General features: G+C 38.7%; 1 protein-coding gene across 1 annotated transcript; it reads left to right on the forward strand.

The window, feature by feature from the left end:
- The first annotated feature begins 18308 nt into the window (after window positions 1–18308).
- LOC120527190 (granzyme A-like) lies at window positions 18309–42465 on the forward strand. Its single transcript, XM_039750344.1, has 5 exons — window positions 18309–18436; window positions 18528–18660; window positions 21942–22083; window positions 34878–35141; window positions 41847–42465. Exons 1-5 carry the CDS (start codon window positions 18376–18378, stop codon window positions 41994–41996), a joined length of 750 nt encoding a protein of 249 aa, XP_039606278.1. The 5' UTR covers window positions 18309–18375; the 3' UTR covers window positions 41997–42465.
- Window positions 42466–56619: the final 14154 nt, after the last annotated feature.

Below are 56619 nucleotides of genomic sequence, written 5' to 3' on the forward strand. Positions count from 1 at the left end.
GTCTGACAGATCAGAAACAGTGTTCAGGGGGCAGATGTGGATGTGTCAGAGACAATTATCTGCAGAAGACTTCATGAACAGAACTACAGAGGCCACACTGCAAACCACTAGTTAGCCTAGAAAAATATGATGGCCAGAATACAGTCCCTTGATGGACAGAATAGACAAAGATGAACCTGTTCCAGAGTGATGGCAAGAGCAAAGTGTGAAGACAAAAAGGAACTGCCCGAGATACAAAGCATAGCACCTCATCTGTTAAACATGGTGCTGGGGGTGATATGGCTTAGGCCTGTATGGCTGCCAAAGGTACTGGCACACTTCTCTTCAGTGATGATGAAACTGCTGACGGCAGTGGCTCAATGAATTCTGAGGTGTGTGGAAACATCTTATCTGCTCAAATTCAAGTAAATGCCTCAAAACTCATTGGATGGCGCTTCATCCTACGACAAGATAAAGACCTGAACATAATGTTAAGGCAATACAGGAGTTTTTCAAAGATAAATAAAGGAAAATTCTTGAATGGCCAAATAAATCATCTAATTTAAATCCAATTGAACAGGCCTTCCATGTGCTAAAGAGAAAAGACCCTGAAAGAAGCAGTAGCTGAACATGGCTGCAGTAGAGGCTTGGCAGACCATCACCAGAGAAGATCCTCAGCACCTGGTGATGTCTATCAATCACAGACTTCAAGCAGTCATTGCATTCAAGGAATATGCGATAGAGTTGTAAATATGATGGCTTTAATAGACCTGCCATTGCTGTGTCCCAAACATTACGGTGACCTGAAATGGTGGTCCATGTAGAAATAGTGTTCTTATTTCTAAATCTATGCAAATACCCTTAAATTAAATCTGCAGTATACACTTTAATCACGTCTGACTTGTTTGATTTGTAATTTAATGTTAAACTGTGGAGCAGAGCAATAAAGCAAGGAAAAACATGTCTTTGTTCCAAACATTATGGACGGCCCTGTATGTCTACTCAACACACATTACCTGTTCTGTGATCATCTTTACTAAACAAACATATATAGACATATTGAAGATGGGTACAAAAGATAAAAGATGCATTTCCTAACATCAGTCTAAGAACAATCAACAATGTAATGGCATGCCAGCCGTAGATTTTACTGTATTCCTTTGGAAGTATTTAGCTGGTGTAATGTTCGTTTTTAATAGGCAATATCTTCTCATCTTCCATAAAACAAATCTAAGTTGCCACTTTACAATCCAACATAAGAACACAGAACATAAGAAATTTGACAAACGAGAGGAGGCCATTCGGTCCGTCAAGCCTGTTTCTTTAGCTAATAGCTAAGCTGTCCCAATATCTCATCCAGATTTTTCTTAACGGTTGTTAAGGTCTCTGCTTCAATACCCTGTCTCTGTAGTTTCCTCCGCAGTCCCACAACTCTAAGGACGTGCTCCCTGTCTTCAGTTTTAAATGCACTTCCCTTAATTTCCACTGATGTCTTCGACTATGTGATTCACCCTTAAGATGAAAGAATGTTGCAGGAGCAACTTTATCAGTTGCTTTGAGGATTTTAAATATCTGGATTAGGACAACACACATTCTCCTCTGCTTGAGACTAACCTGTTTAATTCTCTGAGTCTGTCACGTCTTGAAGTCCTGGCCCAGGTTACTCTCCTCTGCACAGCTAGTGCTGCTATGTCTTTCCTGTACTGTGGTGACCAGAACTGCACACAATACCCAAGATCTGGTCTTAGAAGTGAGTTTGAATATAATGTCCCTTGACTTAAATTCAATAGTTACTATGATATAATTTAACATTGCTTAGTTAATAAAAATGTTGCATCAACATAAATCCTTTTCAAAGGTGTCTTCCTGTATGCCAGTGCCTCCCATCTTGTGTTTATAATTGATGTTCTTTTTGCCCACATGTAGCACTTTGCACCTTTGTGAATTAAACTACATTTTCCAGGTGTTTGCTCAGCTCTGAAGCTTGTCCAGTTTTTTTTTTTTTTGTATTCATTTGGCTGCCATCTCAGTGTCTGTCATCCCTCCATTTTAGTGTCATCTGCAAATTTGACAAGTTTACTAACTATACCAGAATCATCATTAATAAAAATCAAAGAAAGTAATAGTCCAAGAACAGAACCCTGAGGAACACAACAGATGACCTTGCTCCATATGGAGCATTTCCTCTTATCTGTACTCTTTCTCTCCTGCTGGTTAACCAGCTAGAAATCAAAGTTTGTAGGTTACCTTAGATGCCTACAGCTTCTAGTTTCAGAAGTAATCTTTGGTGTGCGACTATATCAAATTCTTTTTTTTTAAGTCTAGGTAAATTATATTGTATGCTTTGTTTTTGTCAACTGTTGTGGTTGCTTCTTCAAAAAAAGATTGGTTCGGCAGTACCTTTCTGTCATAAAACCCGTACTGGCTGCTATTCAGAATATTATTTTCACGAGGGTTGCAAGTGTGCAATGTCTATTCCAGCATACAGCCAATGAGTTAAAGTAATATTAACTCTCATATCATTTACTTCAAGTATCCACACCACTTAGACATCTAAACATCTAATACACGTTTTGTGACTCAGGTTGCATACTGTAGCATTTTGTCCCTTCTGGAAAAATCTTAGAGCTACAGAAAAGTGCTGTGGTGTTGACTCTAACAGCAACTTCACATAGCACTTAGGAAACAACACTTACAATGCTCCCTGCAGCATCCTTTTGTGTGTCTTGGGGATTGGTCCTTACTTGGACCGATAGTTCACAGAGATAAGCAAAGAAATGTGTGTCATACTCAGATCCTGTGTGAAGACTGTGTGACTTGAGTCAGCACGTGAGAATTTGAATTGAGTTTACAGTGAAGCAGGTAAAAAAAAGCATCAACTGAACCATGGAGCTGACCCGCAGTCAAGGACACAGACTGAAGTGGTACATTAGTAGGAACAATGACACATACTGTTATTGAGGCAAACTGTCTTTATGAATTCTGAAATGACAAAGTTTAAAGATGTTGTTGTCATCTCAGGGGTTTTTGATCCTCTTATCTTTCAGATGGCCATTCCATTCTGTGCAGCGTAGTCTGCAAGAAATAAATAACAGCCAAAACTGATCATCCTTGGTATTGATGCCCTTCAACCAAGTGATTAGTCCTGATGACTTTTGCAGGTATGGAGCACAAAATGTATATTAACATGATGTAAATTAAAGGAAAGCAATCTTTATATATATTACATTACCGTGGATGTTCGTTTGTCTTCCTAGGATTTTAAATCACCTGTAGCTTGCAAACTGTTTGAACTATTGACCTGAAATTTGGTACACATATACTGCGTGACATCTACTATCTGCTTTCTGGGGGATGATTGACCTCCAAGGTTATTCCTCTTTTTATTTTTATTTAATTTGATTGTAGAATCAAATCTCGGCAGTGGCCAGCAGGTTGGCGGTGCACATGTGTACAGGGGCCATTCTCATTCCCTACCACCTGCGCCATCACTTCCCCTACCTCTTCATATCTTAAATCATTCTTGAGGAAGATTGAAGACTTAACTGCCAGCTTAAGTGAAAAATGAAAGAAAACGTACTAATTGCAACACAAAAACTAACTTATTCAGTATTAACGTGAAAAGATGCCAATGAAAGAAGAGAAGAAGCAGGCCGCTAGGGTGGAGAAAAGAAAAGCTGCTCAGGAAGCAGTAAGCGCATCAACCTCTGAGCAAACAAATGCTAAACGTACAGAGAAAGAGCATGAAAACTATGAATGCTCAAGTCAAGTGTATTCACTGCACATTACTGGTTTAAAAATAATAACTGTGGTGATATAACATGAGACATTGTAAATCCTTTATCCTAAGTGAAAGTAAAGCTATAAGTCATCAATAAGCAAAACTAATTTTAAGTTTCTTTTTAAGTATTGTTAAGCAAGGCACAAAAAAGAAAAATTAAGACTCAAGTCAAGTCATCTGACATCTCAGTCAAGTCATTTGGAGCAGCTGCCCAAGGTGCAGTAGTTCAAGTACGCTGGGGTCTTGTTGATGAGCGAAGAAAGAGACCATCATGGGATTAACCAACAAATCGGCGCACTGAAAGCAGTTTTGCGGACATTGTGATGTGGTGATGATAGTGATGAAGTATGAAATTCCTCTGATGAAGTTTTCCATTTACAAGTCAGTCTATATCCAAATCATCAACTTTGGTCAGAACCTCTGAACAGTGACCCAAAGTTTCATGAATTTTATTTTTGAATTTCCGAATCGGTTTTTGAAATTTTTTTCATTTATTTTTGTATTTATTATACTAGTGTTTTGGCAATACCATTTTGAATTTTGTTATTCAGATAGTCTCTGCTATTTCGGGACCATCTTGCACAGCCACAGGCATATTGTTTATGGTCATTATACATGTTGCCGGTCTTTCACACACACTCAATTGAAAGGCAGTCTAAGGGCTTAATTGAGGGTAAGACGCAGAGTTGGGTTGTTGCTGAGCTGCACTAATGACTCCCTTTTTCACAGATCACCAGAAGGAAAGTCCATCTAATGCTCCACCCACTTCCACTGCCAGACCACACCCTCACACTTACCTCCATTCCACCAAGGACCCACCTCTTCCTGCCCACCACCTATTAAGATCCAGTTACTTCACCTTCCAACCCAGTCTTAGTTTGACTCAGTCTCATATGATTACTTGGCAATTACTTGCTTATCTTCTTGTTGTGTTTCAATATATGGGGTGGACCCCCCAAACCTTTTTCTTTTCTGTTTTGTCTCTTTTACACCGGTCACTTAATGCTTAGTGCCTTCATTGACTACTTACAAAAGATGCAAGTATTTTGTCCTTTCCTAAACCAAATTTAGTGGAAATGATAAATAGCAAAAAGAAATCCAAAATAGTGGTGGGAGTGAAACATCCCTTGCTTTTGACTTTGTTCTTTTTTTTCCTTGTATTTTGAAACAAATTCTTATAATAGAAAATACTTCAAGCCAAAACAAAAGTCAAACAAAGAGAATAAAAACAAAACTACATTAATATGTGCCAAAAACAACCCAAAAATTGTATTGATTCAGTTTTGACCCTTCTCGCTTCTACACTGACTAGGAATTGTCCTGTCATTACTGGTGCTTTCTAGGTACTTCCTTCACCTTTCTAGGTGTTCGCAACAAAAAGAAGATCACAAGCACAAAGAGCCAAAATTATGTTCCACTGTGGAGTTGCTGTGCTTTTCTCTCTGTAGTAGGCTAACAGAATGAACAACTCAGCAATATGGGAGGACCTCAGAGTAGAACCACTGCGTTTTTGAATTAAGAGAAGCAGTTTGAGGTAGTTTGAGCATGAAGATAGGATGACTAGGTGCCTCCACCAGGAGTTGCAACAGGCCTATTCCACTGAGAGAAGACCTAGAAGCAGACTCAGAACACACATGAGGGATTATATTTTTCAGCTGGCTTTGAAGCATCTGGGAATTCCCCAGGAGTATCTGGAAGAAGTTGTGGTGCAGGTCTGGTCAGCCCATCTTGGGTTATTCTTCACCTCAGAATAAAAATGAGTCAAGGGGGGCAGTGGTGAAAAACTGAGTGCTCAGAACAAATATAATTGAATGAAGAAAGATGTAGATTCCTGGGTGCAAATCTCAGAGGTGTGAACAGATTTATTTACTGCTCTACTATTAGGAGATTTCACCCCCTGTTTCTCTCATTCTAGTCTTTTCCTGATGTCCACAGCAAGTCTGAGGTTTGACTACGTTCAGGAAACATGACACACAGAGATTCTCCTTGGATCAAAGTAAATGGTAACCTGTGTTTTCTATAAGCTTAAACAAGGATTGGTGACTATAGCCAATGCCCACAAGACTGAGAGATCCTCAAATATTTTACTTATCGAAAAATAGACCCAATAAACATGTCAAAAGAAAATGAACAAGACTAAAAACATAATATGACACCATAATCTTCTTACAAGTCAGATTCCAGACACATTCAGTGTGTTTGTTTGAACTATCGTGACTACTGTTACTATTTACTGACTTGATGTAAACAACAGTCTTGTCCATTACAGATAATGTTTGTCTTCCAAGGATGACTATTTAATTCTTTATTAATCCACACTTCAGTCTGCTTTCATCATTCCTTCATGCCAGATATGCACCACTGTTTGTCTAATTTAAAGGTATGTGGTGGGCATCTTTGGTAAACCCTCATATTGTCTGGTGAACTGCACGAATATGACTTTCACGATCATTACAGCATGTGTGAATTGATTATTTCTAAACCCTTTAATTATGTCTTTACTAATGACAAAGTGAAAAGTAAAAGCAAAAGATCTGAAATGGAAAGCTGAGCCTGATGGTCTGTGCATTCACCAAATGGTAATGTTGTCAGTGAGCAGCAGAACAAAAATGCATGCATGCTTGCAGACTTCTTATCATTGTTGGTAAAATATATTTTGCGATTTTGCTCATTTATCTATGCTTTAAAAAGTATTCTAAAGAAATGCTGAAACCAGAGTTCACAACCACAGACATCAGCTATTTTAAATTTACTGAAAATGCATCAAGCTAAAAGGTCCCAAAGGGTAATTTTACACCAACAGCACAGGGCTGTTTCTACAGTGCTATAATTCATTTTATATCATGTTTAACTAAAACTAATGATTTACCTCTTAGATGATCTACAAAAAGGTTTCTTGGTGTGTGTTGCCCTACGCTAATAATTAACACTTACTCACATTTAGGGTCCTGTGGTGGACTGGCGCCCTGCCCAGGGTTTGTTTCCTGCCTTGTGCCCTGTGTTGGCTGGGATTGGCTCCAGCAGACCCCCGTGACCCTGTAGTTAGGATATAGCGGGTTGGATAATGGATGGATGGATGGACATTTAGGGTCCTTTATTTCTTCTTCTTATACACCACAGAATTGACTATTAAATTAATAATTATTAAATAATTATTAAATTCTAAAAAGAGCCAAAACACAACCAGACATCCTTGTCCGGAATGCGACCGCTCACTCACTCTCTCTTTATCCCCGACCTTCCTTATGTGCCAAAAAGTGCTGGCTGTGTACCCAGAAACATATTTGAATAATTATACTTTGCGAACCCATATTGAGACATTTAACCTTACATTGCTATTACTCGGCTAATTTAAATTGACTTTACTCAAAATGAAAAGGTTTAAAGGCTGTACGTATCCATTTCTAGTACAGCAGACTCACATTAAGAAGTATGATCAATGTACAAACAATATGTATGGATTTAATCATTTTAATTAAGAACACCACTTACAGAAATCATTCAGGGTATATTGATTGCCATTAACAAATTCTCTTAGGATGACTTTACTCAAAATTAATATGTTTGTAAGGTTTAAAAAGTTATTTTTTAATAAAAATGTGTCACTGTGCATCTACTTTAAGCTGATTGAAATGAAAATGAGTGTGCTTGTCGAGAATACATAGCTATTTCTAGTATAACTGTTATCATTTATTTGATAATCATAAGAATGTGATTAATTTATGTTTATAAAAACCAAATAAATGTATTTATCAATCATGTTAGTGTGTAGTGTTATCAAATCAGGTAATTCTCTTTTGCTACTTTTTCCAGTAGGTGAAAAAGAGGATTTCAGATAGAGCTGTTTTTGAGAAGTTTCCAGAAAATGTTTGAGCAGTTTTGGGTTATTTTTGGTGAAAAAAAGCCTTATTAGCATAAGCCGAGTTCATTTCCATTCACTGAAAAAAAGGTGATGATTCACACTTAATATTTTCAGTCTGAACCAATATACCGTAGATACTCATGTATAAGTTGAAAAATGTATGCCTTAAAATTCATTCAAAAACACAAAGTCGACTTATCCACTGGGCAACACTAATTTCATTAAATAATTCTTTAGACTGTGAAATACCGCACTTGAATCTGAGCATTAGCTTTTGCAGGTTTTGGATAACAAACATACCATTAGCTGCCAGTAGATGGCGGTAACCAGAAACATACAGTATTTCGGACCATAAGGTGCACCGGATTTTAAAGCGCAATATCAATGAATGGGTCTCGATCCCGCTGTCATAAGTATCTTCGTTTGTTACATACAAAATAAATGATTGGTACTGGAGGTGTGCGGTCGAATCGGCGAGTAATACTCTTCACAAAACAGTTCAGGCTTTATAGCAACCGAGTCCTCATATTCTCGGAGTTTGGTCCATGCCGTCTGTACGAAAGGGTTACAATGGCGCTCACGTTCGCGTCCGACAATCCCACCCTCGACACTTTTCTCCCAGTTTACTAGTGGAAAACGGTGGGACATAGTTTCCTCTTGCGTGGGCGATGTCCTAAAGGGGTTGGTGCTAATTGCGGTGGCTTTGGAAAACTCTGCTTCCAGGTCAGCGTCTACCCCTAGTTTTGTTGCCATTCACAGTTTCCTAGTTACACACTCCACCGAGAGAATGCAACAATTTTCTTTCAGTTTTACAAGCTTCGTGTCACTCACTAGTGCTGGCAGGAATAATCCCGGACGAGCCCCCAGTGTTACCTTTTCTGCCTGACTCCGGACCGTGGTCGGGGTGACGCAAGGGAGCTTCTCCTTCTTCGTGTCCAGTGGTGTGAAGCTCCTGGGCCAGAGCAACGTGCTCTGGGGTAAAACCCTGTCCCTGAGTTCCCTTCTCCTAATTTACAGCAGGGAGTGACACACAAGGCTTGACTGCTCAATGGTTGACTTTATTATCTCCTTCTTTTTAAGGTGCCTGTTTTAGCTTAACAGAGACCAAAAACACAAGAGCCCCATCACGCCATCAACACCAAAACTCCACCCCCCAAAACCCGACAACTCCACCCATACATTCAGTATAATTGGGATGTCAGGCTGCTATTTTAAGCTCTGATCCCAACAAGAGTCAGACTTTGAAGGATTTGAAGAAGACACTTAGGGCCACTTTATTATATGCGTGGGATTTGAATACGAATTTAATTGAAATATTCTAACTGTAAGTAAATGAATAAAAATGTTTTTGGAGTTTTAATTTTGGCTTACTAAAATTCTTCAAAGATTAAAATGTTGAAAGTCTGGGCCCAGGTACATTGGGTATAATTATGAAATTCAAAGAATTTGATAGGCTGTCAAGCTTTACCCTCGACTTATCTGCGAGGTCGACTAAAGGGCGAGTAACTACGGAAATTCATTTTAGCTTATTGATCCCACAATTTTTAAGCTGAGGCAAATCATATAGAGTGACTGGGTGCAATTCACTTGTTTTATACTAAATCTAATTTTTAAGTTGTTCTTCTTTTTTGGCAGTTGGAAAGCCATCACGCTGGAAAGTTCAACTGGAAGAATATACAAACGGCCCCTCAAACACAGCACACAAACAAACTAAAATATTAAGTTAACTGAAATAGGATTTCTATGTTTATTCCCTGCACCATAACTTACTTTGGTACAAACATTTTTTTTTTTACTTTGATTGAGATCTGAAACCAAATATTTCAAGTTACAACACTAAATGACTAATCTTAAGTTGCTTGAAAGAGAAAATTTACATTGAATCAACAACATCAAGGTTATACTTTTTTAGTGTTGAATGGCCATCCTTTTTGCAAATATAGACAGAGTTTTAACAGCCTTCACATATCTGTTTAATGCTAGAGAAAGGAGAAGACCGGACATAACAGTTATTTACAGTAAGTGTCAGAAATTTATGCGGTTATAAAGGTGGCTTGGAGTGCATTTTATCTTCAACAGACTGGCAAATCGATTGCACACACGACAACACATGAACAGGGTTTTCTCGTTGTGGCAACCACTTAGCAATGATGTGGTTGTGGTTAGTGATTGGACAACTTGCCAGTTTAATTAAAACCTAAAAATAAAACTTAAAAAAAATTACTATTTAATTGATTGGAAATTATAAAGTTAAGAATGACTTTGAAACCATCATATGTAAATTTTCTTAACATTCATTAATTTGATTTAACAAAACTGTTTTACATCCGTCAGTTTAAATAACATTCAGCCCAAGAAAGCTAGCCAGTCCTATCCACCTAATTCTTCTAGTCTAGTTTTGAAAATCCCGAAAGTCTTCCTGTCTATCACACTACTTGGAAGCTTATTCCAAGAGTCTATGGCTCTCAGTGTAAAGAAAAACTTCCTAATGTTTGCACGAAATTTACCCTTAACAAATTTCTAACTGTGTCCACGTGTTCTTGATGAACTCATTTTAAAATAACAGTTTCAATCCATTGTACTAATTCCTTTAATAATTTTAAACCCTTCAATTATATCTCCTCTTAATCTTCTTTTGCTTAAACTGTAAAGGCTCAGCTTTTTAATCTTTCCTTATAATTTGTCCCCTGTAGCCCTGGAATCAGCCTAGTCGCTCTTCTCTGGACTTTTTTGGCTATGTCCTTTTTGTAGCCTGGAGACTAAAATTGCACACAGCACTCCAGATGAGGCCTCCCCATTATGTTATAAAGCTTTAGTATAACCTCCTTCAACTTATTCTCTCCACATCATGCTATATAACCTAACATTCTGTTATCCTTCTTAATGGCTTGTGAAAATTGTCTGGAAGTTGATAGCGCAGAGTCCACTAAAACTCCAAAATCTTTCTCATAAAATATACTTTTGATTTTCAGACCTCCCATTGTGTATTCAACCATTTTTACTTCTTACTAGGCTGCCCCGCTTTTTAAGGCGACCGACTTTTAAGTTGACCACTTCTTAAGGCAATTCAATATGTAGATCAATTTGATATTTTATACAAAATCATTAATTTGGTTATATTGCATTTGAGCGGTATTACTTTAATACTCGTAGTTTCTGTTATTTTTGTGATGAAATGTAAACTTTTTTTCTATATTGAGGTCGCTCTTTTGAACCCCCCTGATATTTACTATGTGGTGAGGCATTTGTACTCCATCAACGTTAATTATTTCCAGAGACATAATTTTGTCTATTTTTCCAGCGCATCGCGCACAAAAGCAAGGGAACGATGGGAGCACCAGAACTCTGCTCACATCATGTCGCTTCATACCGCAAGCTGCAAGTAGTAAGTCTGTGATAAGCGGAATACCGCTACGCTTTCCACTCACGGGACGGAAGGACAATCCCGACCGCTTTTATATAGTAAGAAAGAAGAAGAAGATATTGCAGAGTCTGGAGTAGAAAAACATCTTTTACCTGGAAAAATGAAACTACAAATCCCATTGTGCATTGCAAAATGGACAGGGCGTGTGTGAAACTCCGTGCCTGCGTAGCACTCACGGGACGGAAGGACAATCCCGACCGCTTTTTTATAGAAGGATGTGTAATACTTTACATTTACTGATATAAAATTTCATTTGCCACAAATCTGCCCAAGCCTGTTTGCTGTCCAAGTCCCTCTGTAATGATTTAACATTTTCCAGATTATCTGCCAATACACCTATCTTGGTATCACGTGCAAACTCAACTAACTTGTTACTTATATTACTATCCAAATCATTTATGCATACTGTATATTAAAAATAGCCCTAGCGCTGATTCCCTGTGGAACTGCACTCTTAACATCAGGCATTCTGATAAGGTTCCTCGCACCATCACCTTCTGCTTCCTGTGTCTTTTGCACCCATCTACAATCATCACCCTGAACTCAACTTTCTTTTGTTTAATGCCCAACCTCTCATGTGGCACCATAATGCTTTCTGAAAGTCAAGATAAATAATATCAGATGTTCTACTTTGATCATATCCTTTTGTTGATTCCTCATAGAATTCCAGAATGTTAGTCAAACATGACTTCCCTTTTCTCAACCCATGCTGACTGTTCAGTAAAACTCCGGTACTTGCTAAGTGTTGCAAAATCTTATCCTTAATAATTCCTTTTATTTATTTACCTGTGATGCATGTTAAGCTTACTGGCCTATGTGGTGTTATGGGTCCACAGCTCGCTGAGCAAAGGCCATTTTTTTAAATAAATAATCACTGCTCTTGCGGCGGCTTAGCGAGGGGACGTTGGGCCAGTTTTTAAATAATCGCTGTGCTCACGGCTTCGTGAGGGGGCGTAGTAGTCGTAGCAAGCCGCGGGGCGATCTGCGGTGTGGGCGTTTCTCACCTAGTGCACAGGTGAGGGACTGCCCACATCCGTGATTGTTCCCGTGGCTAATGTGCTGTAGCTGCTATGGCCCCTCACTGTTTAAAAGAAGCGCGAGACGGTTGGGGAACAAGAAAAAAGATTGATGAAAAAATGAAATGAAAAGGAGGGAGGTTACAGGGAGCGAGAGAGGAAGCAAGTCGGTGCGAGAGAGAGACACACGGAGTGAGTGGTGAGCGAGTGAACGAGCGCTTGTGGGCAGCTTCAAGGATGCTGGGTGTTAGGCCGACGCCCAGGAGTCGTAGTTGATGTCGCTCCCGCTGAACGAACAGGTAGCGGGAGTGACCAGGGAAAGGCGACTGGTGGTGGAGTCCCCAATGTGAGCGACCTGGCTGTTGGTGAGAACCAAGTCACGAGGCTGGGATGAGTGCCAGACCAAAGCCAGGGATCAGGAGGTCTCCGGTCTCGTGTGTGAGTTGAAGAGGGCAGCTGCAGAGAGTGTCTCGCCTGCTGCTAAGCCCAAGCGGGATAAGCAGGTGAGACGCTAGCAAAGAAGAAGCACCGGGCTTGTTGTTTTTTTAAAGACTGCTTCCTGAGGAACAATTTAACCTCGTTTTTTAAAGGATTGTTTTTTATATTGTTTTGTTAACCTCCACGTTTTATTGGATTATTTATTTAATGATTGAAAGACTTTGAATTACTGCACGATTTATTTGAACACTGGTTTTGATTGTCTTTTTAATAAAAGCACTTTTGCACATCTTTACCATCCCCTTGCTCAGATGTTGCCTCCACTGTCTAGCTCACCTCAATTATCTATCGACAGTGTTGGGTTCAAGAGCTCCTGAACAGTGTTGGGAGCATGGAGCAGAACCCACATCGTCACAGCCTAAAGTTGCTTGGATCTCCCAGTCGCACTTTATATAATATTTGACATTTTCCAGTCCTTTGGAATTTCCCCAGTGCACAGTGACATCTTAAAACTATGCATCAAGGGTTTATATATGTACACACTAACCCCTTTAAGAGCTTGAGGGTAAATATTATCAGGTCCTGGTGATCTGTTTAATCCAAGCAGCTCTTCTCCCTCTATAATTTCTAAAACCCTCAGTACCTCCTTAGTAGTCCTGTTTACCTCTGGGAGGTCATCTACATCCTTACTTGTGAAGACCTCAGAACAATATGAGTTTAGAGCATCCGCTTTTTCACTGTATGTGTTTTTTAATTTCCCTTTACTATTGCTGATGCACTTCATCTGCTCGTTGACTATTTTGTTTAGTACTAAAACTCTTTGGGTCGTCTTTCACCCTTACGAACCCTCTTTTAGCCTACCTAATATCTTTCTTAATGGTTGCCCTCATGTCCTTATAATATTTCCCACAATTCACATTGGAGTTATCTGTCTTATACTCTGTTTTTTCTTTTGTAGCTTCTTTTTTAGCCCTTTATTAACCCATTGCAGAGTTTTTTTTAATTTCCTACTAATACCAAATTTAAGTATGTACCTTCCCTGCATTATATGTAAAGTGTTTTTAAACCTGTTCCACTGCTCCTCAACTGTCCCCACACTCAAAAGCTTATCCCAGACTATCCTCTATTGACTTTGCCACATCTGCTGAAAATTTGCCCTGTCAAAGAACAACTCAACAGTTTTTGTCTTAGCATCTGCACTCTTCCAAAACACTGAGAATGGTCACCTGACCAAAGTGGTTCAATCACCTCTACACCCTCAATACTATCCTGATATTCCTTACGTAAAAGCTCTCCACTTGAACCGTTTGCACTCCTTCGTATTAATGAATCCTTATGTTGTTGCTCTTTTTCCTACTTTGCTGACCGCTAAGAACTGTTCAATCTTCAAAAACTCACTTAATGGTAGTGAATTTCATACTGTCTTGTCTGCTCCACTTAGCCACTTAATGCTAGCCACAAAACGTATGCACCACTGAGCCCTCCTCTTTACCGCTTTGAAGTCACCTGCTACCTTTCTTTTTTCCCCATTAAGTAATTGTTGTTTTTGTTACTTATAAATATTCCTTGCTACGCTATTTACTTATACAGGTGCTGGTGTCAGCTAGTGCTACTTACTGCCTTGCCTTGCCAACACTAGTTTGAATACAAATAACAAGAATAAGTGCATGTAACAACTAACTTTTCCAAATGCAACCCTAAACATCTAACTGCTCTTATGTGGGTGAGAAAAAGCAAAATAATTCCCGCAGGTCTTCTTAGCAGCAACCAAAATGCAAGTTTTTAGGAGCAAATGTATTTTTTAAATTAACTCTCATACTAGAGAAAATGACAGCCGCTTCTTTCTCGCTTGCAAAGATGACGTCAGCAAGTTGGTATGTCTCCTTAGCACCTCCAAAAATCACCAAATTATGTTCATCTAATTCCTTTCATTCTGGTTGGAGTAACTAAATTAAACTGAGTTTAAACAACTTAATACATATACATGGAAAATGTCCATACAAAATAATTACATTAATTATCACTATTTTTAGTGGTTTGACTGAAATAAAGCCCTAGAGCATAATGCAATGTTCTTATTCAACTGCACAGACTTGTCGTAATATGAAAGACAGTTGTCAATGGTAACAAGAAAAATAGGGGCTTCATGTATAAACAGTGCATACACACAGAAATGTTGTATACACCCATTTCACGCTCAAGATATATAAAAACTAAACTTGGCGTAAAGTCACGTACATTTTCATGGCAGCCTCACACCATACGCCCGCACTTTTCGGCTTGGCTCAAAGCAGTGCTACTGTTTCTGTGAGGTTTTTCTTTCTTTTTTAGATTCACATCCATGACACGGGCTGTATCAAATACACCAAAATGAATTGCATATCATTTACAAATTTAAGGCACTTGATTGTAATCATCTTGTAAAAATCTAATGGTGCACGAAATGGCCAAACTATTCCAACTACCATAGCTGCTTAAGTGTTGCTAAAAGACATCGCAAATAGAAGAATTAGAAGAGAGCGTATATTTACAGATGATGATGACTGGCTTCTAATTCAATTTTGATTCTTCTTGAGCTATCCTCTTGGAGCTGTGTGCTGGCTTTACAAATTACGCTCTACCTGCTCCTTTGCAAGGTACCCCACCTGGGAAAAGCAGCATAAAGGATGGATCACCTGAGACGGTAAAAAAACAAAACTCATCCCTTTGGAATTCAAGAGTGCAAAGACACAGGGAGAACATGCAAACTCTACATATAGAAGAACCAGGACACAAAAAAAAAACCCCTGGTCTCCTTACCGCACCATCCTGCAACCCCTTGTTGAAAGTATCACTTTTTTATTGAACTAGTGTGAAGCTTTTTTACTTTTAGAGAAGGGTGTGTGTTTATAAGGGTTTTATATCCAAACTTATTCTTGTATTATGTGCCTCTATTGTCCCATTTTAATGAATACTGCCTTGCAATAAACCTGTTTGTTGGCACATCTTGACTACACTGAGGTATTAATGTGATACAGGGTGTGCCCTGATTATGAAAGGAATGGGGGATGAGAGTATTTTCAGGACCATTTCTCAACACTGTTGGGGCCCGTGGCCAATTCCAGGGGGAACATGGGAGTTTTCATGACCCTATTTGCCAGCACTTCCGCCAAACTTAGAAGTGCTGCCGGAAGAAGCTTGTTGGGAACCTGGAGCCCTTCCGGGGTAACAGGCTGCCTGCCTGCCTGTCTGTATTGGGGTTAGGGTGGCTGTACGTGCCTGAACTTCACATTATCTATCTATCTATCTATTATATAGTGCCTTTCATATCTATCTATCTATTATAAAGTGCCTTTACTACCTATCTATTATAAAGTGCCTTTACTATCTATCTACTATATAGTGCCTTTAATATCTATCTATCTATCTATCTATTATATAGTGCCTTTCATATCTATCTGTCTATCTATCTATATGTTTATCTATCTATTATAAAGTGCCTTTACTATCTATTTATCTATCTATCTCAAATCTATTTATTTATTAACAAAAAATTAATACAGGTTAATACACAAATGAAAAACTGAGTAATTTAGGATTGTGCTTACTATAGACATATGTGATACAAAATCAAAGCTGTGTTGCCAAATGTCTAGGTTACACACATACCATCTGAGGAATGACATGAAAAGTACACAGGAAAAAAGTTTAGTGTCACGTGGTCACTCACCTGTTTCTCTTCCTCCTAAACGTTCACACATCCAGGAGACATAAAGGAAGGACCGCAGCTCATCCCTTCAGAGGGAGCTACTATAAATGTGGAGTTGACCAGAACTCAGTAACCTGATCTGATGGAGAAGGAATGAGAATGGAGGAGAAGAGGGAGTCTTGAGAGGCTGCTCTAATTAAGTATTCTGTTGTTGCAAAATTAAAAGGGGGTTAGGTGAAACAGAAAAAGCCTCAATAACTGTTAACTGACTCACGCTGTTTAGTGTCACGCACATGCGAGTAGGAATACATTGTATGGACCAGGTAAATCCACGCCAGGCCAGGGGGTGGCGGGGTGCACTAAACCTTCTCCTGTTGTCTCTACAGACCAGCCGTGGGAAAACCTACCTGACTAAACATTGAAGACATCACTTCCAGTTCCAGCACCCAGAAAGATGTCACTTCTGGTTTCGGCATTCAGAAAGACATCACTTCCGGTCCCGGTCCCTAAGATGACGTCAGATAAAGATCACCTCTGGTTCCCCTACGTCACTTCCGGGTTAATCACTTAAAACCACCATCTTTTCAAACTTTAGTCAGTTCATGTCTGGAATCCAAACCAATCACTTGTCTGAAAATCTAGCCTATCAGCCAGGGATATTATATGGGTGGCTGCTCCAAACCTTTTTAAGTGTGTCGAGTCTGATATATTTACACTAGCAGCTGATATTCTGACAGGCTGGCAAGAATGGTACAGGACAGAAGAAAGAGAGGTGTCCACAATAACCAGGAGTGAGCATGTTGGCCCTTCAGGTGTATAAATCGTAGCCAGGGTGCAAACGAGCAATAATTGTTCACTCTGCTGGGGCAAAGGCCACAAACCAGGTGTTTGTGTAAATGTTTAAATTCTCCCCAAACAGAAAGCAGTTGAAAGTAGATGGCACACAATCCCAGGTAAGGACAAAGGAGAAAAATGGCCTTTTTAAAGAAAACCCTGGACTGTTGGGTGGTGACATATGGTTCCTAGTTGGAGTGGGTGGGAGCGAATTTCCCATTTACAACAGTATGTGGTCAAGAAGCTATTTGAGATGCCTGCCTGCATGAGGGCTGCTAAAAAATCTTGTGACATTAGAAACTACTAGAGTAAGCAGAAGTAGGGTCACCTTTGAGCCAAAGTCACCCTTGGGCTTCACCAGACATTTGACCAAAAGGGAGTTTAAAGCAATCCCATATTAGAACACTCAATTAATATTGAGTTGGCAGGAGAGTTTATGGAGAAGGTGCATGGTGGAATGACCAGGTTAATATGAAACATAAGAGACAAATGAGAGGTAAGAAAGGAAGTCCCAGATAGGATGGCAAGTATTCAAGATACAGACAGAGGTTCAGCCCCCATTTAGGAAAACCTAGCGTGGCAGCATAACATTGTTGTGTATTGTGTTTAACACTTTGATTTAGATTTTTCTTTTTGTGCTTTATTTTCAAATAACAAACCATTTTTAATACCTTTGACCAACTGGGTGTTATTCTTGGTGTGACGGGTGACTGCAAGGATACCCCTTTACTGTTATTAAGGCTCATATTTATGTTGCATTGCAGGAGAGAAGGCAGAGAAGACGCTTTTAATTTTTTGGTGGATTACATTTAACAGCTTGAAGCAATAAATGAGAAAAGAAGGCCATAAATATAAGAATGAGAACAGAAAATGAACAAAATGTACATTGAAAGATTAATAAATATTTATTTGTACAAAGTATGCCATTGTAGAGCACAGTTATGGTCAGTGTCATATCAGGACATTATGTTGCCTCAGAAATTATTTTAGTTTCTCTGTTCTATAGCAGTTCACCCTTATCATGGCCATGTGGCAAATTTTATTTCTCAGTAATGAAGTATATTCTAAACTAAATATATTCATTTTTACAGGCACAATGTGAATTGTATAAGATATGTGAAGATGCAAAATCAAACATGAAGATTACATAAGTGTAATTAGCACAGAAGGAAGTCTGCTTAGGCCTGATGCTTATTACTCCACCGATCAGATGGTATCTTTGAAAGCTTACTGTGTTTATAACAATCGAACTTGACGTCTCTTCAGCTAAATGGCTTATCAAAGAGCGCATCTTGTTTACCAGAGTATAAAATAGTGATGCTGGCACACCATAGTGCACATCAGACCTGAATCATGACGTTCCTGACCATAATCACCATTTCTGCTGTTCCTCTCCTCTTACTCAGTTGTGGAGGTAAGCTATTTTTATAGAATTTAAATTTTAAGAATGTACATGCGTGTTTGCAGTAAAAAAAAATATATATTTTTTTTACTTTTTTGCTTAGGGATGTGTGAGAAGATAATTGGAGGTAGAGAGGTTGCACCACATTCGAGACCTTACATGGTCTATCTTAGTGCCGACTGTGGAGGTGCTCTGATTAAGGAGAACTGGGTCCTGACAGCAGCACACTGTCACAGGTATCATTTACAATTAAGTAATGGCTTTCATATAGTATGATCCTTGAATGTTTTATATGAGTGAGCCTATGCATTCTTCCCTAGTAAGAGGGAAGAAACATTAATGCAGTATGAATTTAAGTGAGAGTGCACTGAAAAATAAGAAATATATATATATATATAAATTTGTAGTACCTTTCATTGTTTGCAATAGCAGTCCTGAACATGCCTTAATGGTGATTCTACATGTTAGTAAAGAACTAATGCATAATAAATATCCAGCCAACCTTTTTCTAGTGTAGGATTTCAAGAGAACAAAGCTCAGAAGCAATCCAGGAACAGACACCAGTCCATTGTAGGAAACGCTCATCTACTCCCACTTTTATTATCACCAGTCCCACTTTAGTGCTGAACAACTATGAAAATGAAAGAGGAAACTCGATCCTCCTTAGAAAACACAAGTCCATCATAAAGATAAAGCACACTAACACCCCTCACTCACACAGGTCAATGTAGAGTTTTTTAATTAATCCAGCATGCATGTCTTCAGGAAGTGGAAGGAAAAGTGCAGTCAGAGAAAACCCACATCGACTCAGGGAGAATGTGCAAATTGCACAAAAACATGGCACAAACAGTTGTAAAATGTGCATTAAAACAATTTTGCTGTGAACAAACCTTTCTATCAAATATCCTATAATTTCTCTAAATTAACATCAAGTCAAGTTTTCAAAGTTCCCAAATGACATCTTCTGTCTACCACATTCCAGGATGCTTATTCCATGAATCTATGGTTCTTCATATGAAGAAAAACAGCCTTAATTTTAGTACAGAATTGACTCTTAAGTTTCCATCTGTGTCCTCATGTTCCTGTAAAGAAGTCACTATGTATATAAAGGCTGGCATCCACTGCATTACTTCTGTTATATCACCTCTTGTTCTCTATTTGTTTAAACTGAAAATGTTCAACTCAATATATTATATTATGTTATATGATATTATATTATTAGGGCTGCATGGTGGTGGAGTGGTAGCACTACTGCCTTTCAGTACGGAGACTAGGGTTTGAATTCCAGGTCCTCCTTGCATGGAGTTTGTATGGCTTCACCATGTCTATTTGGGCTTCCTCCCACTGTCCAAAGACAAGCAGGTTAGGTTAATCGGTGACGCTAAACTGGCTCTAGTGTGTTTGGTGTTTGTGTGTGTGTGTGATTGAGTGATGGAATGGTGCCCTGTTCAGGATTTGTTTCTGCCTTGCACCATGGGATAGGCTCCAGCATTCCCCATGACTCTTGTCTGGATTGAGCGGGTTAGAAAGTGATATAACATAATATAGAGGATCTTGAAGTTAGCATGGTTGGCCCACATCTCCAAGACCCTCAGTGTAACTGCTGGCCTGACTTGCACATTCCTTCTGTGCCCATGTAGGTGCCCTACAGTGGCTCCAGTTTCCTTTCACATCTTAGAAGCATGCATGTTAGGTTAATGGTCAGTTCTTTCTAGGCATGATGTGAGTGAGTGTGCCAGTGTGGGGTGTTTGCCTACCTTGCACTCTGTGTGGTCAAACAGATTCATGGCGTGCAGACTATATATCATCTAAGGAGATTTTCTCCTGTTTCCTCCTTGTGCATAATAAACATGTGTGTTTGCATAATTGACAGCACTTGAAGCGTTAATGTTTGTATGTGGCATTGATAAGGAAGTGCTGCAATGACTGAATGTTTTGTTATTAATTAAAATCCACCTTTTGTTGTTTTAATGCTAACATTACTCAAAGTTTTCGTCTGCTTTTTTATTTTTATTTTTTTCATTTTTATTACTATTTAATTTAATTTTTTTTTTTGTATCACTATACTGCTGCTGGATTATGTGAATTTCCCCTTGGGATTAATAAAGTATCTATCTATCTATCTATCTATCTAAAGAACTGTGTTATTTAAATGGTCACACATTTCCGATGTTCTGCCAAAAGAGAGGTTCCTAGCTGTGTGTAATCACACATTCTTAAAATATTTACCTCTCAAACATTTAATTTTGTTTCGTTATTTAAACAAAACTGTGGATAAAAATAGAAATTGGTTAACTGGTTAGTTAAGTCAATGTTTGAGATGTATTTTAGTAATAAAAAAAGAATAGTCTCACATTTTTTGGTTTTGAATTATCAAGTATCTGAACAGTACTCAATTAGTCATCATTCCTTTCTGTTATAACTACAGAAACCTTTAATCATCCTTCTGTGATTATTGCTGATTTAATTTAAAGTGGACAGGGTGGTCAATCCAGTTTACTTTGTTGTCAATGCAAAAAAAAAAAAAGAGCACATTTAATAAATTGCCTAGTTCCAAGTTATATCACTGGAATAACGCTAAATGCTGCTGCATATGCAAACAACTAGCAATTATAGGAACAGTACTTATGTTCATCTTTCTTTCTTCTGTTTGCCATTGTGATGGCTACTATTGTAATCCTGAAATGTATCTCTTTTTTTATCTGATTAATATTTATTACAACAAAATAAGTCAATTCACATTTTAAGTGAGACATGGCCAGTTGAAAGTTGAAAAAACAAAACAAAATAAAGATCTCCAGTCAGCAGAATTTCTGTAGATAATAAATCTCTGGAAGTCCACAGTCACCTCTTAACAGACAAAGTCAAACCTCTGGATACCAAATGGCCATCCACAACACTACAAGACACTGTACATACAAGTACATTCTATATGCAGGCTCATATGAAGATTAAATAATTGAATTTCAGAGCTCCTGTTGTCTCTATGTTATTTTGCATCGATAGAAATAGCATCCTGGCAGAAAGAAGAGAAATAGAATACAGGAGGGTCAGTAAAAGGTCAGAATGAATGTTACAATTTTATTTGTGTTCAAAAGACTAATAAATAGGGATGCAATATGAACAGCTAGTCCACAGCTCTAGTCAGGGTATACTAGATCAAAGTAGCAAGTCTTTAGTCTGGATTTAAATGTTCACACTAGTGGGGCTTCCCTTACAGAAGCAGGCAGACTATTCTACACCTTTGGGGCCTGTAGCTACTCCCCAAAGTTATTTTATCAACCCTTTGAATTTATAGTAATGTATGCTCTAGAATGCATGTATTGATAAGTAAGCCTAGGCAATGTAAAGCGTTATATATAAGAACACATCACATCTCACCACTTGCATATTCCACTCACCTACTCCAAGCTGGAGAACTTGCTAATAAAAACTGACTTAGAGATGTATCTACTGTTGACTACAATGTTTAAAAAGATTTTTGTTTTGCTTCTTATTGTTGGTGTTTTGCATACAGAAATGGATTTGTGCAGGCAATACTTGGAGCTCATTCCCTTAATGGAAATGAAAAGGGACAGCAAATAATTGAAGTAGAAGAGCAAGTGGTCCATAAACACTATGACAACTCAAACTATGCCAATGACATCATGCTGGTAAAGGTAAGCTGTTCCTTAAATTTATACTTTCCAGCCAATGTTTATATAAGGGATATCCAATCCTCCATTATCCAAACCTGTTTGTTTCATTGGAGAGTTGCTGGAAGGTAGAATTTGACTAGACACCATCAAGGAACCACCTCTACTTTGGATGGTACACTACTGGATGGCACACACTCACATTAGGCCAGTTCATAGACATCAAAAACATAACTCACATCTTCAGAATGATACATACCTGGCAGTCGAGAGAAACCCTACATGGATGTAATGAAAATCTGCAAACTCCTTATTAACTTCAACAGAACCAGGAATTTATCATAAGATAGCAGCATTATCTATAATTTTAACATGTCTCTAATAATAATAATATTACTTAAAAAAGATTTTTCTCCTGTTGTAAGTTGTAAACAGCATATTGTGTAAAAATAAAATATGTAATCTTCAAAATTACCCCTTCAGTTCCATTAGGGTAACAGCTCTGGTTTTCTTTTCATTTTTTCACCCCAGCCCCTCAATTCATACCTTTATTTGCATTTTTACCTGCCACTTTTCCCTGTGTCAACAGGGTCAGTGCCTTATAGTGACTGTTAGGTGCTGCAGTCATTAAGGTAACAGTTACCTGAGAGGACTATTTAAGACACCCACCTGCTACCTTCTCTTCACTGTGGCATTAGCTTGCTTAGGCAGCTGTGTTTTTCAGACCCTCCTTCAGCACTATACGAGGGGGGACCCAAAAATAGCGAGAATTGTTTTTCAAAAAATTGTATATTTCTCAGAACATTTCCAAAATTAAATCACCCTCAAAATACTCTCCCTGAGACGCAATACACGTGTCCCACCACTTTTCCATTATTCATAACTGTTCTGAAACTCTTGCAAAGTGATATCCTTCAGTGCCTTCCTTTAAAGTCCCTCTTCATTCTTGAAAATAAGAAAAGGTTGCAGTATTTAAGTCCAGGGAGTAGGGTGGGTGAGAAACCATTGTCATCCTGTTTTTCGTGAGAAACTGCCGCCCGCTCAGTGCTATGTGGGCAGGAACGTTGTGATGCAGAAGCCACTCACCTGATCGCCACTATTCAAGTCGTGACTCTGCACTGAATCACGCAATCGCTTGAGCACCTCAAGGACGCCGCTTGGCCAATTGATGCAGAGGGCAGTCGAGTATATACACCTAGTGGCAAACATTGGAATTAACGGTTCTCCAGCCTCCAGAAAAAAGTCTTGTTATTTTTGGATCCCCCCTTGTATTTTCCATTTAAATATTAAGCATGCATCTTTGAGACATTTAGTTAGGATATTTTTGACTTGTTTTTGATATTTTTGTACCCTCCAGGATTTACATTTTGTTTTTTGGTAACTGTTGGCATTACTGTTACTTGTTCTTTTCTTATTTGTTTAAGTATTGATATTTTTATGATTATTTTCTTGCTTGTTGTATTATTTAAATTACTGATTTTATTTCTTTACTCACGTTATGCTATTTTTTGTTTAAGCAAGTTGCTACTAACTGGTTCTTAATTTTTGATTTTTTAAAATTTATTTAATTATTAAATAAATTACCTTAATTATGTGTTGCATTTTGTATGCAGTTTTATCTTTCCTATGTGAGAAAAACCATAACAAATTTATGCTTTAACATTTACTTTACCGAGTTATACTGGGAAGATGCTCTATACCTCAAGTTTCCTGGTACTGGACCATCCTGTTTTTTTGGAGTCTGCTTGTTCTTCTGACATTTTGATGTTCTTCCATGCACTTGTTTCCTTCCATAATGTACATTAGTAATGAGTGAACCCTGCCGAATTTGCTTGGCTGTGAGTTTGGCAAAATCACAAAAATGTGTGGGAACTTCAACAAACTACGCAAAATATATTGAAGTTAGTAAAGAAGGAGAAACTAAACTAGTTTCGGTCATAATGGTGCAATGGTCTTTTAAATGCCCCTAATAAAACATCTGCCCACTATGCTTGACTGATTTTTGTGGCCAAAAATGTGATCTGTACTTTGAGGCAGCTATGCTAACCACTGTAACTCCATGCCTCAAAAACAAAAGACTGAGAAAAAACAAATGGTCACAAACTAGCAGAAAATACATAAAATATAGATCACTGCTTTCACAGAGTTCCAAACTTGGATCACACATTGCCCGTACTATGTGCACCTGTAAAATCATTTTTGTTTTCCATTTAACTATGAAGATGCTTAACACCTTTTTCTTCCTTCAAGGAAAAAGAAACACATTTGAAATAGTAATACATTTTTTGTTATTATTATTGTAAAGGGTTCATTCTAATGAGGAGGGAGAGGACTCCTTTAAGGTTTGAGCTGCACATGGCTAATTATGCATGCAAATTAGCCACATTGTTAAATATCAAGACAGTATTCATGACATTCCCATTATGGTCAGCTAATATAACCTTCAAATTATTTTTTAAAGCATTGTAGCCAACACCAATGATTGTGCTCACAAAATAATATGCTTCATGAAATTGTGGTGTATTTACATATAAATAAAAAAATTGCATAAAATCAGTCAGGACACTAACCAGCTGTCCTGATTTTGTCAGGTGTACTGCCACAAAATGCCGGCAGTGATTTTATTTATTAAGATCCACATGAAGAAACCTGAGCCAAAAAACAAGCAAAGATTCATTATCGGAAAGTCAAATACACATTGCCATCAAATCAAACATCAAACATACAATCGTTGAAATTTGGTGCACAACAATAATTTTGTGCAAATAAATCTTTGTTCATTTCTCCATAAGCTGATTACTTTTATTTTGGCAATTACCTTCTATTGAGTTTTCTAGTTTTGGGGTACCTGTTCATAATAGTAGAACATTAGAAATTCTTTATTTCAAGAACAGCATAATAGCTCCAAAGCAAGCTGAGGAATTTGTTGTACAATGCTTTTTCTTTATGGCTTCTTTTTCGTGAGTTTTTTGGGTTTCTGACCATTTCTGTTTGCTTTTCTGGTTTTCAGTTGTGGATTTGTTCCTTGTTTTGATTTTTGGCATTTGGATTTTGGCGTTGCAATAACTGCGTCAGGTAGCTTAACTATTCATCATCTCTTGTTATTTCCATACATCTGGAATTTTCATACTTCAACATTTTATGATTTTGAATTAATATTCTTGAAATTCTATTTCATTTATTTAGTTTGTGAAGTTTTACTTCTCTTAATAAAATTTTAGACTTTATATCTTTGCAGTATTCAGGCCCCTTTTTAAGCATTCAGTCTTGATTTGTAACATTGACCAAATCCCTGACTATAAAAATATAATTTGCACATTTAAAAAGTACTGTAAATCTGATGAGACATAATCTAAGGAGTTTTTTGAAACAGTACAAATACCATAGCTTGTTACTCTTAGTGCAGAAAGAACTTGACAAACCACTGACACTCTCATATTTACTGGTTGCTATGCCCAGTGGAATTTTATAAACAAAAATTAAGCCAAATTAGCTTCATTATGATTAGGAACAATCAGTGAGGCTAGAGACAACAAATTTTCCCACAAACTTTTTGCCAAGCATTAATTACTGCTTTTTTTTTAAAAGAAATAAGGACTTGCCACAAAGTGCGAATTTCACTGCTAAATAATGATTTTAATATACTTTCCAAAGTTTTACCTATAAACAGAAAGTGCTTCCTTCTGTAATATCACATGACCTAACCAGATTCATTAAAGACATACACTTAGCTTCAAACCTTCTGCATCAATTTAAAACAAACACACTAGATATCCTATTATCTTCAGACGCAGAAATTCACCATAATGCACAAACTCAGGTTTGCTTGGATAAAATTACTTCATACCAGTCCAGAAGCCTCCATTTGTTTTAACAACAGGAACTCAGACTACTTCAAACTAGAACACAGTACTTGATAAGGATGCACACTATCACAATTGCTTTTTCCAATAGCTATTGAGCCATTGGCCATTCATTGTTGTAATACATTAGAGATAAAGGGGATTATCATTAAAGAACTCAAGCAGAAAATATCATTATATGCAGATGATATGGTACTTTATATATTAGATGAAAAATATCATTACCATTAGTCCTTAACACATTAGCAGAATTTCAAAAGACATCTGGACACAAAGTGCACTATTACTAGTGAACTATCGAGCATACCATACTAGACTGGACATCTGTCTTCATTTTATCAAAACCATTTAACTATATTGGGGTAAATAACACAATTAAATATAAAGATCTTTTTCAATACAATTGTGTTATCAGCATGAAAAAAAAAATCAAACAAAATGTTAACAGATGGTCTGCTCATCATCACACTTTAGCAGGGAGAATTAATACTAACAAGATGAACATCATTTTGAACCTTCTATTTCTATTTCAGAGCATTCCCATGTACATGAACAAATCATTCTTTAAGAAACTAGACTCAATTATAACCTCATTTATCTGGTATTCAAGATGTCCATGCATTCAAAAAGTGGCTCTACAAAGCCCAATGTAATTATTGGGCAGCAAATATACACACGATAAAGACCTGGGGACTCATGCATAACGCTTTATGTAGAATTCACACTAAAACATGGTGTAAAGGACAAAAGCGGAAATGTGCGCATGCACGAAAAAATCTAGATGCATAAATCTGTGCGTTTGCCAACTTCCACGTTCTTCCGCTCCAAAAATCCTAGTCAGCGTGAAAAGTAACGCATGTGCATGCGCCTGTTGCAACTCCCTAAACTCCTCCCAGAATTACGCCTCTTTGAATTAATATCAATATAAATAGCCCTTAACTTCAGCGTTCTGTGAAAAGGCAATGACAAAAGCACGGGAGGAATAGAAGAATTTCAGCGAATACCAAGTGGAGGCAAATAAAAACGCACTATTTGTTGGTTCAAACAGTGGTATAGACAACAAAAGGAAGTTGATCGAGTGACATAGAGTGTCGGAGAAACTCGAAAGCTCAAGTTCACACAGTGCCCGAAATAAAAAAGAAGTGGTCAGATATCAAAGTAACTGTGAAAAGGTGAGTCATAGCCCACCATCTGAGTGTCATATGAAAGCTTATTAGGGTACAGAGAAAACTTTAATCTCAAAATTTCCACTTTAATTACATAGTTTATTTTGTCATTAAAGTAGAACATCATAAACTTCATCTTAAAATCATTTAATTTACTAGTTTTTCAAATCCCATCGTAACTAAAGTAGCATGTTAAATGCTTTGTTTTGTATTTGATCTTCTATGTGCTCTTTGAGTGTGAATCACTATGTGCTTCTCTTCCTCCTGCAGTACACAGAATCCATTACATTTGTGATATTACAGCTCTCTGAATAATTAAAATACTGAGACGTATACTTGATATCATTTTCATGATGATCAGAGTTAAAGCATGTTATTAAACATGGGAACATGGTGGCTCAGTGATTGTTCATGCCTCACGCAAGATGCTTGCTGCGCCGTGTGTGACCTTCGATGAAATAATTTATTGCAGCAGTACTGTCTCTTTCAAACGTACTAACCTCCAATTCCTGTCCTTACTTTTCTTTCTCCAAATACCCAATCACCACACAATCAGCTCTGTAATAGACATTACGCCATCTGTAAGCTTAGAACACCAATTCTTCAAACCTTTTAAGGAACATTGAAATATCTTTCGTAGTACATGTTAAATTATTCTATCCACCCAGTGTCACGCCAGTCCCAGCAGGAATACAGCGCGAGGCAGGAACAATCCGTGAACGGAGTGCCAGCTCCTCGGTAGTGCTGAGGCACAGTGTCCTCACAAGTTTAATTACTAACAATATAGATTATTTAAATGAAGTTAAAGTTTTATCTGTATAATAAACATTTTGCTGCATTTCATCTTAAAAATGATATCGTCATCATATGTAAATGCGCGCTTTATAAAGTGGTTCAGGTTGTGCAATATTATAACTGTATTGTAAGTTTACAGTGAGGTGATTGCACTAATAAGTACAAACAGTTCTACAAGGAGCACTTGATGGACTGATTGAGTGCATTTATAATTTATAGCGAAACTGTTTCTGAACTGCGAGGAAAGGCTCTGAAGCGTTTGCCGTATAAAAGCATTTCAATAGACAGCGTGGCTTAGGCAGCATGTACTTAAAGCTGTATACCGATAATTCTCTTTCCAATCAGCTGCTGTAGTGGTGCAGTGAGAGTAATATGGAAAAAGATGATCCACTGTGGCAACCCCTGACTGGAGCAGCTGAAAGAAGAAGGTGCAGTGAGATAACAATGGTAAAGCAGCTAAGGTATTTAGAATAGTTTGACCATTCTGTGGACCATTATATTCTTACAGGTTAATTACAATCAGATGCATTAAACTAATAAACAACATGCGGTTAATTTTAGTGTATTTATAAAGCCGCATCAAGGATGTGGATCTAAAAAAGAAAGGGAAACCACACTGGAACAGTAGCACTGCTTTGACACTGGGTGCTGCCAGTTAGCAAAACTGAGCAGAGAACTTGCGTACACCAGGGTTTGGGCCAGTGTGAAAATGTGTGTGGCTTTACGCCAAGTTTATGAGCAATTTGAGCGTGGAAATGGGAGTACGCAACATTTTTCTGCGTACGCTCCATTTATACATGAGGCCCCTGGAAACTGGCAGAAATTAAATCATTTGCACCAGCTCAGTCATCAAAGAAAAATAAGTCTTGCTCTACTTCTTTATATACCCAGCTTTGTGCTCCAGTAAAAACTAACTTTAGTCAATATACCAATCCACTGATCACTCAGAATATGGAACCAATGCAGGACACACTTCAAGGCAAACATACTTTTATCTGTTTCTCTTCTACACCTTTTTCAGCTCTTGTCAAGCCTACACAGTATTGAATCTTTGGAAAACGTATGGGATTAGGACACTTAGAGAACTGTATATAGATGTCAATGTCAATTTATTTATGGAGCACATTTAAAGCAACATCAGTAATGATTTACAATAAAGCATACAATAAACACAAGTAGAATACATAGAATAAAATACAATAAATCATAATGCAACCAGCAGTAAACTGAAATAAACAAATGACTAGGATTAGATGACAAATGACTAGAGGATGTCATGGAATGCATTAGAATTGAAATGATTCTTCAGTCTAGTTTTAAACAGCTCAGTTGAAGGTGACTCCTTAATGAAATTAGGTAAAGAATTCTACAGACGAGGTGCAGCAAATGCAAAAGCCCTATTCCCCCTTAGTTTTAAACTTAGTACGAGAGACAACAAGAGACACCTGGCTTGTAGATTTAAGCTCTCTGGATGGCTGTTGTAAAACACACAATTCAGATAAATAGACAGGAGCCAACCAAAAACAAGCAGAACATTCTGAACCAACTGCAAACTGTGTATCAGGATTTTGCTAATCCCAGAAAACAAGTTACAGTAGGAGATAAAAAAAGGGCTTAACCTTGTATAAAAGACATACAAAAGCTGGAAAAAACAACTCTTGACCACAGAATTAATCTACAGTATTTCTCAAAAGGGAGATTAGTTTCAAAAATAACCGCAAGATTACAAACTTGAGGTTTGCAAAAATCCAAGAAAGAGCCAAGAAGTTTGCTTTTGGCTGCAGGACCAGCTATCAGCACTTCTCTTTTGTTTTGATTAAGATCGACAAAATTATCAGCAATCCAGGATTTTATTTCTACAAGACAATTGTACAGCCGGTTAATTGCACACAGGAATATAAACCAGTGTGTCATCAGCATAACAGTGAAAAGAAATATTAAACTCCCTAAAAAAATCTCCTATGGGGTGAAGATATATAAAAAAATTAAATAAGACCCAAAATGTATCCCTGAGGAACACTACATTTAACAGTTGACGTAGATAAAACAGAGGAATTGAAAGTCAGTGAAAAGTGTCTACCAGTAAGACATGACCTGGACTAGTTAAGAGCAGCCCCTTTGAGCCCCACTGGTTCCTTAGGCCACAACAGCAAGATGTCATGGTCAATATTGTCAAAAGCTGCAGAAAGATCTAGGAGGACAAGAACTGGTGCAGCACCTGAGTCAGTAATACGAGAGATGTCATTAAATGCTTTCAGGAGGGCCATCTCAATACCATGATAACACCTGAAGCCCATTAATTAATGGAGTTAAGATGATCAACCAATTGATTATAAATAGTATTTTATAATATTTTAGCCAAAGATGGCAATCAGGAAATCGGAGGAAAATCAGCTAACACTATAGGATCAAATTCAGGCTTTTTAAAACAAGGTTGCACCACTGTATGTTTCAAAAATGAGGGCACAACACCTTCACTAATAGAACCATTTATGATAACCAGCATTACTGGATCCAGGTCATCAAAAGCTTCCAGAAGAGGTGTAGTAGAACAACATCAAGTGGACAAAAAGTAGGTCTAAGTATATCAATGGTATTTTTACCTGTGAAAATGAAACATCAAAAGAATCCAAAACAATGCCATAATTAATGACAGGAAGTACTTAAACAATTGGAACAATGACAGAGTGGAAAGAATGAAAGAAACTGCTTACAAGAATAAACAGTACTATTTAATCCAGTCTCTGAATGGGGGTAAATAGCCTCATTAATTTCAAGACTCCAGGTTTATTAGGGTGAGAGGACACCAAATCATAAAAGAAGTCATGTTTATACTTCTTAACTGCCTCCTGGAAATTAAAGAAGTACTAAATATCTACTTAGATACAGTCAGCCTGTCTTTCTTCCACTGCCGTTCAGCAATCCTACTGGTGTGGAGCTGCTGCAGTGTGGTGTCATTAAGCCATGGAGCAGGTCATCCCTTTTTGCAACGTGTTTTGCAGGGAGCAATTGAGTCTAAAACCATTTTACATGATGAATTTAAAGCTAAGACAGAATTGCCAATACTAAAGCACTGGCCTTGCAGATGAAGACTGGAAAACACGGTTTTAAAGTCAGATATAATACAAGAATTTAAAAAGCGAGAATAGCACGGAGCACAGCTTGTAGTAGCACCATCATCAGTAATATTCAAATCCATCATTAGAGAAAAATGGATAGTAAAAGGAAATTCACATATATCGATATTATTAACTGAAATACCAAGTATAAAAACAAGATCAAGGATGTGGTCAAGAGACTGAGTTGGACCATTAATATGCTGGGTAAGTTTAATGTTCAATAATGATAAAAAGTCATTATTCACAGGTTTAGATTGACAACAAACGTGTATGTTAAAATCACCAACAAAGAGTACTTTGTCAGAGAAGAGCATATGTGGTGTTATGGGTCCACAGCTCTCTCAGCAAAGGCCATTTTAGTTTAAATAAATCGCGGCTTAGTGAAGGGGCGTGGTGGCTGTAGCAGATCTCGGGCGATCTGTGGTGTGGGCGTTTCTCACCTAGTGCACAGGTGAGGGACTGCCCACATCGGTGATTGTTCTTGGGATTGCTAATGTGCTGCAGCTGCTATGGCCCCCTCTCAATATAAAAGGTTAAGAAGGAGTATTAGAGATCAGAAAAAAATGAAAAGAGAAGGAACCGCAGGAAGCAGTGAGGAGAGAGAGCAAGTCGGTGTAAGAGAGAGAGAGAGAGAGAGACAGACAGACACACAGACACACACACACACACACACACACGGAGTGTGTGGGCGAGTGAGCGAATGAGCGCTCGTGGGCAGCTGCGAGGAAGCCTGGGTGTTAGGCCGACACCCAAGAGTTGAAGTAGAAGTCGCTCCCGCTGAGCGATCATGTAGCGGGAGTGACCAGTGAAGGGCAACTGGCCGTAGAAGACTGGAAAGGCAGCGGGAGTCGCGAGGCTTGGAGTTTCAGTCCTTGGTGTGGGCGTCCTGGAAACCAAGGAGTCCAAGTCTCAGACCTGTGTTTGAGTAGAAAAGGGCAACTGCAGAGAGAGTCTCACCTGCTGCAAAGCCCAAGCGGGAGAAGCAGGTGAGACACTAACAGAAAAGCTTGTCATTTGTTTTTAAAGACTGCTTCCTACAGAACGTTTTAACCTCGTTTTTAAAGGATTGTTTTTGTTCTATTTATTTTTTATGTCCACGTTTGTTATTGGATTATTTATTTGAACAACTTTGAATCACTGCACTTTATGGACACTTGCTTGTTTTTAATAAAAGCACTTTTGCACATTTGTACCATCCCCTTGCTATGTTGTTGCCTCCACTGTCTAGCTCATCTCGGTGACATTATCGACGGTGTTGGGTTCAAGGGCTCCCAAAGAGCGATGGGAGCATGGAGCGGAACCCACATCGTCACAGCATAATGTCACCCAAGAGATCAGCAATTTCAGAAATAAATGTATCATTAATCACTGAAGGCCTGTAAATCATAGCACACTACAAAGATGAAGAGCTACACAGTTCGTAAAGTTGCAGTTCGAAGCTACTAAATGGACCCCTAGTAACAAAGTTTTCCAACAGTGACGAGACAGCGGAGGAGAGTTCAAAAGTGAATAACCTGGTGGTAGCAAGTCAATAAAGCAAAAAGAGTTACCATTAACAATCCAGGTCTTGGTGATGAAAAAGAAGTCAGATTTCTTTGAGGTAATAAAGTCTTGCAGGATAGGAGTTTTATTACACACTGACCTCACATTCAGGAAAGCAGTCTTGATTGACATGGAAATGCTTGCTGTAGGGCGAGCGCGGGTGGGACTGGAAAGATTATTAGCGTTTACTCCACTAGAACACACAGACAAAAACTGATGTCACTTTGAGATGAGGAAATTAAATTCGGTTTTCAGCACCTGAGGGCCACAGCCAGTGTTCTGTAGAAGGGAAGATGGGTCAAAGACGGTTTTCAAGCATCGAGAATCCAAGTCTAGTGAGGAAAAATTGAGCTGACGTTATTTAACAGCAATGTCAACTAGCCTTCCGCGTCAGTGTCAAGAGCATCTTCATCTCCAAGGGGAGCTCAGCTCACCCATACATGTGAACACCGACATCCAGGTAAAGAAGTCAGGCGATGAATAAAACAAGGGTGTAGGTTCAAATAAATTCCCATCAGAAAAAGAAAAATTAGAGGATAACACGTCAGAAAAGATATTAAGTAAGGAAACACGCTCCAGCAGGGTGGAACAGATACAGACGTCAAGGCAAGGATCGGCAAAGCAAGAGCTGCCTTCATCCAGCTCAAGAACATCTGGGCTTCCAGAGAACTGACCTTGACCACCAAGATACGTCTGTTCAATGCCAATGTGAAATCAGTACTGTTGTACGGGGCCGAAACCTGGAGGACAATCAAAACCACCACCAGACATTCATCAACACCTGTCTCAGAAAGATCCTCCACATTCGCTGGCCAAACACCATCAGTAACACCAACCTATTGGGAAGGACCTGCCAACCCTCAGTAGAAGCAGAAATCTGGAAGAGAAGATGGGGATGGATAGGGCATACCCTACGTAAACCGCAAACTAGCATCACCAGACAGGCTCTTAGATGGAACCCCCAAGGAAAGCGGAAGAGAGGCCGTCCAAGAAACACCTGGCGACGCGACCTTGAAGCAGACATCACAAGGATCGGCTACACCTGGAGTCAACTAGAAAGAATGGCCCAGGACAGAAATCTCTGGAGATCTACCTTTGGCGGCCCATACCCCGGAATGGGTGGAAGGCATAAGTAAGTAAAAAAGGAAACACAATCATAGAACAGTAGCCGCTGGGATATACTAACACATAAAAACAAAATTGAAACATAAATTAACAAGACGAGCGGATGGACAGCCACACTAGTCAGCGCCATCCAGATGATTAGGGATTTGAAAGTGTTTGCATCTTAAGAACAATTAACGCTTCCACCATTTTTTCTCTATTTTCAAATTAGAAGTTTTGTTGAAAGAAACCTACCTAATTTTCCACACTTTCCATCTATCTCTATTCCAGAGGAAATTCTAATCAGTCTTGAAGACTCATTTCAACAACATGTAAAAACATCTCAAAGAATCTTCCTTTCAATGATCCTATGGTATAGTGGGAAAAGGACCTTTCAATTAACATCTCAGAAAAGGAGTGGAAGTCAGCCATGGATAGCTCTATATGTGCAAAACACTCAATAATTCAACTTAAAACCTTCAATTGATCACATATATCTTGCATGAAATTGTTCAAATTGTATTGAAGGCAACATCCAACCTGCAAGCTATGCAGTCTAGCTCTAGGCAAATGTTATGATAGTGCACAAAATTTACATATTTTAATGTTTATCACACAGCGCTGGTGTCACAATCACTCCTAACCCATTAACATCTGTGTTATTAGACTCCCAGATCGGCCTAAAAAGGAGAAGGACAAACTTATTGTAATTTCCTACTACACTACTAGCACATTGATGTATCTTGCTTAACTGGGAGAATCCTAATCCACCTCTTATAACTCAATGGGTGACTGATATTTTACAGCATATAATGTGATAACTGGAAGAAATCAAATTCTCACTTAGATGATCTGTCCAAAACTTTTTTTTTTAATAAATGACAGGACTTAATGAAAAAAAACAAAATAGAATAAACATTAATTTACAGGGTAAAAGAGGTTTTCCCTTTTTGCATTATTTTTTTCCTTTGCTCTTGGCTGTCCATTCTTTCTCCGAAGTGTGATCTGAATTCTTGCTTTGTTAGGTTTTGACATTATGTTTTATGAGTTCTGCAAATTTTATTACTTTCATGGAAAAGCAGAATTATTAAAAACAAAAAAGAAATCATTTATTGTACACATCACATGCATGCAGACATCATATAAGTCAGATATGTTCATTAAATTGAACCAATATTATGCTGGATTGCTTTGAATTTATTATTTCCTTCTGTTCCTCTTTCTAAAAGCTGAGCAAGAAAGCCACCATCAATCAGTATGTGCAGATGCTTCCACTGCCTACCAGTGAGGTGGACCCCCCAGCAGGTACCAGCTGCAGGATCACAGGATGGGGGAGAACTGAATATCACGGGAAACCAGCCGATACACTTCAAGAAGTCACTGTCAAGGTTATAAGCAGACAAGAATGTAATAGAAGAGATTCTTACAATGGGAAACTAACACCAAGCATGATGTGTGCTGGAGAACGCAATGGAAGAAAGGATGTCTGTACTGTAAGTTCTGCTATCTATCCTGAGTTGATAACAACAGCCCCACAAATACTAATTCATAAAAAAGTTATTCAATTACTTATTCATTTTTTGGGGAAAAAGAAGACTTTTTGGTTATTTTTTTTTAATGTTAAAGACAGGGCCTTTTATTTGACTTATATTTGTCTTTTATTTGAAATGTTTGGTATAGCTAGAGCCCTGTCAAAAAAGTTGTAAATGTGACACAACCCCATCATAGTTACTAAACAGTTGTCTTTATTTTTTTTTTAATGAGAACCATCTTAGGTGCACAGGACTGATTTAACCTTACTAGATAAGTAAAATCCTTAAATGTTTATGTTAGAGTTGGCAGCCTGGATCACAAGTATGCAAAGGAGAGAAGGCAAAACTAAGCCTTTCTAATTAAGGCCCCATCCACACCAGTACGATTCCATTTAAAAACGCAGACATTTTTCTCCATTCATTCACTACCCTTAACTGATTAAAATGAATACTTCTGAAAATTCTCTCCAGAGCCGAGGCGGTGCTTCAGTGTGGATGGTTGTCAATGAAGATTTTTGAAAATGCTGACTCCATCACACTCTGGTTGGTTTGCGTGTATTATGTAGATTTTCCATGATAGAATTCTGTTCAATACAACATCTCATTCCCTGACTGGCCACACTTCACAGAAGAGAAACATATATCAAATTTGCTTACCATGATGCTTGTTGTGTTGATTACCAGTATGCACCAAAATTCTATTTTCTACAGTTTAGATGTCAGATAATTTATTGGTCGCCAGTGGCGTCATTGTCGTAAAAATTTCAGAACTCTTTAAAAATCACATTGTAAATAATTCGATTATCAATGTTAATTACTTAAACTTGATCCATTCAATAAGGAGGTGCACTTTTAGCAGCAAAATTAAAAACAAGGTGCTGAATGAAGTGGATTGGTGTGCAAAGCAGTCGAGCTCACAAGACATACAGGTCAGAGATACAAAAGCACAATGCAGTAAAGTGAAGATTGAGAAACACATGCACATTTAGTTTCTAGTTGACTATTGGGCTAGTTTTACAAATTTGTTACAAAATGCGCTCCGATCACTGTGGACTGCTTATAATCAATCCTCTCAAGAATGAACATAGAGCTGATCAGTTTTTTTTTTAAGTGTCACTTTAACATTTACATTGTTCTGCTTTAATGACAAGACTACCATATCCAGTTCTGAAGACTGTTACTTTCAACTGTGATCAGTGCATTAACGAGACACGGGGTAATGCACTGCAGTTCCTTAAACAATTTCTTTTTCTACACTGTACAAAAAAAAAAACAGTTTTATAAATGTTGCGAAAATGCTAGTGTGAACATATATCATTTACATTTAAAAACACCATCCATCCATCCTGCTGAATCCAAACACAGGGTCACGGGGGTCTGCTGGAGCCAGTCCCAGCCAAAACAGGGCACAAGGCAGGGTGCCAACCCACTGCAGAACACACACAAACACACCAAGCACACACTAGGGCCAATTTAGAATCGCCAATCCACCTAACCTGCATGTCTTTGGGAGGAAACCCACGCAGACACGGGGAGAACATGCAAACTCCATGCAGGGAGGACCCGGGAAGTGAACCCGGGTCTCTTAACTGTGGGGCAGCAGAGCTACCACTGCGCCACCGTGCCACCCTAAAAACTCCATTTATAAATTAAAACATAGTAGTGTGGATGTAGCCGAAATCAAGTATCCACAAAGGAATTAGGTTACATAACAAGATAATTAGACAATTAGATAACCCATACAAGTATTCAAAATGGCATCTGTTCATTGGTACTACAGGTTAGGATCAATCAATATTATAGAAAAAATCACCACAGAAAGGTTGTCAGAACTTAGAAGGGTTAATCTTGACAATATTACCTACTGCAGACACAATAACATGACGCTCTTTGGAGGTGGTCTCTTGACTTTGCTTGACTATTACCTTCTTCCTTACCTCCTCAGACAACACTCTGCTTTTCTTCTCTTGTCCGTGTTCAATGTGATGCACACAATGACACAACACACCTTAGTGAGGAGTTTACTCCTGTCAAAAAGACACCAGCTGATTATTGAAGACACCTGTGATACCAATCAGTGTAATTATTCCAATTCAGTTTTGTCTTTTAACTTCGAAGGGATCCTAATAATTTTCATCATGTTATTTTCATTTGTTTTATTTTCTGAAAATAAATCAAAAGTAAAGTGTTTGCTCCATGGAATCTCGAATAAAGAGATTCTAGTTTCAACTTATTTTATGGAAAATTGAGATTTTGTTCTAAATAAGGGAAGGGTATCAATAGTTTCAGACACATCTGTCGATGACACATACCACATAAGAGGTGCTGGTACATGAGATGTAACCTGTTAAACCAGTGTGGCTCACTTGTTCTAACTGTACAAATATTAACTAATCAGCAGCACCTCCCTGCACTTCATTGAATGAGTGTGTCCATGTACTTGGTTCCTGCCTTGTGCTCAATTTTACCAAAACTTGGTTCTTTGAAGTCCTGAAACTGGATGAAGTATATTTTGTAAACAGGTGAACAGACACATTTCAGGAATGATTATGTGTGGTGTAGCGGGTCCACAGCTCAAGTCAAATGGCGCTTTTCCACTGCATAGTTCGGCACAGCACGGTTCAGTACAGCTCACCTTGGTTCGGCTCAGTTTGTGTTTCGACTGCAGTTTAGTACCGCTTTAGAGTGGGCGGGATTATTCACGTGTCGTTATAGTTGCGCCGCTCTACTGCTCGCTCTTCATTTTTTTTAACATGTCCCTACACTGTTTGTAAGTCCGATGGCAGCCATGTGCGCCCAAGAGCTTAGCGACCTCCTGAAAAACTTTTTCATGCCTCGTCGCCCCATCCAGCTCTCGCTGGATCCGCTCCTCGGCTATCAACGAGAGTAACGTCTGTACTTCCTCAATAGACCTCGAAACAGCCATTTTTGGTTAAAACAAAACGGTGCGTCCGAAACTTCGCTGGCTGTGCTAAAAATCTAGCGGGTCTGTTGCGTCTCGTGTCGCAAATTCAGTGACGCAGTAATGACGATTTTCTCCGGCCAATCAGTGACCAGCAGAGTTTACACGTCACGTTTTGGTAACGGTTCGGCTCGCTAGGAACCTCGGCTAAGGTGGTACTAAAAAAAGGACCAGGTACCAGGAACTGTTCCCAGTGGAAAACCCCCCAAAAGTGAGCTGAACTGAACCGTGTCGTGCCGTACTATGCAGTGGAAAAGCGCCTATAAATGCCACTTTTTAAATAAGTGGTCGCTGCACTCGCAGCTTAGAGAGGGGTTGTGGTAGTGTGGCCGGAGCGGTTCCCGGGTGATCCTTGATGCAGATGGTCCTCACTTAAGTGCACAGGTTAGGAGTTGTCCACAGCCGTAATTGTTGCCAGGAGCTGATAACTGCCACACCTGATCCATGTCCCCGTAATAAGTAATAGAAGTGCGAGGCAGATAGGGGAGGAGAAAAAGAGAATAGAGAAGAGAAAGACAGAGGTTAATGGAGAAATAGGTGGCAGGAAGAAGAAAGCCGGTGTGGGAGAGTGAGAGCTTGCTCATGAAATTTTAATGCAGATAGTAGGAGAGCCCCGAAGGAGTGTTTGGCCAACTCTTGGAGGGTGCAGATTGAAGCGGTCGCTCCAGCTGAGCAATTTTGAAGACCTGGAGTGACCGGCAGAGGGGTCGACTGGCCATTGAAGGAAGCGGAGTCGAGGTGGCTTTGGTTGGGTTGAGCCCCAGCGTGAGCGCCCTGGCTGTTGGGGGAGGGAACGCAAGTCTCGGTCCGGCTGGAGCCCGACATAGCCAGGGATTGGAGGGCTACCGGACCAGAACTGAAGGGAGCTGCATTTTGCTGGTAGGGCGACTCCCCTGTTGCGGGGCTCAATGGGGAGAAGCAGGGGAGCTGCCAGTAAGGGAGAAGAAAGCATCGGAGTTTTAAGAAAAGACTGCTTCCAGCCATTGATTTGACCTCGTTTTAAAAGGATTTTTCTATTGTGTCTTTAACCCCTTCAGATTCACTTGTTTTGTTGGATTATTTACTTAATGACTTATTTGAAGCACTGCACTATTTATTTGGAGACTTTGTTTTTGATTTTGTTGTTTTTAATAAAAGCACTTTGCACTTTTTGCGCCATCCCCTTGCTTTCTTGTGTCTCACTGTCCAGCTCATCGGTGACATTAGTGATGGTGTTGAGTTCGAGAGTTCCCAGAAGTGAGATGTGAGCATGGAGCAGAACCCGCATTGCCACAGTGTGTCAAAGCCTTAAACACCATGGGTCAGTGGTAGTGTGCCCTCAGTTCGGGGTGATCCCATGCTGATCTGCTTTTAGTACGTATTTATGGTTCTATGACTAACTTATGAGTTTAGTGCTGTTGCAGTGTGCTTCAGAGCTGCAGCAAGCCAAGACTAAGACTAAACACAGTTGCCGTGTGCCTCTTGGAGTCAGAGAAGGGGAAGAAAGTTGTGTACTAACTTATGAGCAGGTTCAACAGACTTAATATGGCGGGTAATGTTACAGAATGAATTCCGATAGGTGTTCTTCATATCTAATATAAGATCTCTCACAATATGTATTACGTAGAGGTTCTCTGCTGTGAAGTCTGTACTACGATGATACATTCTTTATTAATATTGTCCAGCATCTGATTAGGATTTTTTTACTAGTTTTGTGCAAAACGATTCTTTTTAGAGATTTGATGCATTGCATTCAGTTCACCAAAATGATTCAAGTCTTTGAATTACTGATTCATTTACTTCAAAAACAACAAGAAGCTATATTCTAGTTTAAAATCTAGAATAGCATCATAACAGTGTAACAACATTAACTGCCAAACCATGCAAAAAATAAAAAGCAAGTACCAATATAAGTAATTCACGCATAATATTAATAATAATAATCCTCTTTATTTAATTTTGACAATAAGTAAAATTTCAACAGTAAAGAGAAAAAAAAACAATCGTACAAATAGAACCTTAGAATAATGTACGCATCACGATAAAGCTGTGATAACACTGACATGTGACTAAATAAAATTATTTTCAATTTTGAATTAATCTCCTGCAATTTCCTTCTTTCATTTCTGATCCAATCTGCCTTACCTATATCATCATTGAATGGAACGCGAATCTCCTGTCTGCAGTTTGTGAACGAACTTGCATTGGTTCTCCAGATCAGCAGAGGGAATTCTGGTTCAGTCAATCAGGCTGTGTACTGAGACGGTCATAGTCTAGAGTTGCCAGATTAGAAAATTAGAAATACACTCTTAAAATCTCTCTCTATCTTGCTATATATATAAATTTATACATGCCCCCTACACACCCAGACCAATATATTATATAAAAGTCGAGACATAAGTTAAAAACATAAAGCAAGGATTTTAATTTGTTCTGAGGAAAACAAAAGTAAAATCATTTGAAAATTATTTTACATTTTGGCATCTTTGGATGAATGGATTAGTTTTTAAGTTAGAAAAAAAAAGTGGGCCGTAGCAAGTAGTAACAACACATTATGTTGACACTGTATGTTGTAATGCTGATACAGAACTGCAGAGCAACGTGGTTGGAGAGCAAAACGATAACAGTGTCGCTGTCCTCAGCCAACCATAGCAACTGAACAAATTGCAAACAGGCAGCAAACACTCATTTCCTCATTACATTTGGGTTATTTTCATCAAGAGAATCTGAGAAAAGAAAGTATAATTACTAATAAAGTTACAACTAAGTACCATAAGAAGGTAGTAAAAATATATTTTTATTATGAAATCTGAAAATGAACTAAATACGGGACATTTGGGTGTCCTTGAAAGGTCAGTACGGGACAGGGGACAAAATTATCAAATATGGGATATGTCCCATATATAAGGGACGTCTGGCAACCCTATCATAGTCACTCAGTCACAGTCAACTGATCAGTGGGAGGTGCTTGTTGTTTTCTACCAAGTCAGTCATTGGCTAGATTAAGATAAAGATTAGTTCTTTAATGTAAGTGAACCAGTACGTTCTTACATAGACCAAGACAAATACAAAAGAACTAGTTTATTCGGCTACTGCACATCACTATTTTTTATGGTTCAGTGACTGTTGGACTAACACGCTTGCTAGGAAAAGCTAGGCACATAATGCAAGTACCATGTCATCTGTATTGTCTACATGAATGGGAAAAGAGTCACAGAGAGGCACTTATGCTTCAGATACAATTTTACTAACAGGTATTTCTTATTGTCATTACTTTCCGTATAAGAATTTGAGGGCCTTTTCATATGTTCAAAGTGAATAATGTTTGTAATAATGACAGCAACACTTATTTTGATCTAATGCAGCTTAACAATTGCAATTTTTAGCAGGTTTACTCAAATAAACTTTTCCATGAGCTTTGTACCTTAATTGAGATAGGCTGAGACATTAATTGCTGGCATGAGCAAACCAAGGAGAAACATAAGGCCTAGTTAAATGTGGTAGCGATCTTATTCCACTATTTTCCTAAGACAACACTTATGTAGCCTAACTAACTATGTAGCCTAGTCTGGATCCGATGCTAGTACTGTACTGTCTCAGTTTCACTGCAACTGACTCTGTCTGACCAACCTTTAAAAGTAACACAAAATGACTAAAGTTGATAAATTACTCAGTACACATTTTGATGTTTTATGGCTAACCTTTTGTATTTTCTTTACTTTTAGGGTGATTCAGGAGGTCCGCTTATATGTAATGAGATTTACACAGGCATTGTTTCCTTTGGTGTTGAATGTGGGAAAAGAAACTTTCCAGGAGTCTATACTCGCCTCACTGATGATTATCTACACTGGATCAAGAGAGTAACACAATACTGAATGATTTTGTTGTTTTCGTGTTACAATTGCAGGAAGTGCTATTTTTTTCTTTTAGTTTATGCAACAGATTTCAGAGTCACAAAATAATTTTATTTGAACATAATTAAACAGTATTTTACACTGCTGCATGATACACTTCAGTGAATTGATCCATCTTACTTCACATCTACACAAAGACTGTATTTATACTGTGACATAGTGCTTAAGTTGACATTCTCTGTAAGTTATGCCTAAGAATTAAGACCAGAACAAATTAATTTAGAAAAAAAAATAACTCAATAAAATTTGAAAGATATTAAAATGTTTTATAAAGGATACTGAAAAATGTCCAACTACTGTTAAAATAAAACTAAAAATTAGACGTGAGACCATACAAATATCTCACAATACAACTCATAATGTGATTGAAGCTTCACAATAATGGAATACTGTTTGTGCCAAAATAAAATGTAATTTATTTATTTGATAACTTCCATTTTATTTATTTCATTTTGACACAAATGCTACTCCATACACAATACACTATTCCCCTGATCTGAAGTTGTCATAAAAGAAATGCATGTTTAGTGTTACTTATTGTCAGACATTCATAAACCAAAACACTGCAAAGTATATTCAAATCTGTACAAAAATGTGCACGCTTTAAAGAAATTTTTTGCAAGCTTTTTCTTTTTATCAAAATAAAATAATCTTAAATATTTATATAAAATATTTGAAGCACAGTAATATCTCTATATATAATCTTCATTTGGATCTTGATCTTTGTTTGTCTGCGAATGAATTAGAAGAAGAAGCACTAGATGGCAGTAGAGAGACAGCTAAAACATAGGCATTGCATTAAGAATCTCCTCCAGGCTTATACTACTGAAGACTGTAGTACGCCAGTCACACCTCAAAACACAGACATTCTGACTAAACAAATTGTTGTGCTTTAAATTAACTAAAGAGATCTTCATTTAGATCTTCATCTTTGTTTGTCTGGAATTCCACACATGCGTAGACCACCTTCCAGTTTAGTACGTTGTTATTACTTATGGATGTCAACAATGTGCCGGAATAACGAAAGGGGTGGCGGACAGTGTTACGCTGGTTAGCTCCTGAGGCCTGGTTAGAGAATGAGATTACCGAAGATAAAAGGTATGTTCCTACGTAACATATGGATGAAAGAAAGACAGTGGGTAAAATGAATGACAACGTAATAGCACATTCCGGAAATTATTATTGTTACATTGTAGCTGGCGAGTGCTGCGCGTCTCACAGTTGTACCGTGGCTTGCTCACATGTCAGTGAAGTGATCCCTATTTATGCTTTAAAGAGCCTGGATACCTATGTGTCCCCCTTTTATAACCATTGCTCCGTGTATATTGCCTTATTCTTTGGATTGCCACAAAGCAACCTGCGAGATTGGAGAAAGGTTGAGAAGACATCGTGAGAGGAAACTATAGCGTCGTGAAAACGAGACGGACTGTGAACACCACCAGATAATTACTATTCGGACAGTGATTCCGAGTAGGCCATTCCTATCGAATCAATGTCCAAGGGTTTTCTTTTGTAATTTTGTTTCCCTTATAAAAAATCATAATGCTGTGCGACGAAGGGCCCAGTTCACAACTGGCAGCAGCGTTTAAACATTGAGCCCTTCACAGACAACTTTACACACGCAATGTAGTTGGGCACATGGCTAGTATTATATATTGCACGTTAATTGGCACATTTAAGTAAGAATTTCACTGTACACTGTAATTGCCATATTTGTTCAAATTTAAATATATCGTTTTGATTTCTGGGTAACTTCAAACATTGCTGTGACAATGGCTGTCCTCGTATTTCCCTCTTGAATGTCTTACTGACCCTGTTAGCTGTGGGTCCTGACTAGATCAATGAAGAACGTTTAACGTTGTCTTTTCTTTCAAGATTGTCGCCTATCTGCATGGAGCTGAGAACTCCCCTCAGTATCTTCTGGAGCTGAACACACTCACTCACTGCCTATAGACGTAGCAAGGACCAACATGTGACATGAGCATAAAAGCAAGCTTTGGGAGTTCGGCTGCTTTCTCTCTCAATGCTAGAGGACTGTTTGGAGCAATGCTGTATAGTTCCTCCTTACTCCTTTTGAGCAGTCGTTCTCATATCGGTGGCTTGTGAGAGCTGCCGATTGAGTGTATCTCCTAAGAACTGCTCCAGTATTATGATAAGTTTATGCTTTGGCAGTCCCGGTAGAGTTCAGTTTGAAAACAATCCTGGGGATGCAGTGGTACACTGATGGAGCAATGTTGCAATTCAATGTACTTGTCCAAGGATGTGTTTCAAAAACGCTTAACTGCGGTCCCAGCCCACTTTCATATATAGTGACACCTCTGTTGTGCATTCACCAACATCCAGCGCTTAACGGTTCTGCCAAAGTGCAGTCAGTTTGGCTTCAAACATTCTTTCTTGTTTTTCAATTCCATTTTTAAATTCTCTGTTTTTGACAGAAGACATTTTAGTTTGCCTTTGTGTTACAATTCAGTCATGTGGTATGTCCTAAATACACAATACAAGACCATAATTTGTTTTGGCAGCATTTTGTATCTAATATTCGATACAACAAAATGTTGTGTCATGCTTGCAACAGATTTCAGAGTCACAAAATAATTTTATTTGAACATAATTAAACAGTATTTTACACTGCTGCATGATACACTTCAGTGAATTGATCCATCTTACTTCACATCTACACAAAGACTGTATTTATACTGTGACATAGTGCTTAAGTTGACATTCTCTGTAAGTTATGCCTAAGAATTAAGACCAGAACAAATTAATTTAGAAAAAAAAATAACTCAATAAAATTTGAAAGATATTAAAATGTTTTATAAAGGATACTGAAAATGTCCAACTACTGTTAAAATAAAACTAAAAATTAGGCGTGAGACCATACAAATATCTCACAATACAACTCATAATGTGATTGAAGCTTCACAATAATGGAATACTGTTTGTGCCAAAATAAAATGTAATTTATTTATTTGATAACTTCCATTTTATTTATTTCATTTTGACACAAATGCTACTCCATACACAATACACTATTCCCCTGATCTGAAGTTGTCATAAAAGAAATGCATGTTTAGTGTTACTTATTGTCAGACATTCATAAACCAAAACACTGCAAAGTATATTCAAATCTGTACAAAAATGTGCACGCTTTAAAGAAATTTTTTGCAAGCTTTTTCTTTTTATCAAAATAAAATAATCTTAAATATTTATATAAAATATTTGAAGCACAGTAATATCTCTATATATAATCTTCATTTGGATCTTGATCTTTGTTTGTCTGCGAATGAATTAGAAGAAGAAGCACTAGATGGCAGTAGAGAGACAGCTAAAACATAGGCATTGCATTAAGAATCTCCTCCAGGCTTATACTACTGAAGACTGTAGTACGCCAGTCACACCTCAAAACACAGACATTCTGACTAAACAAATTGTTGTGCTTTAAATTAACTAAAGAGATCTTCATTTAGATCTTCATCTTTGTTTGTCTGGAATTCCACACATGCGTAGACCACCTTCCAGTTTAGTACGTTGTTATTACTTATGGATGTCAACAATGTGCCGGAATAACGAAAGGGGTGGCGGACAGTGTTACGCTGGTTAGCTCCTGAGGCCTGGTTAGAGAATGAGATTACGAAGATAAAGGTATGTTCCTACGTAACATATGAATGAAAGAAAGACAGTGGGTAAAATGAATGACAACGTAATAGCACATTCCGGAAATTATTATTGTTACATTGTAGCTGGCGAGTGCTGCGCGTCTCACAGTTGTACCGTGGCTTGCTCACATGTCAGTGAAGTGATCCCTATTTATGCTTTAAAGAGCCTGGATACCTATGTGTCCCCCTTTTATAACCATTGCTCCGTGTATATTGCCTTATTCTTTGGATTGCCACAAAGCAACCTGCGAGATTGGAGAAAGGTTGAGAAGACATCGTGAGAGGAAACTATAGCGTCGTGAAAACGAGACGGACTGTGAACACCACCAGATAATTACTATTCGGACAGTGATTCCGAGTAGGCCATTCCTATCGAATCAATGTCCAAGGGTTTTCTTTTGTAATTTTGTTTCCCTTATAAAAAATCATAATGCTGTGCGACGAAGGGCCCAGTTCACAACTGGCAGCCGCGTTTAAACATTGAGCCCTTCACAGACAACTTTAACACACGCAATGTAGTTGGGCGCACATGGCTAGTATTATATATTGCACGTTAATTGGCACATTTAAGTAAGAATTTCACTGTACACTGTAATTGCCATATTTGTTCAAATTTAAATATATCGTTTTGATTTCTGGGTAACTTCAAACATTGCTGTGACAATGGCTGTCCTCGTATTTCCCTCTTGAATGTCTTACTGACCCTGTTAGCTGTGGGTCCTGACTAGATCAATGAAGAACGTTTAACGTTGTCTTTTCTTTCAAGATTGTCGCCTATCTGCATGGAGCTGAGAACTCCCCTCAGTATCTTCTGGAGCTGAACACACTCACTCACTGCCTATAGACGTAGCAAGGACCAACATGTGACATGAGCATAAAAGCAAGCTTTGGGAGTTCGGCTGCTTTCTCTCTCAATGCTAGAGGACTGTTTGGAGCAATGCTGTATAGTTCCTCCTTACTCCTTTTGAGCAGTCGTTCTCATATCGGTGGCTTGTGAGAGCTGCCGATTGAGTGTATCTCCTAAGAACTGCTCCAGTATTATGATAAGTTTATGCTTTGGCAGTCCCGGTAGAGTTCAGTTTGAAAACAATCCTGGGGATGCAGTGGTACACTGATGGAGCAATGTTGCAATTCAATGTACTTGTCCAAGGATGTGTTTCAAAAACGCTTAACTGCGGTCCCAGCCCACTTTCATATATAGTGACACCTCTGTTGTGCATTCACCAACATCCAGACGCTAACGGTTCTGCCAAAGTGCAGTCAGTTTGGCTTCAAACATTCTTTCTTGTTTTTCAATTCCATTTTTAAATTCTCTGTTTTTGACAGAAGACATTTTAGTTTGCCTTTGTGTTACAATTCAGTCATGTGGTATGTCCTAAATACACAATACAAGACCATAATTTGTTTTGGCAGCATTTTGTATCTAATATTCGATACAACAAAATGTTGTGTCATGCTTACTGAAATTAGGTCATTTGACCACTTTAATAAATGTATGTGAGGTTTGTATCAAATGTAATGTGCTGATTAATTTTAAAGTTTAGTAAAGATATCCATCCATTTTCCAACACGCTGAATCCGAACACAGGGGTCTGCTGAAACCAATCCCAGCCAACACAGGGCACAAGGCAGGAACCAATCCCGGGCAGGGGGCCAACCCACCGCAGGACACACACAAACACCAGTGCCAATTTAGATACGCCAATCCACCTAACCTGCATGTCTTTGGACTGTGGGAGGAAACTGGAGCGCCCGAAGGAAACCCACGCAGACACAGGGAGAACATGCAAACTCCAAGCAGGGAGGACCCGGGAAACAAACCCAGGTCTCCTTATTGCGAGGCAGCAGCGCTACCACTGTGCCACCGTGCCGCCCTTAGTAAAGATATCATTAGAAAATCAGTTCTATCAACCTTTACACACCTTAATCAAACATTTTTCTCCCAGTTGTACTGTAGATGTTCGAAGATTTCCTTGAGGTTGAACTCTAATCATTCATTGCCTGGACAGCCTATTTTCTCTGATTGACATGCATCAATTCTCAATGATTGTTACTTTGTTGATCTTCAATGAGCTCCTTTATGGGAGACCACCATGTTTAAAATGCTTTACCCATCATCTAACACTGTTAAAACCCATCCAGACAACTTAGTATGAATGAATGACAATTAAGACGATTCCCTTCTTCACAAGAAACCTGACGACACACATTGTTGAAACAACATATCTTTGTTAGCCTTTTTCTCTCATTGAACTATGACTAGCTGACTGTTAATGTGCTCATTATTTCTGGCATGACGGCTGTAGGACCAAGGCAAGCTAAAGACAGTCATCATAAGCGATGGACCAAAAGAGAGTGACTGTAGCAAGAGGAGCAGAGCTGCAATACTGACCCTGAGGTATAAGCAACTCATTAACCCATGTTAATTTTGATGATGGAATATTTAGAAGTGATCCAACTTCCAACACCATCAAACTTTATAGGGAAGAGTATTGATGGGGTCACTTATGGTGTTGGGAGTGCTAGAGATTTTATTTTTTTCTCCAGCTTTTGGAGTTTTTTTTGTTTTTTCTGTCCACCCTGGCCATCGGACCTTACTCTTATTCTATGTTAATTAATGTTGACTTATGTTTATCTTTTATTGTGTCTTCTATTACTCTATTCATTTTGTAAAGCACTTTGAGCTACATTTTTTTTGTATGAATATGTGCTATATAAATAAATGTTGATTGATTGATTGATAGATATATGACTTTCCATAGCAGCTTTTACAAGGGAGCCATTATGCATCTTAAAAAATGTTTACATATTACACCCCAATACTAAGAATTGTTTAACTGAGTATCTTTCTGTTTGTGCTTTAGTTCATTGAGCATTTAATGTTAATTATTTCTGCAACATTTATGGCATTTTTAAAGAAACAATTGTGTAAGACTGTAAGCACAATATGTATTCTATATTGGCTTTAATTATTTTAATAAAATCATTCAGAATGACTTATTTTTTCAGCTGTATCAATTTCTGATCCCTGCAAATGTTACATTTGTGAAACAGTTTACTCAGCGTCCAAGAATTTCAACTTATATTATGCTGGTGATAAGGTGAAATAAATGCCTGGGCTTCATGGTTAAAGAAAGCATAACTGCATTAACTTTTCTTGCATAAAAATGTTAAATATTAATGACATTTACAAGTTTTTGTATTATGTAATTGATCATTTTAATTGAATGCAGAAGGGTGGTGCAGTGGCTAGTCATACTACCTCACAGCCCTGTGGAATCAATTTTATTTTATTATTTAAATGACATTCCAGCAGATTGCAAAACTTCATTGTTAACCTACACCTACTCTCAGAATATTTCCATTTTTTCTAAACTTTACAGACTCTTCTATTTCATATTCAGGATGGTTTTGTATATTTTATCCTATAACAATGGACTATTTTTTTGCATTGACTCGACCGAAACGGGGGTGTAGTCAAAAATATGTATAAAGTTTCACAGCCAGGACGTCAAGCAGATTTTTATCAAGGCCTAATACATTAACCAACAAATAGAGGTCTTATTTCAGAAAAAGAGGTCTGAGAAACAGCAAAGTTTATATTAAAGAACTGTTTGCTAACATTGTAAATATCAAAATCTCTGCTAATTCGTATATGGTCGCACAAATGAAGTCACAAGATGGCCGTCAGAGGATTTGGGGAAAGGTTGCCCACCAAACAATAAAGTAAACTTCAAAAAATGGAACTACTCATCACTCATCTTTGAACATCTGCGAACAAACATGGTGCCATGAACATCTAAAAAAATCAAATAGTTGTATACTTTGCAAACAATAAATTTACACAAAAAAATTAAAGAAAAACTCCATTCATAACGATCTTTAACATTATGTGCAACCATTTTATTTTCCATACATTTAAATGGTCGCAGCCATATTGTTCTTTTCAAGCACTCCACTGCTGTTATGTGATTACAGTGCCATGTGGCATCAATGCAATGATGTTGTTTAAGTTAAAGATATGTTAGAATCTTTGGATTTATTATCATAAAAATGGTGAACTCTTCCTATTTTGTTAGGGAAAGAATTGTAGACAAGGACTGGGATCTTTGCTTTGTTAATGTTGTGTAATAAATGTGCATTGCTGTTTAGCACACAATTTTTTTTTCTTTTGGTTTCTGACTAGAATCTGTTTGCGGCTACGATTTTTGGTTAGCCCCTTAAAGAAATCCCTCACTTGCTGATTTTAATTACCGTATATGCTCCAATAAACGCAGAGTCTCTTATTGTCGCTGGTCTCTAATAAGCGCCGGGCTTCAGAGGAGACGTGGCCAAATAGTAGCCGGTCTCTAACAGTAGCCGGGTCTTTGATATTTGCCTACTTTGCGTAATACATGTGCATGTCAGCACGTTGCAAATATAAGAAATACGGATTTACCGGTTTCTAAAACTGCTTCATTTTCATGCCAGGTTGACCAAAATATGGACAAACCTGGAAGAAAAGGAAGACAATAGTGAACTGGACAACAAGAAGCCATCATTGCGGAATCGAACGATAAATTGTAGTGAAAGGTACAGAAAGACATTGCCATTTATCTTTAACAGTCTTATGCAGCATATGAAATTCAAATAAAGTAGCTGTTTGCAATATTAGCCAATATTTTTGTGTACCTACATGTACCGACACGCGGCAAACAAATATTGCGTTCTGAAGGGTTTTTTTTTAATAATGGCCAGTCTCTAATAGCAGCCGGTCTCTATTAAGTGCCGGGAGCCAAGGCTAGTTTTGCAGATAAATGCCGGCGGCCACTATTGTGGCATATACGGTATTCTAGTCTTGCCTGTGTGGCTAGCCTCTTTCTCCAGGTATCACCACCACTTGGTACTCCATTTTAAGTTCAGTTTGCTCTTCTGATTGAGGTCTAGTCGAGAGCTGACATTGAACTGTTCTTAAAATATCTGTTATAACTTCTGCCCAGTACTCTTCGATGACCCAGTCCTGCCTTAAGCTCTGCCCCAGGAATACGTGAAATTTCACACCCTGGATAAGGTATTTTCATTCCCATATCAAGAAGGCTAGCTTTTTAGCATGTGATCTAATGGCATATCACTACAATCACAAACAATCTGTCTGCTTCATTCCATTTTACTACAAATTCTTCCACATCAGTTGCGGAAATCCTTGTTGTAGCAGCTAAAGTTAAACTCCAGTCTAAATCTTAATGTAACGTGATGGCCTCAGTGAAAATTGTTTGCCATCCAGCCAATGTCTGAAGAAAGGTTGAATGTGCAAAAAGGTATTCTCAACAGAGGAGTTGAGCAAAAGACCAAACTGCGTTTGCTAATTTCAATGTAAACTTCTTGATGGAAGAATGATATTACAATACTGAGTATTTCATTACTCATTAAAGGCTGTGTATTGTGGATCTACACCAACTTCAGTAATTCAGTGACATTTAAGTAAAACATTCATGTAATTCACCTTTAACATCTCTAAGTGGCCATTACCAAAGTATATAACTCAAGAGAGCGCCAATGACATCTAATGTTGTCATCATCCTCTTCTGCACAACAGCTTCCAGTGTGCCCAGGGTTCGCCCTGTGATGGAGGAGGCTTTCCTGATAAGTTTGTTCACTCCTTGTGCTTCTTTTGTGCTCATGTTGCTTCCACAGGAGACCACAGTGTAGAACACCACCACACTACTTATGGATATTTCCGGCAGCTCGCTACATACATCAGAAGACCTCAGTAAAGTCTTATTCAGGAAGTACAGTCTGCTGTGGCCCTGTGGTGGGCAGTTTTGACAATCCTCCATACTGTATGGTAAACTGCACAAATCTGACTTTTACAATCATTAGAGTCTGTGTGAATAGAGATGTTTTCATTTTTTTTTTTTAATTGTTAACTAAAAAGTACTTACAAACCATTTTATTATGTCTTTACTGATGAAAAAGCAAATAAATGTAAATGGAAGCTAAAGACCATGTCACATTAGACAACTTTTCTGTCAACTTTCAGCCGTAGCCCTCATTTACATAATCTTAGCCAGTCAGTGGCACAATCCCATGAAGTCAGTCATCTAATGTGACATACTTCACGACTGTGTCGTAGTGAACCCCCCCCCCCACCCGATAAATTAGCAGTCAATGGACCAGACAGAAGGTAGCTTGTTTTGACGCATTTCTTTTCTTTTTATGAAAAGGTCATGCTGTAGCAAGCAGAAGAAAGGTTAGTCCCCGTGCAAAGGTACACACGCATATTTATACTCTGCCTATTTACATAGCATTCTCGTTCCAGAACCTTTGTAACACATAATACATTTACACTCACCTAAAGGATTATTAGGAACACCTGTTCAATTTCTCATTAATGCAATTATCTAATCAACCAATCACATAGCAGTTGCTTCAATGCATTTAGGGGTGTGGTCCTGGTCAAGACAATCTCCTGAACTCCAAACTGAATGTCAGAATGGGAAAGAAAGGTGATTTAAGCAATTTTGAGCGTGGCATGGTTGTTGGTGCCAGACGGGCCGGTCTGAGTATTTCACAATCTGCTCAGTTACTGAGATTTTCACGCACAACCATTTCTAGGGTTTACAAAGAATGGTGTGAAAAGGGAAAAACATCCAGTATGCAGCAGTCCTGTGGGCGAAAATTCATTGTTGATGCTAGAGGTCAGAGGAGAATGGTCCGACTGATTCAAGCTGGTAGAAGAGCAACTTTGACTGAAATAACCACTCGTTACAACCAAGGTATGCAGCAAAGCATTTGTGAAGCCACAACACGCACAACCTTGAGGCGGATGGGCTACAGCAGCAGAAGACCCCACCGGGTACCACTCATCTCCACTACAAATAGGAAGAAGAGGCTACAATTTGCACAAGCTCACCAAAATTGGACAGTTGAAGACTGGAAAAATGTTGCCTGGTCTGATGAGTCTCAATTTCTGTTGAGACATTTAAATGGTAGAGTCAGTATTTGGCGTAAACAGAATGAGAACATGGATCCATCATGCCTTGTTACCACTGTGCAGGCTGGTGGTGGTGGTGTAATGGTGTGGGGGATGTTATCTTGGCACACTTTAGGCACCTTAGTGCCAATTGGGCATCGTTTAAATGCCACGGGCTACCTGAGCATTGTTTCTGACCATGTCCATCCCTTCATGACCACCATGTACCCATCCTCTGATGGCTACTTCCAGCAGGATAATGCACCATGTCACAAAGCTCGAATCATTTCAAATTGGTTTCTTGAACATGACAATGAGTTCACTGTACTAAAATGGCCCCCACAGTCACCAGATCTCAACCCAATAGAGCATCTTTGGGATGTGGTAGAACGGGAGCTTCGTGCCCTGGATGTGCATCCCACAAATCTCCATCAACTGCAAGATGCTATCCTATCAATATGGGCCAACATTTCAAAAGAATGCTTTCAGCACCTTGTTGAATTAATGCCACGTAGAATTAAGGCAGTTCTGAAGGCGAAAGGGGGTCAAACACCGTATTAGTATGGTGTTCCTAATAATCCTTTAGGTGAATGTACATTGATTGGTTCTTTAATAGGACATTGCACTTATTTTTAGCTAATACTTATTTGTTTGGATAGAATGGAACAGTGTAAGGTTTTTTTTTTATGGTGGCTGGAGTGCCAATTCTACCACCAGGTTTTTCCCTGCAGGTTGGAGCGCCTACATGCAGGGCTGGATGCAGATTAACGTCATACCCAGGACAGAGTTTATGGATTAGTTACATTCGTAGAATTTTCTAGAACCCAGACATTTCTGCTTGTTTTTTGATAGGTTTAAGACATTACATTACATATACAAATATTTTGGTGCGGGGGCTGTCAGTTAGAATCTTCTATGCACTTGCACCTTTCATAACCAGAGCATTCATTGAAATTCTCTGTTATACAGCCACTGTTGGCACACAAGCTTAGAGCTTTGAGCAGTTTTCTTGTAACCGCACATAAGAGCTACATGCACGTCTGCATTCTTTAGCTTATCACCGCTTGCCTATGTTGCTGCCTAAACCTGTGAGAGATAACATGAAATGAAAGCGATGATCCTGTTGGCCTAGAGGATCATAACGGAAAAGCATTTGGGTAAGTAAAGAGAAGAACAAAGTGAACATCATATTGAAAAAAAAATGAGCAGAGAGGAGGTATGCAGCAACAAAAGATAATCCCAAGGATTACAAGGACAACAAGGACTACAAGGTCTATTTGGAAGAGGTAGGCACCCCAGTTGCTAGACCAATTTTCGAACCATTTGGTACAGTGCCAGGTACTTGTGCCAGAATTCTGTTTTTTTGTAGCCGCACCCAAGAGCTGCACACACTTCTGCATTCTTTAACTTAGTACTTGCTGTATTCACACCTGGGGCAATACACCCTTGTAAATTTTTGTAATTCGTGTATGTACTTGTTGTTATTTGTAGTAATATTTCTTGAGCTTATGCAAAAAGCTAAATTTCCACCGTGGGTCAAATACAAATCTATCTATCTATCTATTGTGGCAGATGGCCGGGTCCCATGCCCGGCCGGGACGCCTCTTCGACGTATGTTCCGGTGGAGCAACCATGGGCTGCTTAATACCTCCCCTGAGACGCTAGGTGACAGCCTCCCTGGCTGACGGTGATGCCTCAGCTTCCCATAGGGCTCCATGGGAGATGGAGTTCTCCACAGCCGTGTTGGGATCTGGGGTGGCTGCCCATGGCCCACCCTTTCAGGGCCTGCTACTATAAATGTAGAACTGACCCGAACAAAGTTGTCAATAACCTGATCTAACGGAGAAGATACGAGAGTAGAGGAGAAGAATTAGACCTTTACTGAGAGGATGCTATAATTATACCTTGTGGCACAAAAATGATTATGTGCTCTGCCTAAATATATAAATTATTCTGTTGTTAAAAAATAAAAGGGAAGTTGAATGAGGAAAAGCCCCTGTAGCTGTGTTTTCCCAAAATTACCAAAGTTCAGCAGGCTCAAGCATAAAAAATGGAATTCAACAAAAGCCTGACACGTTGAGATGATTCCACAGATTAAATATCTTAGTTTTTAAAAGTTTTAGTTAAAATTCAAAGTAAAACTTCTTCTTTCGGCTGCTCCCGTCAGGGGTTGCCACAGCGGATCATCTTTTTCCATATCTTTCTGTCCTCTGCACATCCATAAACCTTCGCTTAGGCTTTCCTCTTTTCCTCTTCCCTGGCAGCTCTATCCTTAGCATCCTTCTCCCAATATACTCAACATCTCTCCTCTGCACATGTCCAAACCAACGCAATCTTGCCTCTCTGACTTTGTCTCCCAACCATCCAACTTGAGCTGACCCTCTAATGTACTCATTTCTAATCCTATCCATCCTCATCACATCCAATGCAGATCTTAGCATCTTTAACTCTGCCACCTCCAGCTCTGTCTCCTGCTTTCTGGTCAGTGCCACCGTCTCCAACCCATATAACATAGCTGGTCTCACTACCGTCCTGTAGACCATCCCTTTCACTCTTGCTGATACCTGTCGGTCACAAGTCACTCCTGACACTCTTCTTCACCCATTCCACCCTGCCTGCACTCTCTTCTTCACCTCTCTTCCACAATCCCCATTACTCTGTACTGTTGATCCCAAGTATGTAAACTCATCCACCTTCACCAACTCTACTCCCTGCATCCTCACCATTCCTCTGACCTCCCTCACATTCACACACATGTATTCTGTCTTGTTCCTACTGACCTTCTTTCCTCTCCTCTCTAGAGCATATTTTCACCTCTCCAGGGTCTCCTCAACCTGCTCCCTACTATTGCTACAGATCACAATGTCATCAGCAAACATCATAGTCCATGGGGACTCCTGTCTAATCTCGTCTGTCATCCTGTCCATCACCAATGCAAATAAGGAAGGACTCAGAGCTAATCCCTGTTGTAATCGCACCTCCAACTTGAATGCATCTGTCACTCCTACCGCAGACCTCACCACTGTCACACTTCCCTCGTACATATCCTATACAACTCTTACGTACTTCTTTTCCACTCCCGACTTCCTCATACAGTACCACAGCTCCTCTCGAGGCACCCTGTCATATGCTTTCTCCAGGTCCACAAAGACGCAATGCTCCTTCTGGCCTTCTCTAAACTTCTCCATCAACATCCTTAGAGTAAACATTGTTGAAACCATACTGCTGCTCATTAATCATCATCTCACTTCTTAACCTAGCTTCCACTGCTCTTTCCTATAACTTCATGCTGTGGCTCATCAATTTTATTCCCCTGTAGTTACTGCAGTCCTGCACATCCCCCTTATTCTTAAATATCGGCACCAGCACACTTCTTCTCCACTCTTCAGGCATCCTCTCACTTTCCAAGATTCCATTAAACAATCTGGTTAAAAACTCCACTGCCATCTCTCCTAAACACCTCCATGCTTCCATAGGTATGTCATCTGGACCAACAGCCTTTCCATTTTTCATCCTCTTCATAGCTGTCCTTACTTCCTCCTTGCTAATCCATTGCACTTCCTGATTCACTATCTCCACATCATCCAACCTCTTCTCTCATTCTCTTCATTCATCAGCCTTTCAAAGTACTCTTTCCATCTGCTCAACATACTCTTCTCACTTGTGAGTATATTTCCATCTTTATCCTTTATCACCCTAACCTGCTGCACATCTTTCCTAGCTTGGTCCCTCTGTCTAGCCAATCAGTACAGGTCCTTTTCTCCCTCCTTAGTGTCCAACCTCTCATACAACTCATCATACGCCTTTTCTTTAGCCTTCGCCACCTCTCTCTTCACCTTGCGCCTTATCTCCTTGTACTCTTGTCTACTTTCTGCATCTCTCCGACTATCCCACTTCTTCTTTGCCATCCTCTTCCTCTGTATACTCTCCTGTATTTCCTCATTCCACCACCAGGTTTCCTTTTCCTCCTTCCTCT

The sequence above is a fragment of the Polypterus senegalus genome, chromosome 4, assembly GCF_016835505.1.
Source record: "Polypterus senegalus isolate Bchr_013 chromosome 4, ASM1683550v1, whole genome shotgun sequence".
In the NCBI taxonomy this organism is placed as follows: Eukaryota; Metazoa; Chordata; class Cladistia; order Polypteriformes; family Polypteridae; genus Polypterus; species Polypterus senegalus.

What these genes read in the sequence shown, in the direction of transcription:
- LOC120527190 (XM_039750344.1), top strand. Translation starts at nt 18,376, where the DNA reads ATGACGTTCCTGACCATAATCACCATTTCTGCTGTTCCTCTCCTCTTA. An exon ending in CCTCTTACTCAGTTGTGGAG is followed by an intron (nt 18,437 to 18,527) that starts GTAAGCTATTTT and finishes TTTTTTGCTTAG; the next exon opens with GGATGTGTGAGAAGATAATT. An exon ending in GAAGAAAGGATGTCTGTACT is followed by an intron (nt 35,142 to 41,846) that starts GTAAGTTCTGCT and finishes CTTTACTTTTAG; the next exon opens with GGTGATTCAGGAGGTCCGCT.